General features: G+C 33.4%; 2 protein-coding genes across 6 annotated transcripts; both read right to left on the bottom strand.

Moving 5' to 3' along the window:
- Window positions 1–12,931: 12,931 nt before the first annotated feature.
- On the bottom strand, window positions 12,932–25,631 carry LOC136220068 (phytochrome B-like). 5 transcript variants are annotated; one of them, XR_010684379.1, is made up of 6 exons: window positions 23,035–25,631; window positions 18,617–19,167; window positions 17,465–17,721; window positions 16,094–16,387; window positions 13,996–14,340; window positions 12,932–13,449 (listed from the first exon to the last, which is right to left on the bottom strand). XR_010684379.1 is itself a non-coding variant. In XM_066007744.1 (5 exons), the coding sequence occupies exons 1-5, from the start codon at window positions 25,118–25,120 to the stop codon at window positions 14,121–14,123; spliced, it is 3,408 nt and encodes a 1,135-aa protein (XP_065863816.1). In that variant the 5' UTR covers window positions 25,121–25,631; the 3' UTR covers window positions 12,932–14,120. The 5 variants fall into 5 exon arrangements, 1 of the variants encoding a protein (XP_065863816.1); XR_010684378.1 differs by having other exon boundaries at window positions 12,932–13,232; XR_010684381.1 differs by having other exon boundaries at window positions 14,033–14,340.
- Window positions 25,632–45,889: 20,258 nt separating this feature from the next.
- Window positions 45,890–53,220, bottom strand: LOC136220067 (ATP-citrate synthase beta chain protein 1). The gene is made up of 17 exons (XM_066007743.1): window positions 53,062–53,220; window positions 52,313–52,429; window positions 52,080–52,182; window positions 51,183–51,248; window positions 50,975–51,098; window positions 50,693–50,827; window positions 49,672–49,732; window positions 49,503–49,579; window positions 49,129–49,284; window positions 48,894–49,022; window positions 48,640–48,772; window positions 48,424–48,551; window positions 48,178–48,283; window positions 47,972–48,048; window positions 47,795–47,865; window positions 47,361–47,645; window positions 45,890–46,310 (listed from the first exon to the last, which is right to left on the bottom strand). Exons 2-17 carry the CDS (start codon window positions 52,410–52,412, stop codon window positions 46,235–46,237), a joined length of 1,827 nt encoding a protein of 608 aa, XP_065863815.1. The 5' UTR covers window positions 52,413–52,429; window positions 53,062–53,220; the 3' UTR covers window positions 45,890–46,234.
- Between the last annotated feature and the right edge of the window lie 18,869 nt (window positions 53,221–72,089).

The raw sequence follows: 72,089 nt of genomic DNA, 5'->3' as shown, positions 1-72,089 counted from the left end.
GGCGTTAGCCTCCTAGGTAAACTGATGCGATAACTTTTTACTGACACAAGAAAATCCCCGACACAATTCTTAGTCGGTGATGTATGTCTGAAATTCCAACTACCTTTAGTCGGTCACTTCCCTCGGAAATTCCAACAATATCATGACCATATATGTTAGTGATTTATTTTTTAGAATATTTATTTAAATAACATACCGACAGAAATTGCATTGATTATAAATTATTTCCAAAAATTATTTATATATTTTATTTTAACCAATTTATTTGGATCGAAGGAAACTGCGTATTAATAATTTTTGTAATTATTGTATATTAGTTTTTTTAGTTTTATTTAAACAATTATCATTTTGTAATATCTAAAGTGTGTTTCCATATATGCACACTTTTTAAAGCCATGTGATCTACCATGTTGGATTTAGAAAAAAAAAGTGAATAATATCTGCACGAAATTAGGTTGAACTGTTACACACATAACATTGTGTTGATCTCATCTTATCGGATTATTATATTATCACATATCAAACAAAAATTAAAAAATAAAAATATTTGGTTGAGTTTAAAGACATTTTATTCCTAAAACACAATATTTAATTTTTTTAATGAAATCTAAAATTAGTGTAATTTATTAACATTAAGCCATCAATTATAATACCATTTATGACCTTGTAAATAAAAATTATTAGGAAAAATGTATATTTAAATTCTCAATCAATTTAATTTTTACTAAATAAGCTATTGATATTTTAAATAGATATATTTTTAATAGATGCATTAAATTCTTGATCATTTTTTTTAATATATTAAGCTTCTCTTGCACGATCTAGTTATGTGTATGATTCAAAATTCAGTTAGCGTAAATAGAACTACCAACATGTCACTGTTTTAACACGTCAATTGACATATATATTACCATGTTAGATAATTTCTTAATTATTTTACTTTAGAAAAACAATGATATTCTGACAGTTTTACATATGCTAAATGAAGTTTAAATTTTTCGCATAATGATCTGTCTAATAAAGTTTAATATCAGAATGATGTGCTGTGGTAGAATAGACCGAGACCTGCAGCAGTTGGGTTCATGTATGTTTTTAGCTTCGTCTCGGATAGGCAGGGAGTGAAGGAAGAGACGACTAGGGGCATCCGACAGCAAGCCGCGACCAACACTACAACGCCAATCGGCCCGCAGGAAGCTGTCGATTTACAGCAGCAACGGTTTGCGCAGTAGGGACCTTGGAGCGAGACAGTGGGGCGCTTTGACACGAGGCAGCAGCAGGCTGGGGTCAAGTGGTCGCAGCCTGAGGTAGGGTGGCTGAAGTGCAACATTGATGGAGCCACTTTTGAGGCTGGGGATAGAAGTGGCTGGGGAGCTGTAGTTCGAGATGAGAATGGCGCATTTATGGCAAGTGCAGTAGGATCGGTTGACGGAATCCAGGAAGTGAGGATGATCGAGACATATGCATTGAAAGCAGGTATTTTGTGGGCTATTGATATTGAAATGGGTGCTTTCGAAACCGACGCTAAATTAGTAGCCAATGGAATAAACTATAATGCGTGTGATAACTCAACGTTTGCATAATTAATTGAAGATTGTAAACAACTAATCATAGATAAAGTTTTTAAAGTGGGTTTTATCCCTCACCTAGTAGCTAGTTTAAGTCTGTAATCGTTGAGGATAATGTTGTCTCTTTAATTTAAGCGATATTTTGTTTAAGAAAAAACCGCTTAGTATATCCATCTAAAAATAATATATTTAATATATTAAAAATAATTAATGAAAAGTTTAATATACTTAAATAATTAATTATATATTTTTATAAAAATATTAAAAGCAATTAACTCGTTTAAAATATTAAAATCAAATGTTTAATCCAAACTATTTATTTATGGGTAAAGTTCAAATAAAACTCATGTGGTTTCACTAATTTTCAGATAATGGACGGTGGTTTACTTTTTGTCAAAACGAGGATTGAGGTTTCAAACTTGGATTAATGCTATTAAAACCATCTTTAACGACCTGAAAGTGAAAATTTTCAAGAATTAAAGTTATTCAATGTCATATTTTCTATGGAACTACATTTTCGATTTTCGAAAATCGTCTTTTTTAGAACTTTCTCTCTCTAAACACTAAGTTTCTCTCTCTTTACCAAACATCATCTAAACAATCTCAAAATAAAAAAGTTGAAGAATTAAAGTTGCTTAGAATATTAGCCGTTCTTAAAATATGTCATTTTTGAAGTCGTCAAATGTGATTTTAATAGTATCAATCGAAAAAATCCTTATTTTATTAGAGTTAAAAACCTCAATCCTCGTTTTGATAAAAAGTAAACCACAGTCCTTTATCTGAAAATTAGTGAAACCACATGGGTTTTATTTGAACTTTACCCTTTATTTATTTATTTATTTATTTTGGGGGGTTCCAAATTTGGAAGTTTATAGGCAACTAGTTATCTCTCTTCTTTATCTGACTTTAATTCTAAAGGTTTAAAAAGTTATTTATTTTGTTTGCGTGCACAACATTATTGGGGGCGTGCACGCACACAGTTTATGCTAAAAGACAAACAACACCTAACCCTTATTTGTCAAATTAAATTGAGAAGATATAAAAACCCCAAATTGGGGAAACATCAAACAACTGTTTCTCATGTAATTTTAACTTTACCATTTCTCATAAAAATACCATATGCTTTTAATATTAACACACCTTGCATCCTTATCTCCCAGGATTACTCGGTTGGAAGGCCGATTTTACACGTGCATTAGTAAATTCTTTTTTACTAAATCGAACTTACTTTTTTTTTTTTTTGTATATATGTATGTTATAATTTGAGTAGTCAAGAACCAACTTTTAAGTATTAATGTACAATTTCTCAAAATTAAGTTAGATTTTATTTAAAATTCCTAATATATATATAAAAAATGGATTTAGACAGGTAAAAAAATTAAAAAAAATTATTTCAGAGGACCTACCAGGTAAAAAAATTAATAATTTTGATTTAAGGAGGCCTACCATGCAAAAAATAAATTAGAAATTTGGATTTAGCGAGGCCTAACAGGCTAACAAAAATTAGAAAATTGAATTTAGAGAAGCTTTTAACAGACCCAAAAAAAAATTAGAAATTTGGATTTAGGGAGTACTTAATAGGCCAAAAATATTAAAATTTTGAATTTTGGACAAACCTAACACTTAATGGGCTATCTTAGGGGGGCTAATTCAACACCCCGATAAAAAAAAATTTGAGACAGGGGGGCCGAAACTACCTGGGTCAAGGTGGTTCCGGCGGCCAGAGGGACCCGGGCCCCCAGGCCCCTTGTCTACGCCCATGTTATCTCCATATAGGGTACGTTTGTTTTACCTGTTGTTTGCTGCTAGAAAAAACCACTTTTATAAAAAGCAAGGATTTCCTGCTTTTGTAAAATATTACTTTTCATGTATAAAAGGAAAACAAGATGTTACTAACCAAACAACTAAAACTCTTCATTTTGAAGTGAAAAAACAAACATGAGTATGAAAATGAGCAACCAAACACCTCCGTAAACATGTTCATAAGTCAGCTGGTCGGATCTAATCGGATATTATACTAAATTACTTTATTTAAATTCAGTCAGACTTGTATTATATTTACATGGAGTTTGGGCTGGATTAGATCGAGGTAAAAAATTGATTCGTAAAACCAGTCCAATCCAACCCGTCCAATTAATACATATTTATATTAAAAATAATTAAAACTAAAAATTAAACTGTAAATATGAACAATAAAAATTAAGAATTTAGTTAGTTATTAATTCAATAAAAGCCAATAAAAATAATTTTAAATAATAAAAAAATATTTAACCAAGAAATAAAAAGCAAATAAAGGTAATAATAACGTATACAACGGAGCGGGCTGGATTGGGCTCAGGTTTTTGAGATAAATCTCAAACTCAAACCATTCTATATACGGGTTTAAGAGGATTCGAATGGAGTCGGGCTAATTCGCAAATATATATATCCAAGTTCCAAGTCTAACTTATGAGAGATGGGCTTGAGCGTATCGGTCGGACCCTCTTGAACTGGTCTATCTCCATGTGCTACCAAACACATGTTTTATCTTAAACACTAAGTTTTAAGAAAATGTTTTGAATTAAAAAACATTTGTTTCAGTTTTTCGGAACAGTTTTTAGTTTTTTATTCCAAACAATAGAAAATATAATATTTGATTAGGTTTATAAAACACTACTTTTAGTTTTTTTTATGGGAACAATAGCTATTGGTGGCTTTTTATAAAAAATTATGTTTATATTTATTTGATTTTGATAACATTATCCTTTTTATTTCCATAGAATACACTTCTTTTTTACCATTATTCCGATCTTTATAATACAATTTCACAAAGAATATTATTTTACTCCATTGAATAAGTTATTAAATTGATTTTTTAATAGTTATTTAGATTATGTTTATGGCTTAATACATCTTTATCTCCATATACTTGTTTAAAAAAGTTAACGGTTCCCATATACTTTAAAAATGCTATATTTACTTTATGAACTTACTTAAATTGACATATTAAATCTTAACTTTCTTAAGTGACCTATTTGCCCACTAAAGTTGCCTAGAGTATTTTATTGGCTCCTGAACTTGCTTAAAGCGTACATACATCAATTTGTCCCAAATCTTTTCTTGATATGCCACGTGAATTTTAGAGGGTCATTATGTCATTTTCATCAAGTTCAGGAGGTAAATACGATGTTTTTAAAATATATGGAGCAGTTGACTTTTCTAGATAAGTATATGAGGCTAGAAATATATTACGCTTATTTTATTAAATTTTAAATTATATTTTAAATTTTTATAATTTATTTATTAATTAATTTAAAATATATTCATATTAGATATTTCAAAACTAATTATTAATCAACTAATAACAAATAATTAATTGTAACAACGAATAAAGTTATAAACGCAAAGATCATAAACAAATATATATATATAGCTTTTATTTATAAGGTTCTAATTATTAGATATTAACATGAATTGAGTCTTTAACTATTAGCTTAAATTTTTAGTTCAAATGGTTTCATGATATGGTATCAAATTTTTTTGGACTAAACGGTGGAAGGTTCGAATCCAGACACGGAGTGTATATGATATTAACATGAATTGAGCCTTTAAAAGGTCGGTTTGGTTTACCTGTTGTTAGACCTGACCACGGACCCGGGTACCCGTCCGGCCCATGTCCCTTGGGCTGGACTTGGACAATGAAAGTTGATCTTAGGCCTAGTCCGGTCCAAACCCACTAAAGCCCATCTATTTTTTGGGCGGACTTGGGATTAATAAAAATAGCACTAGTCAGTCCAGCCCGACCCATCTATATATATATATATATATATATATATGGGAGGGATCAAGTGAGAACCTCCTCTTAGGTGAGGACACTTCCTTATGGTGAGAACACTCAAAACTACGTCGTTTTGAGTATAAAAATCAATAAAAAAACACTAAATACTGTTGCTAGGGTTCGAACCTTAAACTCTTAACCTACACTCCACACTGCTTACCACTAAGCCAATTACTTTTCTTATATATTATGTTATGCGCTGCTTAATATACTACTGCCATTTTAGCTTCTATTGTTTAATATTTGATGCATGCACTTATTAATATCGATTAAAGTTTCAAAAAAAAAATATCGATTAAATGTGCATAATAATGAATTATTAATAGAAAAAAAAGAAATGTGCATAATAATAGATTATTAATAGAAAAAAAATGAAATGTGCATAATAATGAATTATTAATAGAAAAAAATCCAAAAATATGCTTTAATTCCTTTATATTTTTGTAATTTATGTTATATAAGAAAATATACGTTAGAACATATATTTTAACTTTTAAAATATGAACTATGAAGTTTAGAGGTAAAGGCTATGCTTACTTTGTTTTTAACAAAGTAAACCTTACTTTGTGTGTTTTCACCATTGGATTAATTTTCTAATCCATCATCCAATGGTGAAAACACACCAAGTAATGATACTTTGTCAAAAACAAAGTAACTATAGAAGGCACCGAAGTTTAGAACGTACGACATATTTTTTAGAACATATGTTATGTTTTTTAGAACATGTGTTATGTTTTTTCGAACACGGGTTATAAATTATATTACAGAACAAATGAAAAAACGATCCACATATCTACCGATTTTTTTAGAACATTATACTTAATTGTTGGAACATAAACTATATATTTTTTAAAACATACGTTAGAACATATATTTTAACTTTTAAAACACGAACTATGAAGTTTAGAACATACGACATATTTTTTAGAACATACGTTATGTTTTTTAGAACATGTGTTATGTTTTTTCGAACATGAGTTATGTTTTTTCGAACATGAGTTATAAATTATATTATAGAACAAATGAAAAAACGATCTAGGTATCTATTGATTTTTTTAAGAACATTATACTTAATTTTTGGAACACAAAATATAAACTTTAGAACATACGTTATGTTTTTTAGAACATACGTTATGTTATTTAGAATATGAGTTATAAATTATATTATAGAACAAATGCAAAAAATGGTCCATATATTTACTATTTTTTTTAAAACATTATACTTAATTTTTAGAATACAAATTATAAAGTTTAGAACATATGTAACAATATTTAGAACATCGTCCTTAACATTTTAAAACATAAATTATAAAAATATAGAGGAATTAAATAAATAAGAAATTAGAGCATGTTCTTGGATTTTTTTTCTATTAATAATTATTATTATGCACATTTCTTTTTTTCTATTAATAATTCATTATTATGCACATTTCTTTTTTTTTCTATTAATAATTCATTATTATGCACATTTAATCGATATTAATCAGTGCATGCATTAAATATTAAACAATAGAAGCTAAAAGAACAGTAGTATATTAAGCAGCGCGCAACATGATAAACAAGGAAAGTAATTGGTTTAGTGGTAAGCAATGTGGAGTGTAGATGAAGAGTTTAAGGTTTGAACCTTAGGAGTAGCAGTGTTATTTTTTTTTTTCATACTCTATATATATATATATATATATATATATATATGTTGAGATGAATTTACATGGGTTGGGTTTGAGATTTGATTTTTAAGCCCGAGCCGAGCCGAGCCCGGTCCGAACCCATCTAAATTAATAGCGGGCTGGGCTTGGACTGAGGACTTTTATAGAAAAGCCCGTCTGGCCCAGCCCGGCTCATGGCCAGGTCTACCTTTGTACACCCCTTTAAGATCTTAGGTCAGAAATAGCCCTCTGGTTAGGGACGGATTTAGTGGGGGTTTGAGCACCCACTGTTCGTCAAAAAATGCTAAAACTTTTATAGAAATTGTTACGGGTTTTTCATTTTTTTATATAAAAATACCAAAAAACATCAATTTAGCACTCATAAATCACAAGAGATAACGAATTATGGATCAGTCACTGCCTCCGCGTGATATTTTATCTATAATATTTCGGTGATATTTTAGTCCAAAAAATCTATAATTTTTTAGTACATTTTCGTTTGATTAACTTCCAAATATTTTGTTTTGGCTCCACAAGTGCAGTTGAATCTGTAAGGATCTATTTGAACCAAAACTTAAAACTGATAATCAGGTGATTAAATGTATTATTGGTCATTCAATTTTTATAATTATCATAAAATGGTTGTCTAATTTTAATTTTCCAAACGACATTTAAAAAAATATAAAATATGAGTGCAGCGAGACACGACAAATTTTATATAATTAATTTTATATATATTATATATAAAAATATATAAAAAACCTGATAAATCACAAATTACTTATAAGCTATAAAAACACATCCATAGTAAGATAACTCAATAATTCATCATAAACCTAATTTGTATTATAATTTAAAAACCTAATAAATAATCTGTAATAACGTAAAGTATATAGTAGATGAAATTCAAATGAAGAAGAGGAAGACTTCACAGATGAATGAAACACAAGGAGCAAGGAAGATGAAATCGCAGACAAGAGCGATAAAAGAATCGCAGGAGAAGAAGATAGGACAGTCGCGATAAAGCACGTGTGCGAATTAGATATATATTAAGTTTTTTTTGTCAAAATTTTGTAATTGAACCATCTGTTTTAAAAAAACATTTAGAAAAAGTCCTAAATTTTTACATTTTCCCCCCATCATCCATGGCCTTTCCGTGTCCGAAATCTCAAACAAAAAACACAGAAGCTTCTACCGTTGAAAGGGGATTTGCATAAGCAATTGACTTCGTTAAGCATTGTAAGTATCATTCAACTCATTTAATAATTGAAATAGTTTAGCCTTTCTTTCGGGGGATCAATTGCATCTAACAAGATTTTGATATCTTCAACGGGTTTAGATACAACCGGTAACAAATTTAAGGAATCAAGTTCTTCGCATAAAGCTCTCATGGTCGTATAATACTTATTTCTAATCATAGTGTTTTGTTTCTCCTCAAAAAAATTAGTATAAAGATCAATATTAACTATGTGCTATCAAAAATTTAAAAAGACTGGTTTGATTAATTGTAACATTGAACCTTTCAAATAAATTTATCGATAAATGTACATTTTTGTAACTATATTAATAATGCAGTAAATATTTTAAACAGTTTGATAAAAAAAAATTATAATTAATTAATAGATTTAGTTGTTACCATTTTAAAAGAATTTTTATATTTTGTTAGTAACTACTGGAAGGTCTAAAGTAAAGGTTAATATCAGTCAAATCAGTCTTTTTAAATTTTTGACAGTATAATGTTAAAATTGATTTTAAAAAAAACAAGATTAGATTAAATTTACATAATTTAATATGTTACGGTTAAATCTACACTTTGCATGAACGATTATGTTAAGTTTGATCTTATCCCAAAGAAAAAGTATGTATTTCTTTATATTCCTCTTTTGTAATGAAAAGATCCCAAAATACAGACTATAAAGCAAAAGCAAAGGCTCAGAAAATGACAAAAAGAAAATGTAAATGTTTCTCAACAACTCTGTAAGATATCCAACTACAAAAACACAATAATAATAATAATAATAATAATAATAATAATAATAATAATAAATTCAACTCCTTGAAATGTTGGATGGAAACAAATTAAATTCTCTTTTAGAGATACAATGGAGGAAAATTATACCACGTGAATGATTTGAAGCGGAAGCATGTTGTTATTTAGGAAACGAATTTCAAAATTTTTTCCTAAACAAACAATCAGTGTGATCCAATCACTCTGATTAAACAGTCAAACATCTGATGTTTGACACTAAATCCTTAACCAGGATTATTAAGTTCTTCAATAATCAAATTGATATTTATACCACGAGATTGGAAAAATATCTCTTGTAGATTCCAATCGGGTATTAAAGCTTCTCTAGTGGTGAAACCTCTAATTAATCCACTAAGTCTTAGATCAAGCCTCGAAAAAATTGATTAATCTTGCTCAAAAATTGATAATAACCACAATCCAATATATCAAATTAAGTTTTTTCAGAAGTTTTTTTTGTTCTCTACAAAAACTACACAATGTATGGATTGAATTCATCAATCCATACACACACACTCATGCACTAGGACACTTGTCCAAGTGCATGTAACTTAATTTTTAAATTATATAAAATTCATCTTTTAATAACTATTTACAACTATATCAATAACTATTTACAATTATATTATATTAAATTATAATTTTAAATTATATTAAATTAATAAAATCAGTACTTTTAATATATTTTAAAGATTAGAATTTATAAATTAGAATTTTAAAATATATTTTTTAGGATTTATAATTTATGAATTGGAATATAGAATTTTTAAACTATAGTATAAAAAAATAATTACATATTAAGAATTAAGTTTAGTAATATGATTTAGTTGTAATTTTATCCTTAATTATCATATTTACCCTACAATAAAATGGACTAGTTGGGCCCATTAAAATATTCCCTCATAAAAACTAAATTCAAGAGCAAAAATAGAACCCATTTGGATCAAAATATCGATCGAACATTTTTAATTTATAAAGTATCTCATATAAAATATTTCATTAACTCTTTTAATTCGTGTGACAGAATAAAAGAAAATTTAGATAAACGTAAATCGTTTTAAATAAAATCAGAAACCAATATTTATTATAAGCAAATTAAAGGAGATGTAATAGATCAATTTAAACAAATTAATATACGTCAGTCACTTTATACAAGTTCAAAAGATACTAATATATTTTGTAAATTCTAGATTACCAATCGACTTTTTGTACCAAATTCAAAGGCCTTCTATAAGGACGAACTTCCACTCGATCGAAAGACAAGTAAAATCCAAAAATGTTGTTATTATCTTTAACATAACCCATATGAGAATGCAACTAAGCTTAGTCGTGTACAATACAAACTCGTATAATATTATATGTTGAAATTTTATTAAAAAAAGTATAGTTGATTGGTATAATAAACTTGATACTAGCGATGTAAATTAGCCGAGTCACTCATGAACGGTTTGATGTTCGACTCGATTTATAAACGAGCGGAACTTGAACACGATGAAACTGGCTCGAAAGCTCACTTGCAGGCTTGATTATAGGCCCATGAACAAACTTGATTATAATATTCATGAACATGCTTGTAAACAAGTTTGTTCATTTATTTTTTTAGTAATAACATTTCTATAAAGGAAAAAATATAAAACAACGTACTTTTGTATAAACTTTAATATCATAGATTTCAAAACTACGTGTCTTAAAGAAATTTCAGATCAATATAATTAATCAACATAGTTAATAAGTTGTTCTTGAGCGAAATTTATGAACTGAATTAACGAGTTGGTTGCGAACAAAGCTCGTGAACAAGCTTGTTAACAAGCTCGCGAACAGCTCATGAACAGCTCACGAACAAAATATTGAGCTCGAGCTCGACAACTTTCTGACGAACCGAACATGAGCATGTCAAAGCTCGACTCAATTACAACCCTACTTGATATCATGTAAACAAAAACTCAACTCATTTATCCCAAAAGATATCTGGAATGAGGATAATTGTCTCACATATATAAAGAGTAAGGATGTAAATGAATCAAACTGCTCATTATCGTGTTTGGCTCGATTTATAAACGAACCAAGCTTGAGCACGGTAAAACTCGTCTCGCAAAATAATAGTATTTTTATAAAGTAAAAATGTAAAACGATATAGTTTTGTGTAAACTTTAATTTTGCATGCTTCAAAACAGTGTAATTTCGTGTAAAAATTTCAAACGAACATAATAAATAAAAGGGATAAGGTATCAAAATAGGCCTAAGGTTTTTTGGGAAGTACCAATTTAGGCTCAACGTTCAAAATAGCACCAATATAAGCTTAACGTTTACAACATAATATCAATTTAGGCTTAACGTTTACAATATAGCATCAATTTAGGCGTCACGTATAAAATAGCACCAATATAGGTTTAACGTTTACAAAATAATACGAATTTAAGCTTAATGTTTACAAAATATATATAATTTAAGTTAAATGTCATAATTAAATTAATCATATTATATTCTTTCCCTATTAACTTTATATGTTATCTCTATATTCTTATTTATTATAATACAATTAATTAGTATTATTGCCCATTAAGATCTTATAAATTCCATTGCTCATGTAATATATGCAAACCAAAAGTAATTGAATATCTACAATATTTCGAACACTGACATGTATCAATATTATTTTAACTAGTGTTCGAAATATTGTGGATATTCAATTACTTTTAATTTGCATATATTACATAAGCCATGGAATTTAGGAGTCATGGAATGGTTGATGAAAAACAAATATAAGGTTTTAATGGGCAAGAATACTAATTAATTGTATTATAATAAATAAGAAAATGGAACTAAATAAAAAGATAACATATAAAGTTAATAGGAAAAGAATATAATATGGTTAATTTAATTGTGACATTTAGCTTAAATTGGATATATTTTGTAAACGTTAAGCTTAAATTCGTATTATTTTATAAACGTTAAGCCTATATTGGTGCTATTTTGTACGTGAGGCCTAAATTGATGCTATATTGTAAACGTTAAGCCTAAATTGATATTATGTTGTAAACGTTAAGCCTATATTGGTGCTATTTTGAACGTTGAGCCTAAATTGGTACTTCCCCAAAAACTTTAGGCCTATTTTGGTACCTTATCCCTAAATAAAATGTCCACAGACAAAGTTCATGAACATAATTAATGAGCTGCTCGCAAGCAATCTCATGCAACAAGCTCACGAACATAATGTTGAGCTCGAGCTCATCAATTTTCTAACGAACCAAACATGAGCAGACCAAAGCTGACGAGCCGAACATGAACATGCTAAAACTCGGCTCGGCTCGATTATAATCAAACACCCAACCCTTCCATAGTTAATGCGGGAAAACCCAACACATCAAGCTAAGGTTGGAACAACTACCTCTCTATTAGGATAGAAACTTTATCACCATCAACTCTAATACCAATGGTAAGGAACTATTTGATGAATAGCTTAAGCTAACAGGTAATATCCAAGAATAGTTTTTATTATCATCTCTGAAGGGCGACAATTTCTAACACGAAACACGATGCACAAAGACAACTCGAATAACACGACATATAATTGAAACGAAAATCATTTTTCTAGCATCTACATATGGAACATATATATATGAAATAACACGATTTTGAGACAAAACATGAAAGATCTAAAAGTTCCCGAGCTCAACTTAACAAATTGAAAATTGAAAGGATTCAATAGCACAAAATGAAGCAAATGTTAACTTGTTTGAGACTAAGGTGGTGTTTGGTTGCTCATTTTCATACTCACGTTTGCTTTTTCATTTCAAAAGAGAGTTTTAGGTGTTTGGTTAGTGACCTCCTGTTTGTGCTTTTTGAAAAAACAGCTTCCGTAACAGCAAACAGTAGATAAAACAAACTTCCAAATCTATATTATCTCTAATTAAGGGAGATTAATGCACATAGAAACAAAGTAGTCAAGAGTTAATCATTGTATATACCAATGCTAAACTTTAACCTTTATTACAAAGAACACCAAATTATGTAAAGACTAGCCTTCAATTATTTATTTTTTTGGTAATTTCTAGGGAATATACAAAAGTATTTACTTACAACAGGTGAATGCCACGTGGTCCAATGGCATAGATCTTTATCGTGGAACCCTCCGTACAATATTTGGCCTCCGTTTGTTTCTTCTTCTTCTTTCATATCTGAAGATAGCTGTATCAGTTATATCATTGTACTTCTTCATTAACACAATTTGTCACTTTAGCCCTCTACATTTTCAAATCTAGCACATTCGGTCCATCTACTTCGATTTTTCCGCAAAATTTGGCCCTTGACAGAATATTTTACATATGAAATTACGCAATTGAAGGAAATCGTTTGATCACGAGTCAGCACGTGGACTATACTATAACAAAACATCTGTCAAGAGCCAAAACGTCCGTCAAGTGTTAGATTTTACGAAATATTAAACTACATGGACCAAATGTGTCAAAATTAAAATACAGAGGCCGGAATCACAAATTATGCCAAGTAAGAAGAGTTAAGGTTTAGCTTTTGCCAAATATGATGGGATGAGAAAATTGTACTCCTTTACATAAAGATAAAATACATCCCCGGCTTCTGAATTATAACACTACTAGCATTATAACCTCTAAACTTTATATCGTGACATAAAAGTCTTGAACTTTATATTATTATTGTAACATTAAAGTCCAAACGAAAGAAAATCTATTTAACCTGAACAAGTTTGACTAAATAATCGACTCTTTTTTTCGATGTCATTACAAATTGTGGTCAAACACCTATTTCTAGGTCATCATTTCGTTAACTTTTTAGCATATTTTCTTTGAATCAGACATTAATATTATTATAATGTAAAGTCCAAGAACGTTTATGTACCAAAACAAAGCTAAGGAGCCATAATATAAGTAACGTTAAAATTTAGGGGCTATAGATGTACTTTACCCGTAAATAAACCCGAGTTAGATGGTGTTTGGTAAACCTTGCAACTGGGTGTCAAGACCAGTCCAATCCGTATGAGAATCACTCTCAGGTCAAAACTGTGAAAGTTCTTCCGGCCAGAACGTCTGCTAGCCGACGTTTTTTGCACCTCTACCGGCAATCGGAAGATCGAGAAGAACTAAAAAATAACACCTTTCGGACTCTCTGATGTATTGAACTTCACCCTGCATAAGCTTCAAAATCTTCCTGCAAATGCTGAGCCCTAAGCCTTCTTGAGTCGACCATCGGCTTTGGTGGAACATGTCTTGAACTAGTTCAGGGGGCAGACCTTCACCAGGACAGACCATCCTTCACAAATACATCACTATTAATCAATTTGAATCCAAAATCATTAACAATGTGGAAACGGAAGCGAAACGCGGAAATGCTAATGAAGAGGAATTTCTGCGCATCCTAGAGTAAAAACGACAAAAGATAAAGCATTTTGTCCATTGATAAAGGAAGCATACAGATGACTCTAGGTATAAATAAAGAACTAACTCACCCCAAAAGATACCTAAAAGGATAAGGTACCAAAATGACTACAAGGTTATTGGCAAAGTGACAATTTGACCCCATGTAGAAAATAGCACCAATTTAACACCAACTTTTATGAATGGTGTCAATTAAACCCTAACATTCTATCCATTTCTTCTCGGAGGTAATTAGATGAGGCTATAATTACACCATTTCATAAACGTTAGGGTTAAAATTGGTGTTATTTTGTATGTGGGGTCAAATTGGTACTTCCCCAATAACCTTGAGGCCATTTTGGTACTTATCCCTACCTAAAAGGAGGAGGATTGCCCCCACATATATAGAAACCATAATATGGCTCCGTAATTAAGCAATGCAGAATATCTAATACACCACCCTCATGCCCAGAACCATAAGCAAATATCCATTAAAGGGCGGCCCGGTCGCACTACGCGTCCCCGCTGAGCGAGGGTCCGGGGAAGGGTCCCACCACAAGGGTGTACTGGGGGCAAGCCTTCCCCTGCCAATTTATTTGGCAAGAGGCCACACGACAACAACGTTTACCGTTGCGCCAAGTTGAAAATAAGGCTATAATACTATGTAAACAAAGCCCCAATTCCAAAAAAGTACCTCAAAGGAAGAGAATTGTCTCACATATATAAGGAGCTAAGATCCCTAATTGAACAATGTGGAATATCTAATACGCCCCTTACGCCTAGAACCATCTAGAGCATGAAGCAAATGTGCATTAGTAACCTAAAATTGAATAAAAAGCTCTTGTACCATATAAATAAAACCCTAACTCGCCCAAAAAAGTACTTCAAGTAGCAGAATTGACTCACGTATATGAGGAGCCATATAGACCCCTAATTCAACAATGTGGAATATCTAATACACCCTCTCACGCTCCAGAGCTGGAGCGTGAAGTAAACATCCATTAGTGCCTAAAATTGAATACAAAGCTTTGATACTATATAAATAAAGCCCTAACTCAGTCAAAGAGGTACCTCCTTTGAGTAGAACTGCCTCACATATACAAGGAGCTATATAGATCCCTAATTAAACAATGTGGAATATCTAATATACCCTCTCACGCCCAGAAGCATTGGGCATGAGGCAAATGTGCATTAGTGACCTAAAATTGAATATAAAGCTTTGATACCATGTGTCATGGAACCAATTGAACACTTAAGCTGATAGTTAAAAACCCAGTTCATATTTAAAATCTGACACACTCCTGCATGTAAATGCCAACTGGGCTTCAAGCGTGCACTAAAAGCTTAAGCTTATAGTTAAGGGTCCAATTCATATTAATATCTAACACACCCCGCATGTAAATGCCAATTGGGCTTGAAGCGTGCACTAAAAGCTTAAGTTGATAATTAAGGGCCCAATTCATATTAATATCTGATACCATGTAAAAAAACCCTAACTCACCCCAAAAAGTAGAATTGTGTCACATAAATAAGGAGTCGTATAGCTCCCTAATTAAGCAATGTGAGATATCTAACACCAGGCAAGTCCAATCTAATCCAAATATAAAAATCAATATTTTTCTCACTATAGAAAGGGGATGATATTATACCTAAATTCTGTATGCACAACAGTCTGTCCGTCAGAGATTTGCTTCAGCATCGGACGAACATGAATCTCTACCCAGCCCTCCGACAATGAAGCATATCGCGCCATATTCAGCAAGAAATCAGCCAAAACCTGTTGAATTCTCACCTGATCACCATACACAGCCAGAGTTTTTATTTCCTCAGGAATATCACGAATCAATTGCAGCTTTCTTTCCCAGAGCAATAGCATTACTTGGCTAACCACAGCGTCTATAACACTCCCAAGTAAAAATTCAGCCTTCTCAAGCTCCATTGAACTGTAGCAAAACCAAATGAAAGTTTCCTGTCATTAGCAAATATCTAAGCAGGAGTTTTAGATGAGAATGTATAGAAAGAAAATGCACTTGAATCCATGACCCTAATGTTCACAATGTTGTATGAATTGTCAGAAGTAATTCTATGTATTAAGGGATAAAGTAGAACTTAGAGAACAGTTTTAGATTCCACGTATAAAACCGTGCAATATTAGTATTAATGTTTTGTAGATGGAGCAATTTCAGACTCCATTAACGGAAGATCAAAACGTAAGTCCATTTCCTGTTAATTAGGTACAAACTTAGTCCAATGGTTATTGGAGGAAAACAGACTTAGACTTTACAAATAAAATCGTGCAATATTTACTGGCAAATTCACATTGTCAGCAGGTTTTTAGTATTTACACAGGTCAATAGTCATTTGCACATTTATGTTGGTATATGTCAAAGTTCAGGAGCCATCATGTTAGTAACGCAAGTTGAGGGGCCATATATGTATTTTACCTAGTCCATATATAAATAATCTCAGCAGGTAAATTACACTCATGGCCCCTCAATTCAAAATTGGACATAAAAAGTCCATGAACTTTGCTCTTTACTAAGATAAAAGTCCATTACGAAAGTAACCAACCTCAAAATAACCGTTGACAACCTCAAAATGGAAAAGTCCAAGAATTAAAGATGTTTAGAACCATGTTTCTCGTGGAAACAAGTTTATGATTTTCTAAATCACCATTTTCGGTGTTTTCTGTCTCTAAACAACCACTTTCTCTCTCCTAAACAAACAACAACTAAATGACCTTAAAATCAAAAAGTTCAAGAATTAAAGTTGCTTAGAATATCATTTCCATCAATTCTACAATGGAGGGTTACATGCTACCAGACTGGTCAAAGATTAAGGGACTTTTAAGGTTAAAATTCAGGAACTTTTTATGTCTGGTTTTGAAATTTAGGAGCCATAAAGCAAGTAAGACCAAAATTGAGGAACCATGAGTCTAATTTAAAAGGACAGAAACATTTCCATCATTTTTCAGGCAAATATATGGTTTAAGTAACATAATCTTTTACAAGAAAACTCACCCATCATCAATAGCCTCTAGGTTAACATCTTGAATGATCTTTGAAATCTGCTTCTCACAAGCAGCACTAGTTTCAAGAAACTGCTTTTGATCCTCACTCAAGTCTGTACCCTCCAAAAGCGAGTTTGTAAACCGTATACCACTTAGAGGATTCTTTATTTCCTGGCATATGTAAGTCAACTCTTTCATCCTTGTAAAGCATTTCTTCTCCAGCTGCCTCTGGACTTTTAGAGCTTGTTGTAACTCCGGACTTGCAACCTACACATGTTCGGTTAACCAATCCATTACAATCGATTAACCTATTACTCCGGTCCGGTCGGTTAACCATTAGTGACTTTTAATAATAATAAAAAAATCTATAATTATTCACTTTAAAATTAATATATAATTATTTAAAGGGTAAATTTCAAATAAAACCCTTGTGGTTTCACTAATTTTCAGATAAAGGAATGTGGTTTACTTTTTGTCAAAACGAGGATTGAGGTTTCATACTTGGTTTAATGTTATTAAAATCATCTTTAACGACCTGAAAATGAAAATTTTCAAGAATTAAAGTTGTTCAATGTCATATTTTCTATGGAACTACATTTTCGATTTTCGAAAATCATCTTTTTTGGAACTTTCTCTCTCTAAACATTAACTTTCTCTCTCTTTACCAAACATCATCTAAATAATCTCAAAATAAAAAAGTTGAAGAATTAAGTTGCTTAGAATATTAGTAGTTCTTAAAATATGTCATTTTTGAAGTCGTCAAAAGTGATTTTAATAGTATCAATCGAAAAAGTCCTTATTTTGATAAAGTTGAAAACCTCAATCCTTGTTTTGACAAAAAGTAAACCACAGTCCTTTATCTAAAAATTAGTGAAACCACCGGGGTTTTATTTGAAATTTACCCTTATTTAAATATTGAATAAAAAAACAATTAAAATTAAATTCATTAAAAAATACTTAAACAAATAAATATAAAAGGTTTAAATATTTTTAACTTAAAAATTAAATATAAATATGCATATATATGGATTATTAAAATTCTACATATATTTATATTAGTTATATCAATCAACCATCATTTTTCTAAATGAAAAACTATTTACTAGTCTATCCTTTTCGATTTCGGAAATCGGTTTTTCTATTAGTTTTGTGCAACACTAACCTGCAAGAAGCAGAAGGCTCCAATAATCTGGCCCTCCATATTTACCCTCTTGTTTGCTGTTAAAAGAGCTTCCACATATGTCCCATTCCGGTCAAAGAAAGACATTGGAAACTTGTCGGCATCCTGTCCTCCGATTGCATTGTGCAAGACAATCATGAATTTCGTCAGTGCATCTGGACCTTTTAGACGACAGCAACTACCAAAGACTTCGCCGACCAACATCTTCCCTACAATTTCCCCACGGGGCCAGCCGGTGAGCTTTTCCATGGCAGTGTTCCACTCCAAGCAGCAAGTGTTTTCATCCGAAGCAAATATCGGAGGGATCAATGGATCCGGGCTATGAACTATAGCCCTATAATCACCTTGGATATGGATAAATTTGTCCATCACCACTTTTTGACCGGTAATATCCTGACCAACAAAGCAAACTCCAACTATATTGTTCATGTAATCTTTGCTAGAACAAGCATTCACCACCACGAAAACAGCCTTCTTTTCCTTCTCGGAGGCAAATGTCTTCATTTTTATCTCTACATTCTTATCTTCGTCCCCTGCATTAGTTAAAAGTCATTAATAAGATAAACTCTCAAAGATCAATTTAACCATTACTTCATGATTAGATTACTGATCAGAAGTCATGAGAATGAACACATTGACGCCACGAGACAACACATTTGTTACAGAATATAAATAGGATTATAGCTGTCTTCCTTGATTATAGGAATCAATTTTCTTAATCATAGGAATTGATGTGTGTAGTGTAGTACTAGTTGATGTGTGTAGTGTAGTACTATTTGATGTGTGTAGATATATAATCATATGATTATATATGATTTATTTGTATTTAATCATATGATTTATTCTTTTCCTAGTTTAGTAGTATTTGATGTGTGTAGATATATATAGATATATATATCCTTTCTCAATACAAAATACAAGTATTCTCTCATTTCCTTCATGCTACATTGTATCAGAGCCTTGTACTCAATGTTGGGTAATTTGTTGATATTTGCTTCACGCTCCAAATGGTTTGGGCATGAGGGGATGTGTTAAAAATCCCATATTGCTTAATTAGAGAGCTATATGGCTCCCTTATATATGTGGTCCAAATGGTTTGGGCGTGAAGGGACGTGTTAAATATCCCATATTGCTTAATTAGAGAGCCATGTGGCTTATATATGCAAAGAAGTTCTCCCCTTTGAGATATATTTTGGGTCAGCATCCATCAAATTTCTTTCCATGACTAGCATAAACTTTCTTAATTTTACAGAACTATGTTACTCTAGTGAGTACATATAGAAGAATTTGCACAATACAACTGCATATATCAGGGCAATAGAACAACGTAAATAAAATTTTAAAAAACAAACAGCCCCATAAAGTTAGAAGACACAAGAAATAGGGTAAAATACACTCATGACCCCTCAACTTCGGTAACATGATGACCCATGAAGTTCAAAAGGGGACATACAAATCTTTGAACTTTGACATACACTAACATAAATGTCCAAATGACAGTTGAACACGTGAAATGCCTGTAAATCATACTCCTTTATTAACACGATGGCCCCTCAAGGAGTGTAAACAGTATATACACATACTAACATGATGGCCAGGTAGGCAACCGGTATTTACATTGGTCAACAGTCTTTTGAACTTTTATGTTAGTATATGTCAAAGCTTAGGGACTTTTATGTCCGGTTTTGAAGTCCATAGACCATCATGTTAGTAATGCCAAAGTTGAGGGGCCATGGGTGTACTTTTGGGTTGGGTTAGGGTTTGATTTACTAACTTGAAAATGACACAAATATTTAAAATTATTATTATGTTATTTCATGTTTTTATGTCGCTTTAATCAGAGGTAATAAAATTACGGGTGACCTCTGAACACAAATTGAATCTCTCACATTTCTATATGTAGTCCTTAATACAGATAGTAAAAATACACAAAACCTATGAACACACCTAACACGAACTCAACATAATATAAGTGGATTACGTGTTTATTAAATAGATTTCAGGCCAAACTTTTGTATGGGCAGAGTTAACCTGCTAATCGAAAAATGACACAAATTTTTAGAAGTTTTACTATATCATCCCCGTAGAATTGACACAAATGTTTTTGGGTTAGGTTAAGATTGAATCATCTGACACTAATCTGATAATTGACAAGACACGAACACAACCTACTTGCACAAATTGTCAGAATACCACTATCTCATGGAACACAGGTGTTTGCTCATAAAATATATAACTAGACTGAGCCTATACCAGCTTACTCATTAGATAAATGCAGTCTTGGTCCTAAACAAGACTTCAACCTTAAGGACGAGGTTTTTGCTCGTAACAAAAATGCCTAGCATGGTAGAACAAATATTCCTTTCAGAAGAAATTACAGAGGAATTGGCTTCAAGTTTCCACTCTTCCATTCTTTCATAGATGTGATGCCCAAGATCTTACTGAGTCATGCTTAGTTCTGTTCTTTCTACATTTTAAAATTTCTTTGACGTTGCATCCCAGTCCAACTATCACTCAACCTACAGTCCTACTCCTTTTATTCAGCTAGAAGCATCATAACCTGGTTTCTCATATCCCCAACTTCCTTGTTTATCATCGATGAACGGAACCACATTTCATTATCACATCTGCAGTATTATGCTCCCCACATGTGTGACCATGAAAAGTTCTCTACCTAACATCTCAAGATAGCCAATATGATTCTGACAGTTCTATAAGATTAAAAATGATTTTAAATCATTGTGTACTTGCTCTGTTGGAGATCAAAAAAAGTTCTATTTTCGGGATGATCCTTGCAGTGATGGGAAGAGTTCGATAGATAGAATTCCCACTATTTCTGTTTACCATTCTGATCGAAAACAGTTCTATTTTTGGGATGGTCCTTGGATTGATGGGAACTCTATGGTCAGTAATTCATGGAATCATGACAGTTGGTGCCTGCCTGATCCTAGTATTGATATTGTTGTAAGGGCCTAGTTATTGGTAAGAACTCAGATATTAGATCGTTGGCAGGAGGATAGCATTCTTTTAAAACCTCATCAGTCTGGAAAATATAAAACTGCTAGTGCATACAAATTGTTGAAGACCAGTAAACCCGAAGTCAATGAGACATAATCTGGGGAGTCAGGAATATCCCTAGATATAGCTTCATTGTTTGGCGGGCTCTATGCAATCGTCTAGCTGTCATAAGTAGACTTGATAAATGGCATTTGGCGAGAGATAAAACTTGTTTTATGCAATTGTGTGGATGAGACTGTTGAACATATTTTCTTTGATTGTCATATTATAGCTGGTACATGTAGGGCCGTAATTGAGCTGAGCCGAGCTTATGTTTGGCTCGTTAGAAAATTAACGAGCTCGAGCTCAACATCCTGTTCATAAGCAGCTCGTTAATTCTGTTAATGAACTTCGCTCGCGAATAACTTATTAATTATGTTCATTAATTAGTTCATTTGAAATTTCTTTAACACAAAACTACTTAGTTTTGAAACCTACAAAACTACGTTGTTTTACATTTCCTCCTTTATAGAAATACTATTATTAAGAAAATAATTGAACCAAGTTTGCTCACAAGCGTGTTCATGCACATTATAATCGAGTTTGTTTATGAGCTTCTACATGAACCTATAATCGAGCCTGCTCGTGAGCTTTTGAGCAAGTTTTGCCATGCTCAAGCTCGGCTCGTTTATAAATCGAGCCAAACACGGTCAAGCTTTTATCGAGCCGAGTTTGGCTCATTTACAGCCCTAGGTATATGGCAAGAGATTAGGGAAAGGTGCCATATTCCTACTAGTGTTAATAGATGGCGAAGAATTATCAGTTGGATCTCACATAAAGCTACTGGAAAATCAGTTTCCGCAACAGTCCATAGGGTAGCATTTTTGACAGCAGTATACTGGCTTTGGAAAGCAATAAAGTGTTATACTTTTGACAGTGTCCGGTTTCAACCGCAAAAAGTAATAGCTAAAATTTCATTCAATGTAAAACCCCACCTTATGGTTAGAGACTTAAAGGGAATAATCATAGTTCTCATAGGTATAATTGGGAAGTTTTTCTTAAGTGCCCTATTGTATTCTTTGGTTTTTGCATAGTTTTTTTGTGCTTCATAATTTTCTTTTCATTGAAAAAAAAGAAAGAAAGCTAGATGAACCTTTAGACTGCATCCATGGATTTTAGAACTTTTACCATTTCCGCATCGTAAATTCATTCATCAACTTTGGTAGTTGCTCTCTCCCCTCTCTTCTTTTTTTCGGAGAAAACCTCCGTAGTGCTAAAGTTTCATTCTGATGAGGGTAAACTTGAATGTTCAAGCAACTAGGGGAGACAAAAAAAAAAAAAAACACTATATTGCCAACATGATCAAATCCAGAAAACATTAGATGCAAAAGGAAAAAGAATACCTCTTAATGCACGATAAAGAAGCTTGTCAACAGTTTCTTCATACTCCTTAAAAATGAGATCACGAACCAAAGACTTCCCCGTAGCCTCCTCAACTGAGAGTCCTGTTAACTCTGCAACCTTTCCATTCCACCCATTTATGCAGCCATCAGCATCCACTGCAAATATAGGAGCAGTTGCAGTCTCAATTAACCTAACCATTTCTCTTGCAACTGAGCTGAGTTCATCAATCCCTTGCACGGCTAAATCCCCGAGTTGTGACTTCACAATAGCCTTAGAATTGGCTGCTTCAATATCCCTAAAGGAGTCCCTAAAGATGAGCTGCAAAGAGTGAATAGCATCCATTTCAGCATTCTCCCATGGTAAACTTCGGCTCTTTACAACTTCCAAGAACGCCTTGAAGGAAGAACGAGGATGCATCCTCTGTCCATCATCTTTGTCCTCAGGATGATGCTTTGCACCACCCCATTTGACCTCCTTTCCTGTGTGAGAACGAAACCAGAATAGAAAATCCTTCTTAGTAATATAAGCAACAGCCATTCCACAAACCGCATCGCCAAGAGAGGTTGCCCCGGGGTATCCAGCATCAGCTAAACTGTCTGTGCTCAAACCTGTCGAGTCTCCATGAAATGCCAACAACCACTCCACAATGTCTTTTATTTCGGCTTCCGTCGGGGTTACACCTAAAGGATGGTACTTTCCTTGGTAATAAAGTGCTGCTCCATCACACTTCACTAGATCCATAATACTTGGACTTTGAGTGATAATGCCAGTAGGAGACTCCCTCAAAAGCATATCACATAAGAGTGTTTGAGTCCTCAAGACACGCTTTTCCGACAACTGAGACGCCAATTGCAACTCCATATTCAATTGAAGTCCAAAAGCCTGCATCAAAAACTCACAGCCATAACGAAGCGGAAAGGGAATGCTCCTAGGAGAAGTGTGGTGGCAAACAACCAAACCCCATAGCCTCATTGAACTCTTTCCCCCAATAGCTTCTTCATCGTTTCCATTAATAATAACAGCCATGGCCAACGAGGCGATTGAACCCATATTGGCCATATACTGAGCATGACAACCATGAGGGGCTCGGAGAGTCGAACCAACCAAACACAAAGGCTGCATTAGTGATTCATCCTGAATGACATTAACAGGTGTAGCATTGCAATCAACTATCATTCTAACCCTACTCTGCTTGAACAAAAACCTTGAAGCCTGAGGTATATCAGTAGCAGGATAATGTAAACCCAAATAAGGCTCTAAATCGGAGCGTTTCGACTCAGCCAAAACCTCACCATGTTCATCCTCATGAAATTTGTAAACCATAACCCTATCATACCCAGTTAGCTCTCTCACACACTCAACCAAAGTATCACACAGCAGCTTAATATCCCCACCAGGAAGAGATTGTAACCGGGAAATAGCACGAACGGCTAATTTCTGTGACTGAACAGCCCCAGCTATAGATAAAGCAGGGTCCTCTGTCCTAGCAGGCTCTAAATCAATAACAATCCCAACATCAACCCTATGCAAAATTGCATAGAAAGGTTTCCCGGAAACCCTGGAATGAATCCAAAGAGGGTTCAACAATGTGATTTCCCTTGCACTAAATGCCTTTTCTAGTAAAAGGCAACTCGAGGGCGTGAAAAGTGTACGCACATCAGTCCCAATAAAGAGGATTTCAGGTTTCTCTAAAGAAGGAACAGATTGAGGCATTAAACCAAGCATTTCACGGGCATTTCCACTGTATGCAATAACCCTAAAATTAGCTTCATCAATAGCGATCATACACCCAAAAGGCTGGATAAAACCACCGCGTTGAATTCTAGACAGATAAGCAGTGATTTGCTGTTCAGGAACTGATTGATTAGTTGTTCTAACTGATTGAGAGTAATCAAACGACTTACCCGACTCTCCTGATTGTTCAAAAACAGCATGAAGCTGAGCATCAACAGTGTACTGAGCAATCGCTTTGTTTACAGAATCCGTATTATGTACCCTAAAATTGCTAGTCCCAGAAGACTGAGCTACAGTTGTTTGCTGCTGTTGTTGCAGTAATTTCGTCGTTCCTCTTCCACCTGACGCCATTACTCAACTTCGCAACTGTTTTGATTCTTCTTTAGCCGCAATTACAACGAAATCAGCTTGTTAGTAGTGAAAACAATCAACAATTGAAGACAAAACACCCAATTTAGTTAAGAAGAGAGTGAAAACTCTAATTTCTCAGTGAAAGTGAAGCAAAAAACAAAAATCAGCTGGTTATGGATTGGCCTCAGGAAAATGCGAAGAGCCAAGCCAGGAAAAGGGGAAAATAGGAATTGGAGGGTTTTGGATTGATCTAATTGAAAGGAACAGTGGGAATAAGATTGAAGAAGATGTTTGGGTGTGAATTATGGAAGAAAAGAGGAAGAAGTAGGCATCTATATATATACTAGCTTGTTTTTTTCTTTGAGATTGTGGGCACGGAGGGAGGAAAGAAGCTGTGCAGGTGGGGAAGAAATGGGGGAAAAAAAAAGTATAGGGAAGGACGGAAGGTGGGGGGCCAGACAAGTTTCAGTGGTGGCCGATGGCCGTTGATGGCCACGTGACTGTGGGTTTATTGAAGTAGGAGACATGCAGATTTTTCCTCCATTTTTGCTTTTCTTTTTTTATTATTTTTTTCTTTGAGTAAATAATTTATCATGGATAGCAGTGTCGGAACCAGGATTTCATACCTCGGGTTAATTTTAACCCTATGGTTTGGAGTGATTTTTAGAGTGGACAAATGTTTTTTTGGCCTCCAACATGATAAAACTATTCCATTTTAATGCATTGACTAAAAAATTAAAAGCATTTAACGTGATGTCCTCATTCTTTTGGCCTCCAGTATGATAAAACTTTTTCTTTTTAGTGTATAGACATATTTAATTTTCTATAAGTACTAATTTAATTATCTTGAGAGCTGCTCGAAGCTATAGTACTAATTTAATTTTCTAAACAATATCAATTTTAGTCATGCATTACCAAAAATTGGAAAAGGCTTTAACGGTATATCTGAAATATTTAAATGTGTTATTAATAGAGTTACAAAAAGAACGGTAAAAGTATTACAACTAAATCTATCACATATAAGTTAATCATAATTTTTTTTTATCAAAATGTGTGTTACTAATATAGTTACAAATAACCAGTAAAAAAATGTATGAAATTACTTTAGTTTATTGACAAATTTATTTAGGAATTTGATGTAACAGTTTTTTTTTTTTTTTTTTGGTAGAAAAGGAAAAGAAAAACGAATAACAACAAACTACCCAGGAATTAGCCTAGGGAAGCTAACCTCAATCCTATCTTCTAAGAGAAGATGAGAGATGAAACTAGGGGAAACAGGAAGGGTAGTAACGCCTAACGTCCCTTCATGGCCCGCCGCCGCCAAGCGATCAGCAACACGATTCTGCTCTCTAAAAATGTGTCTGAACTCTACGAACTCAAAGGAGGAGCAAAGCCTTATAATAGCTTTGATGAGGTTGCGACTGTTAAGACCCATAGAATGATTCTCAGAAATCATTTTGATTGCTTCCAAATTATCAGACTCCACAGAGAGCCTCTTAACACCCAGCCTTTTAGCAAGATTGATTCCAGTAAGAATAGCCCAGAGCTCCGCAGAAAAGGAAGAACCCAACCCTAAATTCTGGGAGAACCCAGAAAGCCAGACGCCCCCTACATCTCTAAGCACACCTCCAGCCGCAATCTTACCGTTACTGAGGCAGGAACCATCAGTATTCAGCTTCACAACCCCCTCTCTTGACCTGCTCCATCCCACGAGATGGACATCACAACACTGAGAGGCTCTGGCAAGGGACTCTCCTTTGAAACTATCGATAATAGAGAAAAGTTTTTTCGAGAAGAAATCAGCTAAGTTTGTCATAAAAACAGTTTTATCTCCAAAAATCTCCTCGTTTCTCCATTTCCAAACTTGGTGACAGATAATAGCAAAGAAAATGTCACCATGCTCCATGTATGGAAGCAACTTTCCTCTAACACCATCAGAGAACCAGTCGACCTCAGAATGTGCCATGAAGGAAGAGAAAATATGGTGTGGGAGAATTTTCCTCCAAACCTCTTTACTATTAGAGCAATCTCTAAGAGCATGGCACAAAGTCTCAATATGGCCTCTGCATCTACTGCAAGCTCCAGAATCAGCCAAGTGCCTTCTGTGCCTATCCGAATTAGTAAGAAGCCTGTCCTTAACGCCCAGCCACAGGAAACTCCTAATACGGAAAGGAACTTTAAGGGTCCAAATCGACTTCCACACATCCGAGGGAGGATCAGATCTAAAGAGAGAGAAAGCTTCAAAGGCCGATTTGCAAGAATAAACTCCATTGTTAGTCAGCGCCCAACAGTGCCTATCCAAGTCTTCCTCTTGATTACTCACCTTCACTCCCCGCATTCTAAGGAGAGTCTCAAGGCTAAAGAAAGTATCAAATTTTTCAAATTTTTGGCAACGTACGGCTAAAATTGATTTTGTTTGAAAATGTTAGTGTTAAATTTGCACAAGTTCATACGTTAATGCTAAATCTACATTTCTTCAAAAACGGTAGAATCAAATTTGATCTTTATCCCATAATTTATTAGTCTCTACATTTTTATCTAACACAATATTTAATCTTCGTAATACACTGTTTATTCTTTAACTTTTATTATGTTCAATAGTTTAGTAAAGTGTTTAATAATTCAAATATTTGAAGGACTAAATTGTTGAAAGGATAAAAGTTAAGGACTACACATCGTGTTGTTAAAATATAAAGATTAAACAGTGTGTTAGATAAAAAAATATTAAGATTAATAAATTATTTCCTTTTTTTTTCTTCAATTAGATATGTTAATGGTAACGGATTTTGTGGATAAAGAAAAAGGTTAATTCCAAACAGAACATTTGTGGTTATATTTTTGCAAATAGAAAATTGTAGTATTTTTTTTTTTTTTTGTCAAAACAAACTTTGTGCTTATCGATATTTTTAAATCAAGAATATTGCACTTAATCTTCTCCTCCTCACTGTGTGGTAACACGATGCAACATCTCACCTACTAAAAGGGGAGAAGATTAAATGCAACATAAGGAACACTATGTCATATCAATAGGGGCGTTTAGACGATTTAACATCTATAGAATGTCGAACCCTTTTTAAAAGTTGTAGAAAATCCTTACAAGTCAAACGACAACTGGAGCTCTAAAGAGTTTTAAGAGCTACTAGGAAAGACATTTCATATCATACAAATACTCTAAAGATACATGTGTCCTCATCTCAAACTAATAAGGACGTATGAAGTAAGGAGGATATCCGGATCAAACCACGTTAATAATAGGGGACCATAAGAATACGTAGACTAGTGAAATACATTCGAAATCCACTCTAAGTTATGATCCTTGATTCACGCCTAAAATTAAGGAGTTATAATAAGGCAGATTACTAATTGCCTAAATTATATGTGTCGTTCAAGAGTCGACATATGTTCTCAGAGGAAGTTAGGATGCATACCTCGTACCGGCTACCGAATTTTTCCCTAGCACCCTATAAATAACACAGAACATCGCAGTCAAGGTATATAAGTACATCTATTGCAATGCTTACTAATTGTGTAGTATTTTTATGCTAATTTAAGAATCAAAGTGAGATCATCGGTCATCATTTTTCTATCTTACTTGAGATTTTCAACCGCGGTCAGAGAACTACTATGAGACCTTGAAACGGGAGAATTTTTACGGTGGACCGGGTGCAATGGACTCAACTAATGAAAAAAGGGAATCATGTTTTCTCATTGGAAGATAATTGATGTAAGAAAAAAAAGTATATAATTATCACGTTTCTATTAATAGGGTCAATAAACCGAAACCATAGTAGAATTTCTCTTTGAAACGATGTATGATCAATAATAGGATAAAATAATGATCCCAATGCGATAATCATCAAGGGACCAACTTCCCAAATAATCAAATTCCAAAACACATCACCAAACAAACTAAGAAGAGGACAACACCTCTAAATAAGTTCAATAAATAAATCTAAATACTACAAAACTAAAACAATCGGTTCCTATTATCCAATTTCCAAAAAAAAAAAAAAATGAATGTATTAAAAAAATACTTACGATTCGGTAACGCATATTGAATTTGTGGAAAGTAATTTTAAATTCGATTCTTATTAAATATATTCATATGTGAGAAGCCTTAACTATGATTAAAGGGCTTTTGGTTCGTATACGAGTAATGAAAAGAAATTTAGAACAAGGAAAAACGAAAAGATGATGAACTAGAGTTATGAATTCTTTTTAACAATGTTTATACCTACATGTTGTGTATCAATAAATTAATCGCATGAATTAAAATCAATTAATTTAATCATTAAAATTAAAAGATGGAAACTAATAAAATTAATTAAAAAATGCATAAAAATCAAAATTTTAAAAGAAAATAATTATTCTAAAATAATTAAAATAAATGTTAAAATTGAAATTAGATGATAAAATAATAAAAAAATTGGTCAAAACTATTTTTCGAGATAAAAATATAAATAAAACAAATTACATGGACCACGAGTGAAATTAGTTTTGGGGTAAAAAAGAAAAAATAATTAAGTAGAATGATCAAAAGTAAAATTAATCTAGGATGAAAATGTAAACATAAATGGTTATGAGGACCAAAATAAAATTAAAAGTAAAATAGAGACTAAATAGAATTTTATGATGAGGATAGAGGTACAATAAAATAGTATAGAAAATCTTAAAAGTTTGTATAACAAAATTAGAAAAGTTTGGGGTAAACCAAAAACTGAAAAAAAAAAAAAATGATTACATTAATAAGGATTAAACGTCTGATTAGGGTCGGCTCCAATATTTTAAAGGCCCTAGATAGGATCGATTCTCACATTTTTATGGGTTGTAGTCGAAAAAAGAAATAAGAATCTCTAAATAAAAAAATTGTACTAAAATAAAACAAGCGGTTCCTATGATTCAATTTCCAAAAAAAAATAAAAATAATAGTAAAATGAATGTATTAAAAAAATACTTACGAGATTGTAGTTTAATTGGTAACGCATATTGAATTTGTGGAAAGTAATTTTAAGTTCAATTCTTACTAAATATATTCATAGAGATAAGTGAAGAGTCTTAACTATGATTAGGGGACTTTTGGTTCGTAGAAATTTAGGAAAAAAAAAGTGGGACTGCATGCCTCATAAGGATGATGTCATTCTGAGACAACGTGATGCGATATCTCACCTACTAAAAGGGGAGAAGATTAAGTGCAACGCAAGGAACATCACACCATATCAATAGGGCATTTGGACGATTAACATCTACATAATGACGAACCCTTCTTAAAAGTTGCAGAAAATTTGCCACAAGTCAAACAATTTAAGCTCTTAACAGTTTTAAGAACAAATAGGCGAGACATCGCATACCTCACAAATACTCTAAAGATACCTGTGTCCTCATTTCAAGCTAATAAGAACGTATGAAAGGACCTTCGAATCAAACCACGTTAAGAATAAAGGACCACCAAAGCACGTGGACCAATGAGATACATTCTGAATCTACTCTGAATTAGCACTCTTGCTTCACGCCTAAGATTAAGGAATTACAATCGGACGGATTACTAATTGCCCAAACCACATCGGTCGTTCAAGAGTCGACATGTGTCCTCAGAGAAAGCTAGGACATACATCTCATACCGACTACCGATTTTGCCCTTAGCATTCTATAAATAAAACGGAACATCATAGTCAACGTATATACGCACATCTATAGTAATTCTAACTCAATTTCTTAGTCTTTCATTCTAAACTCTGCTAACTTAAGAATCAGAGTAAGATCGCCAGTCATTATTGTTGGAAAATTTTGAATAAAATTATATATTAATTTATATACCAATAAATACCTCCTTTCATGAACAGTCGTGTCCGTTGTGTACAGTCATATTCGTACGTAAACAGTCGTGTCTGTCCGTGTACAGTCATATTCATTCGTGAAAAGAAATATCCTTTCAAGTTCTATTTATATAGAATGGATTGTCAAATTCACATAATGTTGGAGAAAATATTCTCTGGAATACTTCCTGCTCTTTGTCTGTTCACATTGTTCTTGTTTTCCTACTCTGGTGATAACTAGGCTACACACGGTTTGAGTCGCTTGCGTAATCTGTTGTATCCTGGGAGACGATCGTCAATAGCGATGACATATGTCTTAAGGAAACTGCTAATATAGGCCTCAGATTTATCTATCTCTTTCCTTTTAATTTCCAGTTTTACTGTTTATATGTTTTTCTGTGTTTGTTTTGTTTTTTTGGCTAATCACATCTAACATTTTTAAGACAGACACTATCTTACTTCAGATGTAAGAAAGAATTTCAACTGCGGTCATAACACTACTCTGAAACCTTGAAACGGTGCATGATCAATAATAGGATAAAATAAGGGTGTTGTTAAACCCAGCCCCAAATTCCCACCCCTAGCCCCGTGAAAGGACGAAAATACCCTTTCATGGGTTTTGGGGAGGAAAAAGCTATTTTTTTTGCTCTCCCGATACGCGGGCGTGTGACTATCACGCCTCACCGTGTGGTCGGGCGTGATAGCCCCACGCCTCACCGTGTGGTCGGGCGTGATCGCTACACGCCCGACCACACGATGAGACGTGGGGCTATCACGCCCGACCACACGGTGAGGCGTGATAGTCACACGCCCGCGTGTCGGGAGAGCAAAAAAATAGCTAGTCCGCTATTGAATTAAATCCGTAAATACCTGTTACGTAAAAAAAATTAGTCCGTTGTTGAATTAAACCCGTAAAAAAATTAGTCCGCTAGTCCATATCTAGATGACGAGCAGGTGACGGGACGGATTTCCCCCCGATAGTAGGCCGCTCCGTCTACAAAATTACACTAAATTAATCTAAAAATTTAACATATAAATTATAATCGAATTAATATCAAAATTTCATATATAAATTAAACCCCAAATTAATGTAAACATTTAACAATTTAATTAAAACGTAAATATAATTTTTTTTTTAAAAAAAACATTTCAAAAACCCCTCGGGCGTATGAACATCACGCCCGAACCATAGGTCGGGCGTATGAACATCACGCCCGACCTATGGTGCGGGCGTATGAATATCACGCCCGACCTATGGTGCGGGCGTATGAATATCACGCCCAACCTATGGTGCGGGCGTGATAGCCTCACGCCCGAACCACAGGTCGGGCGTGATATTCATACGCCGGAACCATAGGTCGGGCGCGATGTTCATACGCCCGACTGCGATTCCGGCGTTTTTAAAAAATCACCCACAGATTCAATTTTTAACTTAAATAAAAAAAACAAAAACGGTAAATCTTATTATTTTCGCTTTCCCTTTACGGTTGTTGTTACACTCCATGTTTTGGTTCACAAATTAGTCCGGATTTGATCAAAGAGTGTATAGGGTATTTGAGAGGTTTTGTGTTTTTTCAAATTTTAGGTAAAGGGTAGTTTGGTCTTTTTACGGGGCTAGGGATGGGAATTCATGGCTGGGTTTAGTAATCCACTAAAATAATGATCCCAATGTTAGAAGCATCCAAGGACCAACTTCCTAAATAATCAAATTCCAAAACACATATCACCTAAAAATAAGAAGAGGACAACACCTCAAAATAAGTTCAATAACTAAATAAATAAATTCAAATACTATAAAATAAAACAAGCGGTTCCTATGATCCAATTTCCAAAAATAATAATAATAATAGTAAAATGGATGTATTTAAAAAAAAATACATCATTTTACCTCCTAAACTTATCTAAAAAAGTTGATTGGTCTCCCTGTACTTTTAAAGTATCTCGATAGTCATCTGAACTTGCATAAAATATTCAGTTAGCCTCCTGAATTTGTGTAAAATATAATCAATTAATCACTCGGTTGTAAAAAAAAGTAAGTTAAATGCAGAAGATGTATTGCATACGTCTTTAAAAAAATAAAACGATCAAGATCGGGGTATACGGTTCTAATATTAGAGAAGACAAATTTTATAGTTGAGCAAGTAAGAACTTTCTTTTTAATCTATTTTGTGAATTATGTAACAACAATTTAAGACGTGTACAATACATGTTTCACATTTAACTTACTTTTTTACAATCAAGTGATTAATTGATTACATTTTACGAAAGATCAAGGGGCTAAATGAACATTTTATGCAAGTTCAGGGGCTATCAAGACACTTTGAAAGTTCAGGGGAACAATCAAGCTTTTTAAACAAGTTCATGGAGCAAATGATGTATTAAGCCAAAAAAAATTTACGGATTGTAGTTTAATTGGTAACGCATATTGAATTTGTTGGAAGTAATTTTAAGTTCGATTCTTATTAAGGGGGTGTTTAGTTGCTCCTTTTCAGGCTCCTTTTGCCTTTTCACTTCAAAATGGAGAGTTTGGTTAGTGACATCCTGTTTGTCTTTTACAATTGAAAAGCAGCATTTGGTGTTTGGTTAATGGTCTCCTGTTTGCCTTTTACACCCGAAAAGCAGCCTTTTACAAAAGTAGGGAATCTCTGCTTTTTGGAAAAGCAGCTTTTTTCAAAAGCAAACAGCAAACCGTAACAGCAACAGCAAACCGTAACAGCAAACCGTAACAGCAAACAACAAACAGCAACAGCAAACCGTAACAGCAAACAGCAAACTGTAACAATAAACAGCAAACAGCAGGTAAAACAAACGGGCCCTAAATACTTTCATAAAGATGAGTGCGCAGCCTTAACTAAAATTATGGAGCTTTTGGTTTGTATACGGATAATGAAAAGAAATTTAGAAAGAAAATAAGAAAAACGAAAATAGGATAAACTAGAGTTGTAATTTTTTTTAACAATAATGTTTATATATACATGTCCAGTATTAATAAATTAATCACATGAATTAAAATCAATTACTTTAAGTATTAAATTTTTTAAAAAAACTAATAAAATTAATTTAAAAATGCATAAGAATCAAAATTTTAAAAGAAAATAATTATTCTAAAATAATTAAAATGGAAATGAGATGATAAAACAAAAACATTGGTCAAAACTACTTTTTGAGATAAAAATATAAATAAGGTAAAGTACATGGACTATGAGTGAAATTAGTTTAGGGGTAAAAAGGAAAAAGTAATTAAATAGAATGATAAAAAATAAAATTAATCTAGGAATAAAATGTAAAAATAAATGGCTGTAAGGGCCAAAATGAAATTAAAGTAAAATAAAGATTAACGTAGAATTTTATAATGAGGATAGAGGTATAGTATAAAAAGGGAAAGATAATATAAAATCTTAAAGGACTGCGTAACAAAAAATAGAAGAGTTTGAGGTAAACCAAAAACTGAAAAAATAATAAAAAAAGATTGTATTAATAACATAAACACACACAAAAAAAAATTCTTTTTTCCTTACTTTTTCCTGAAACCTCTAAAATAAATATCCCATAAATCCCAATCAAAATTAACTCTATAAGTAAATCTCTGATCAAGAAAAAAGGATTAGATTTCCACGTAAAATTATTAAAAAAAGTTGCGTTATATTTTTAGGCTAACTACATAATTAGTTAACCTTTACTTTTTAAGATTTTAAAGACTGAGACACTGATCATTTATTTTTTTCAAATTGAACTTCTAAACTTTTATAGCCATAAGGATTAAGCGTCTCATCTTTAATTTTCACACACATTGAACCCTAGCAATAATTTTGTTAGTTAAGTTGTTAGTGAGGGACTCAATGAATGTAAAAAGCATACAAATTTGATATTCGACTTAGGTACTCCGGATGACTCGACTTTAGGTACTCCGGATGCAGCGGGTGCTAGCGGCATTTTCAGGTTTCCCTCGTGATTGTTTTGCATTCTCAATTCAAAATTTGAATCCTTATGTTGCAGAGTTAAATGCTGCAATATTTGCTATTGAGCTTGCTTAGAAAAATGAGTGGTACTATCTCTGGATTGAGTGCGATTCTATATATCTGGTTAATCTTATCAAGCATCATTCGACTGAAGTCCCCTGGTTGGTTACTGAGACAGGACTAGCTCACTTGCCTACAACATGTTATTTCCACACATATAATTGTTTCACATATTTTTTGTGAAAGCAACCGTGCTAGCGGCTGACCTAACGCCCTCGCCAAGTTTAGTATTACTGATTGTTTGGTGGAACTCTACATCCATCTCTTATAACTCCTTTAGTTACGACGATTCATATAATTTGTTTTCTTCCTCCTATATCCTTTTTCTTCTTTCGTTTTAGTAAAATTCGGTTCTTATTCAATTCAATATATCAATATCAACCTAATTGAATGTCATAGGAGTTTTTACTTGCCCGCCTCTTATAACTCCTTTATTTACGCCAATTCCATTTGGATCAGTATAGGTTTAATTAGCCGGCTTTTTCTCTTGTTTGTTTTTCTTCCTCCTATGCCGTTTTCCTTTTTTCTTTTTAATAAGATTTGGTTCTTATTTTATTTGATATCCGAGGATATCAACCTAATTGGAATGTCCTGTAACTTTCTCCTTTTACTTAAAGAAAAAAAGAAGAGATAACAAAATTGAGTCAAGTTGAAATTCTTATTCGAGCTATTTATAATTAATAGTTCTAAATTTATGTATTTTGATAGTAAAGTTTTGGACCCTTTCGACAAAAATAATAATAATAATAATGAAAAACAGAATAGGACATGAATGAAGAAATATAAAAAGTTAGGGTAGATGTAAATATTCGAAATTATACAATAATTCAAAAGAGATTTTATTTTGTGGGGATAAGATTTAAATTGAAAGCCATTCCATGAAACGTTAACATCATGTAGACCACACAATTTCCAATTAAAGATTACCGACCTCCACTTCTTCTTTTTTATTTATGGGGTAGGTGAAAAAATACTCTTAACGTTTATACTCGGAAATAATTTTACCCGTAATATCTAAAATGCTGCAATTTTACTTTTACTATTGACAGCTAAGAGCAATTTTATTCCTAACGTTGTCAAGTTTGGTCAATTTGAGAAATAATTTATAAAACTGTTTTCTCGGTCATGCATCTTGTTATTTACACTTCACATTTGAATCGTTTTTATCACTCATCAGTAATGAATCATAAATATATGATTAGACGTGAAAAAAATTAAAAATTGTACTGTCTATAGTACGAATTGGATAAAAAAATTCAAAATATTTCACCGAATTTGTAAATATTAACCTCAAATTTTATTGTTAAATCACAAGAAATATGATTTTTTTTTTAAAAATGAGCTGATATATTGGTACAGAATAAGAAACAAAATAGATGTGTTTTATAATAATATCTGAAATTGACCAAACTTGCCAACTTTAGGATTAAAATTACTTTTGGATGTCAACGTTAAAGGTGACATGTGGTTTGTCCCTTTGCTCCAGTAGCCTCATCCGATCTCTATCCTTTCAGTCCTTCTCCTCGGAGGATTTATTGTTGTTAAAGCCTGGCTCCCTGTTGAGTAGAGGGTTTGGCTTGTGTTCGTCCCACCGAGTGTAACTTCTCGCTATTTTCATCAATTCTTGAAAATCTATAAGTCTGGAAGTGATGATGCTTTGCTAGAATGACCGGCTTCGATAATTTCTTTTCATAGCATCGATAACTCTGCCTACATTGAATTCCTTGACTCAAATGGTTAAGGCTTGAAACCGCTTGATAAACTGGGATGGGGTTTCACCTTCGGTCTAGACCATTCTGTTGAGGTCTTGCATGGTTTTATCTGGTATATAAGTTACAAAATGGTCTACAAAGGACTCTACCATCTGATTGAAGTTGTGGATAGATCCAGGGAGAAGTTGTTTGTACTAAAAGGCTACTGACTCTTTAACAGTTAGGGGGAAAAGGCGTCAAAGGACTGCATTGCTTCCATGATTCTTCTAAATTTTTTGACATGATTTACTAGATCTCCACTACCTCCATATTGACTGAATGTAGGAATACGGAACCTTCTAGGTATCGACTGGCGTTGAATCTCCTTAGACAAAGGCACACATGCGTCTGTGAGGGTCGATTGTCCGTTGTATGTGCCAAATTTCTCCAAAATTTCCTTCCTGAGGATTTTGTACATCTTTTTTTTTTTACCGATGGGCTTGTCTTCATCCTCTTTTTTTTGGATTGTTTTTCTCACCATGCTTTCTATGAGTCGACTGAGACCTATGAAGGGGTCGCCTCCTACTTTTACTCCTTTCTTCTGAATGGCGTCTAAGTTTTTCAGTGGGAATTTCTAGTTCTTCCCTTCGTCTAGAGGTACTTATTGATCTAGAATATTTTCTCTTTAGCGATGGGCTTCAGGTGTATCTCCTGGGTGTTCATGTTGATCGATGGATGGATTCCCTTGTGTTGTTGTAATTGTTTTGTAGCGTCTCTTCGGTTTTTCTGAGTTTTTCTTTTAGTTCAACCATCTCTATTGCATGCACTGCCCCGATGTCATCCATCTCTTGTTGTATGACCCCCAAGTTTTGGCATAATCACTCGGTGATTTTGTCTACCAGTCATTGGTATTGGGGTTCTAATTGTTCCCGTCGTTCAAGCTCAGAGATGAATTCTTCCATATTTTCACCGTGTACTTCCGATCGGATGCAATTTCCTTCTGCCATTATTGCCTTTTTATGAAATTTACGTGTCTGTTTAATCCACGCTCACTACATCAATGATAACTTAGTATCCATATTTGCTATTGAGTGTCTGAAGCTCATGCCATTCCTTTCAAGGTTTTACATGTAAAACAAAACAAGAGAACATAGAGTGGCCAGAGTTAAGCGAACTTGCTCCAATGCCTAAGTCAGTAGGTGTTGGAATGGTTTGAGGAGTAAAGACTAGTTGTGATATAGTAGTGTTAACGTACCCTTTGATATGGTCATACTTGTCTATTCATAAGGTTAGGCGACTCTTATTCTTCTAGAAGTCCCTTTTGTACTAGAACTCATTCTTCTTTTAGGAGTCTGGCTTCAGGAGAAGTCCTCCATGATACGGAATCTCTGACCTAGCCGCATAGAGATTTCCTTTAATGAGAAACATCCCATAGAAGTCTTTGACAGATCCGAAAGCCTCTGTTTCAACACGTGATGTTTGATCTGAGGATCCTTCCAACTCCACGTGTCCTGAATCATTTTACACGACATCATACTCCATCGTTATTCTCTAGAGCCACTCCTTATTCGGATCTTCTACTCACCGGACCAAATCGTTACAATATTGATCCATTATTATCTAACCAAAGAGTGAGACAACATTTGTTATTTTGTAAGTTAATTTGTAGTGTCCTAAATGCCTTTTTAGCTTAATAAGGTAGGAGGAGACAACAAGTATTCCGCCCACGTGACCATCCCCACTTCTTCACCACGCCTAGTTCTTGCCCACGTGATTGATAATACATCTCTCTTTTCCAGTCAGAAGAAAATTCACTTCTTGCTTTCAATTTTCAAACAAGAAATAGAATATGCTTTCTTGCAGCCTTTAACCACCAAACGTGAGAAAATGACATTTCTTTCACTTAAAAACTCTATTTGATTGGACATCACAATTTATAAAAAATAATTCACTTGATATGACTTATTTACGGAGACTGTAATCGAGTCGGGCCAAGTTTTAATTTGTTCATGGTCAGTTCGTTAGAAAATTAATGAGTTCGAACTCAATATTTTATTCGTGAGTGATTCACAAGTTGTTCACAAGCTCTACTCGTGTACAGTTCATTAATTCATTTTAGGGTTAATTTCAAATAAATTCCATATGGTTTCACGTTTTTACATATCGGTACTTATAGTTTTTTTTGTTACAAACCGAACGCTATGGTTTGCAAAACTTTCATTTTTTGTTGATTTTGCCGAATTTGACCGATAACAACCTTAAAGTGAAATTTTTCAACAGTTAAATAATATTTTAAGCAACTTTAATTCTTCAACTTTTTATGTTTGAAGTTATTTAGGTGTTTTTTTTAATGAGAGATAAAGTTAATATTTGGAAAGAGAAAACTCCAAAAATGATGATTTTGAAAAATTAAAATTGTGGTTCTATAGTAAATATGATACTAAACAATTTTAATTCTTGAACATTTTCATTTTGAGTTCGTTATCGACCAAATTTAGCAAAGTCAATAAAAATGAAAATTTTGTAAACCACAAGGTTTAGTTTGTAACAAAAAAAAAACACAAGTACCGATATGCAAAAACGTGAAATCAAATGACATTTATTTGAAATTAACCCTTCATTTTATGAACTTCGCTCTCTAACAACTCATTAATTATATTAATTAATTATATTGATTTGAAATTTCTCTAACACATAACTATATAGTTTTGAAATCTACGTAGTCTTTATAAAAATATTATTATTAAAAAAATAATCGAACCAAACTTGCTAATGAGCGTGTTCATGAATATTATAATCGGTTGTTCATGAGTTTGTTTACGAACCTATAACCGAATCTGTTCATGAGCTTTCAAACTGAGTTTCACCATGCTCAAAGTCAGCTCGTTTATAAATTGAGCCGAACACCGAACCGTTCTTGAGCGGCTCAGCTTACAACCCTACCTATTTAACACGATTAGAGTATCTTCAAGGGACTATTTTGTTGGACTTCTAAGTTAAATTTTGAGGAATTTAGGTTAAAAACCAACTCCAAACGACTCCTAGCCACTCTTTAAATCACTAAGAGTCTTCATTCTTTCTCTATTATTGAGGACTCCCTCTCCACTCCTAGTTCACTCCTTATTTTATTTTTTTATTAGTAATTTATTATTGAATGGTCTCTTTCCTCTCACTATTAGTAAATATAACAATACATACTAATGATAAAAAAAATAAAAGGTTAATTTCAAATAAATTCTATGTGATTTCACGTTTTTGCAGATCAGTGCCTGTGGTTTTTTTTGTTACAAACTGAACATTGTGATTTGCAAAATTTTCATTTTTTATTGACTTTGTCAAATTTAACCGATAGAGAAAATTTTCAAGAATTAAAGTTTGTTTAGTATCATATTTACTATGAAACCACAATTTTTATTTCTCAAAATCATCATTTTTGGAGTTTTCTCTCTCTAAACATTAATTTTCTTTCTCATAAAAACAACAACACCTAAATGACTTCAAACCTAAAAAGCTGAAGAATTAAAACTGTTTAAAATATCATTTAATTCTTAAAAAATTTATTTTGAAGTCATCATCGGCCAAATATGGAAAAGCCAACAAAAAATAATTTTTTTTTTGCAAATCACAGGGTTCGGTTTGTAACAAAAAAAACCCAACAAATACTGATCTGTAAAAACATGAAACCACATGACATTTATTTAAAATTAACCCAAAAATAAATAAGGAGTAATTATGCAGAATATTGTTGGAGATTATATGTATTTTAACACTCTTAAATGACTAAAAGTCAATTATTTATATTATTTTTAAAGAGTAAAAAATATTCTGTAAATTAGAGAAGAATATAAAAATAAATCATATCATTTGACCAATTTGTAAGTTATTTTATCAAGCAAATAGTGGCTAGGTTAATTTGTAAAGTCGTACTTTATATTTTGGATAATTTACAAACTCAGTTTTTTAATTGTTCCAAATCGCTCTTTTTAGAGTAAATAGTTAGGACATCAATTTTTTACGGAATAATCGAATTTATAAACTGTATAGACTCCTGTTTGTAAACTTTTAAACTACAGGAACTGATTTTATAAATAGGTTAAATAACATAATTTATTTGTATACTTTTCTACATGACAATAACATAATAACACATTTTACACCTTATCCCCACCGTCCTTTGACTAAAATGTAATTAAAATCATTAACTTAGAGTGTAATGAAATTATTTCATTAAAATCATTCTTATACCACAAAAAAATAATAATTATTTATATGAATTTCCATTAAGCATATATCAGAAAATACTGATTTAGCCATAAACTTGAGCAACATTCAAATTAAGTTAACACTACAAAACACCCTAAAACTTCAATCTATAGGGTATAAATCAGGGGTAAATTACACCTATGACCATTTGTGTTTAAAAGTGTAAAGTTCAGTGGTTATATAGTTAAAAATTGAAGTTCAGTGGTCACAATGTTAAAATGGGTAAAGTTCAATAGCCATAGGTGTAATTTACCCTATAAATCAATGCGATTGTGTTGATTCTTTGTGTATATTATTAAATTAATTAATGGATCCCGTATGATTAAGTAATGGGTATTGCTATTTACCGCAACCAGATTACTTATTACCGCATCCATTGGACAATTTTGCCCTTGCATAAATTTTTTTTCGAAATTGGGAATTTTTTTTTGAGAGAAAATTCAAAATTTAGCCTAAACGGATGCGGCATACCGTTCGACCCATGGCGGGAACGGATGCCGCATCCGTTCCCACCATGGGTCGAACGGTATGCCGCATCCGTTCCCACCATGGGTCGAGCGGTACGCCGCATCCGTTCCCGCCATAGGTCGAACGGTATGCCGCATCCGTTCCCACCATGGGTCGAACGGTATGCCGCATCCGTTTAGACCAAATTTTAAAATATGCAAAATCGTAAAAATTTTAGTGACGAAAAATACTAAATCATTCAATTTTTTATGACGAAAAATGAAAAATTCTCCTATTTTTTGTGACGAAAAAAGTAAAATCGTCATAAAAAATATGTATTATTTTCATAAGTTCTTTGATAAAAAGATGTAAATCTTAATGTTTCCGACTCGTAATCATCCATTTTCGGGATTCGGATTGTCACACATCAATTATTTTCATAATTTCAATTATTGTTGTTCGGGTTTATGATTTTGGAGAGAGAATTTTCAGTTTTTGATCAAAATTATGAGAAGGGCAAAAAAGTCCAAAAGAGACGGTGATAAGGAATTTGGTTGCGGTATTTAGCAGTTGACTTAAGTAATTCATAGTGTTTCAGTATTAGAGAGAATGAATTAATCAAATGAAATTTATTGAGTGGAGCACACAATAATAATATAACCATAATGAGATAGGTGTATTAAGTGATTATAGATATAAGCAAGGCTTATGACAGGGTAGACTGGGAATATCTGGAGGCCATGTTATTTAAACTTGGGTTTGCCACCTCTTGGGTTAAACTTATTAAACTTTGTGTTACTACTGTGCGGTATTCGATACGGGTCAATCATCAAACTGTGGGTCCTGTTGTTCCGTCTAGAGGGTTAAAGTAGGGGGATCCCCTATCACCGTACTTATTTCTAATCTGTGCTGAAGGTCTCTCTGCTCTGTTGATGGATGCTGAACTAAAAGGAAAGATTTATGGTTGCAGAATTTCCAGAGGGGCTCCGGCTATATCACATCTGTTGTTTGCGGATGATGCTTTTCTATTCTTCCAAGCCCCTATCTCGGAGACCCGTGAGATCAAGCATCTACTAAATACTTATGAAGAAGCATCTGGGCAGGCCATAAATTTCACAAAATCTGGCATCATGTGCAACAACAATGTGGTTATTGAACTTCATTAAGGCATCTCAGCAATATTATGGGTCGCCCTACCTCTTAACACGGGTAAGTACCTTGGTTTACTGTCACTTGTATGCCGCAAGAAAAAAAGCAATATTTACACATTTCAGAGACAGAATCTAGTAGAAGCTACAAAGATGGCGTAGTAAGCCCCTTTCCAAAGCGGGACGCGTAGTTTTAATCCGATCGGCAGGTCAGGAAATTCCTATTTATTTCATGAGCGTTTTTTTACTGCCTATTTCTACTGCTGATGAACTGCAACGCATGCTAAACTCCTTCTGGTGGGGGCAATAAGAAAGACATTTCTAGAAGCTTAAACTGGATGTCGCGGGAGAAATTATGTGTTCCTAAGCAAGCTGATGGACTCAATTTCCAGAATTTGACTGCCTTCAACTTAGCTATGTTGGGAAAACAAGGTTGGAATCTTTCAACTGAACCAAACTCTCTTGTCAGCAAGCTCTTCAAAGTTAAATACTACCCTACAGGGGATTTCTTGAATGCTCGCCTAGGACATTCACCTAGCTATATTTGGCGGGATATTTGGTGTTCACAACTGTTACTACGTGAAGGCTATAGATGGAAGGTCGGCAATGGTGAAAGCATAAATGTTTGGACAGATCCATGGCTCAATGATACTGAAAACAGGAGAATTCAGATACCGCAGATCCCCGAATTGGAAAATCTCAAGGTCTGTGACCTCTTTATTCCGCACTCAGCTGATTGGGACGTTGAATTACTTACTGACCTTTTCCTACCTCGTGATATTAAGGAGCTGTTATCCCTCACACCAGCGGGACGAGACACTACTGATAGGAAGGTATGGGCTGCGTCACTCAATGGCAAATATTCGGTTAAATCAGCATACAAATTAGTAGTTGAGGGGTTTGAATCGAATCAGCAGTTCCACACTGATGGGTAATAGGACAGACTGTGGCGGCTGAGGTTCCGATGAAACTGAAATACGTCAGTTGGCGCCTGTTGCGTGATTGCCTGCCAACTCGGATGAAGCTATGTAATCGCGCCTTACCCCTGGTAAATGTGTGTGTGTCGTGTGGCATCGACATAAAGGATACATGGTATGCGTTTCTAGTTTGTGAAGTAGCGCAAATCGCATGACAGGAGGCTGGTCTATGGTATCATATCAGTAGTAGAATGCAGGAGACTGCTAATTTCAAATCCCTATTCTTTTCCCTGCTGGGAGAATTACTAAAAAACAACGGTAGCGTGTTCATGGCAGTATTATGGTGACTCTGGCAAGCGAGAAACGAACGATTGTGGTAAGGGACTTCAACACCAGACGACCGTATTGTTCGAGAGGCTACTGATACAATCTACAACTGGTCTCGGGCTCAACAACTGTGCCAACCACGCCTCAGCCCACAAGCGAGGTGTCTGTCATGGCATGCCCTGAAGCACCATTCCCTTAAATGCAATACGGATGCAGCTTTTTTTGAATCGACCCACGCAGCAGGATATAACGCAGTGCTACGCAACTCGGCAGGAGGCTTTATCTCAGCAAGGATTGATGCAATTGAAGGAACTCCGCCAGTCAGAGAATTGGAAGCAATTGCACTTCTTCAAGCAATGGAATGGGTCGCGAGCCTGGTCACCTTTGAATGCGATGCCCAGATTGTAACTAATGCCATTTGCAACGCAAACGAAGACCTCTTCGAATTTGGTAACATCATTCGATGTTGCAACATCCTCCAACAACAAACCTCCTTCTCAGTGTGTTTCATTCGGCAACAAGGAAACGGGCTAGCTCATGCCTTTACTAAAGCTGCTCGTCTACACACTTGTCCTAAAGTTTTTTCACGTTTACCGAGCTTTATTCCTAGCATTTTGTTGAACTTTTTCCCTTTAAAGACTCATTAATAGAATTTTCTCTTTAAAAAAGTGATTATAGATATATTTCTCATGAAATGCTCTTTCACGAGAAAATTATAAGAGCCTAGACTTTCATGTCAAATGCATGTACATATTTTGACATGTGTAGTGTAACCCCACAAATATTATAGTTAACTCTCCATTATATTTTTCTAAATGAAATCACAACACACATATTTAAAAATGTATGGAAGATCATCCATAAGACTGTGAATGAGACGAGCCGCTCATGAGTGGCTCGGTGTTCGAGTCGATTTGTAAAAGAGCCGATCGAGTTTGGACACGACGAAACTCGGCACGAAAGCTCGCGAACAAAGCTCGTGAATAGACTCGTTAATAAACTCGCGAACAACTTAGGAACATGAGAAATTCTATTATGGTCTCGATCTATTGGACCTTGTCATAAAAACATGACAATTATACACTTTCTTTCTTTACACCAATCATCTCTCAATGAGGTCGCATGCTTATTTTTTTCATTGATTGGATCCATTACACTCGGTCCACTGTTGAAGTTATTCAGAAACAAAATATTAAATTAGAGCTCGTTTATTTTCTAACGAGCTGAACCAGAGCTTCCAGCTCGAGTCGATTACAGCACTAATCATCCATACGATATGAAGAAGAAACAGAATATTAAATTAGGGCTCGTTTATTTTCTAACGAGCTGAACCAGAGCTTCCAGCTCGAGTCGATTACAGCACTAATCATCCATACGATATGAAGAACTTGATATCGAACTCAGAGGATGACATTAGTAGAATTGACATGTCATGACTCATAACATGGCCTATTGTTGTCATGACTCGTAACTTAACATGGCCTATTGCTGTCATGAACTTCACATGGCCCAATGTTGTGGCATAAAACTTGACATGATGTACTTTTAGTTCTCATTTTCATAGTCCTTTTTATTACTCCAAAAATAGAACAAAAGTGTTTAATTCGAACTGAGAGTTATTAATTTCAATTAGCTAACAACAACAAAACCAAACATACCTTTAATATTTATTTGCTTCTCATTTTTTAGCTTATTGTTAATGTTACTCCAAAAGTAGATATATTAGTAAGAAATGAAAACTGCTAATAACTATTTTAAAGGGAAATCCGCTAACAACAAATAATAATGGGCTTTTTATATGAATATCATATTTAACTACAAAATTACAACTAAATCATATCATTAAATTTAATTGTCAATATGTCATTTTTTTCTATATATACAAAATAAAATATGCTTTTATACCTAATTTAAAAAGTTTACATAAATTTCAAACTCTTGACAATATATTATAGACTCTTAATTTATAAACTTTAATCTTTAAAAATAATGATTTTATTAATTTGATATAATTCAAAATTATGACATGCCATAATTGTAAATAGTTTTTCAAAAGTGAATTTCTATGTAAATTTTCCAGTAATTTTAACGCAACAGTAAATAACTAAACCAAAATAGGTTCATCTATAATTAAAACAGGCCCATAAACAAATTGAAGTTTCATTTCACTACTAGCCAAAGTTGAGTGACACATTTTACCCCTACATTTATGGACTTTTTTTTTTCTCATGGAAACCTGAAACATCAAATTTATGGCAACAATTATGTTGAACAAATGATAGTTCTTATAAAATTTCTGATACAAGTAATAGACCGGCCGCCGACGGCTGTTGGCAGTACAACACTAATCTAGCAACTCAACACATATACTAATCTAAAAACTGAATAGACTCACGGAAGATAACAAACTTTGAGAAATTTGGAAAATGAAAAACTTTGAAGAAGAGATAGAAGACAGATCAACATTGCAACAAGTTTTAGAAATTCCCTCACTTTGTGTAGAGAACATCTTCCCAGGGGTGACGGTATAGTGGCTGTTTCAATCTCTTCTGGTCAAAAGTGTGCCTGAAATTCCATGTATTTCAGACATTAGAAAATTTATAAAAATATATATAGTTAGTTGTGCAGAATTTGCAGTAGATATTGATGATCTTTGCTTATTAATGGGGAACTTTTTTCTTTTTTGTTACATAGAAGTTTAAAGGGTAGTTTGGGAAAGTTTCAAAGCTAATAACTATAAATTTTGTAATACACCCGCAGCACCATGTCATTAGTGCATCAGACTAATAATTTGATGTCACAGCTTAACCAATAAAATATATTTAATTAATTATTTAAGGCTTAAAGCACTATTTGATTCGTGATCTATCCAAAATTTTGTTATTTGGCATCTGACTTATAATTTGGTCTACCTGATTTCACCCAATTTGGATGACGACTTGACGAGAACCCTTATCTCCTTGACGCATGATGATATTTTTGACACCTAGACTTTAAGACATGTCAGGTGTCAAAACATTGCCATGTGTCAAGGGATTAGGTATCTATCAAGTCTTCATCTTCATCCAAATTGGGTAAAATTTCCCATAGGTCAGGGGCAAATTTGACCAAATAATATGTTAAGGGTTAAATGACAAAACTGTAGATAGATTAGGAGCAAATAGTGATTTAAGCCATTATATAAATATAATTCTAGACCTAAATTATAAACCAAACCCTAAATTTTAAACTCTAAACTCTAAAATATATGATGTGGCATCATATTAGTGGTCCGACGAGCCGAGTGTATTATAAAATTTCTCTTTACATATGCATCTACCTATATAGGGACTCTAACAGCACAGCGACAATTGAACCCAAGTGGAATACCACAAGAGTCACTTTCTTATCTATGAGCTTAGGAAACTAAATATAGCTGATAATCCAAAAAGGTTAAATCAGTTTAAGACATAAAACCATTTATGGGTCCATAAACTGTTAAATCATAACATCCTATAAGGTCAGAAATCTGACTGTTAATGCATCAATGTCAAGGGCCCTGTTGTAAGTTATAAGTAACAAAAACAGAAAGCTAATGAAAGGGATAAGAATTTTTTTTAATGCAATCCAACTCACCCGATTAGACCGATGGAACGTGCCAACACGAAAAGCCCATTCAGATAGCCAATCTCCACAATCTCATCAATCTCTTGTTTGGTAAACATTCCACTGCCAGCAAGAAGATCCAAGAACAGTGATCCAATAGCGCCATCAACGTTCATGACCAGGTTGTTGGCCTTCGATAGTGTATATGTTTCAACTTGAACAGCATACTCCATGTACTTCACAGAAGGGAAATGTGTGCGAGCGAATCGCTGTAAGAGCTCTACTCTTTTATCTCTGTTATCACCTCTCTTGATCCTGTCAAGTGTCAACAGGAACTAAGATTTGCCATGAAGCTAATAAAAGAGCTAGATTTTCGTGATTTCTAGAGTTTCATAATCCTATATTCCATAGTTTCTATTGTTCCATAATCCTGAAAAACAGTGATAGGGAAAAGTTCCTGTTACCTGTGCCCAATTCCAGGAACACGAATGCCCTTCTTTTTCATGCTCTCAACAAACTCATAGGGTGTTAGATTCTGAGAAGATGCAGCAATGGCGTAAGTACGGAAATACTAACAACTAGGAATTGAAGAAAGAAAAAACTAGTCAAAATTAATGTCATTCAGATTCGCTAAAGCTCACCCTGTCATAAGCATCCTTGAAGTATCGAGCTGCATCATCAATTGCACCACCAAAGCGAGGACCAATTGTGAGCAAACCTGTTTCAGAAGACCATATTTTCAACGTTACATTCGACAATTGACTCTGAGAATCCAACTTCACTTAACAATTACTGGAGAGAATTCATTGATGAAACGAGAAAATGATCAAGAGATCACTGTTTTTACCCGAAACAAGACTGGAAACTAAGTCCTTCCCAGCCCTTGCTGTTACTATTGTGTTGTGAGCACCAGAGACGCAGGGACCATGATCGGCACATAGCATGATGCATATCTGTTTAAGATCATAGTTAAAAAAACCATTAGATGGCATAAAACCCTGAATGTGAAGTGAGGGGAAAAAGTGATGAGAGACACATACAACTAGGATGATTAGAAACTTTTAAGTTAAATATAGCACTATGAGAAACCTGCCTCAATGAATTGGGAACAATAACGTGGAAGACTGCGTTTGAACCACAAAAGTGAGATGACATCACCAACACCATAACCTTGCTCAACAATTGATGACATTGGAACACCAGCATAGCATGGCTCCTCTCCTGCCAAACAGATCGCAATAAGAGTTAGTCTTACCAGTTACTTAAGATAATAAGCACCTTAATATGATTGAGACACAAGTTAATGCACCTCTGTCATCAGAGATTGTGGATATAATATGAGTTGGTGCCCGAACTTTGCCACTCTTAATAGCTGTGCTAAGATCCTCGGGGATTTGTGGTGGTTTAACCTCTTTCACAGGTGAAATATTACCCGCTTCAAGCTATGAAAAAAGGATCAAATTAAACCTAAAATGCTTCAAAAATTTTTTTTTGACACAAGAGCTCCTTCTCAGGTTTGAAAAATCACAGGCACACAGAACATTGTAATTTGCAGAAACTAACCAGCTTCTCAAATGTTTCCTTAATTGCAGCCTCAAGAGCTTCATATGAAGTGGGAACAACAGCTCCAGCATCCTTCAGTGCTTGATTTTTTGCTTGAGCAGACTCCATCTCGCCACCACTTTTAGCACCCTGATTTAGATGTTTCAAGAAAGATTTAAAAAGTGCCTCTTCTAGGGCAGTGGTCAATGCTGGTTTAACAGATAGGAGATACAATACATTTGATGTGTAAACTTACAGCATGGCCAAATTGTACTTCTGATTTGAAAAGTTGAGCACAAGTTCCACTGACCCAAGCAACTATTGGTTTGGTCACCTTTCCCTGTTTAAGGGCTTCAACAAGGGAATATTCATCTCGTCCACCAAGCTCCCCAAGTACAACAATCATCTTAATCTGATTTATATCAGAAAATCAGTTAGGAGTAGAAAATGACACAAAGAATAAGGGAAGAAAGCATCAAATACAATTTTTTTTCTTTTTGGTAGCAGTACAGCAAAAAAAATTCAACCATCAATTATACATTCATATAGTTATATGATTTTCATTTTCTCTGCGAGAGTGGAACTACAATTTAGAGGCTCCTTTTAAATTTAGAAATATGATGAGCATACCTGAGGGATGTTGTTAAATCGCAAGACATGATCAGAAAGAGTGGAGCCAGGAAACACATCTCCTCCAATTGCAATTCCTAAAATATTTTTGAAGTTAAGACATATTTAATTTGAACTCAGATATACACATTAAACTAGCCCAAGAAGAGTAGTTAGCATGCAGGAGCACCTTCATATATGCCATCTGTTACACGGGCAATTGAACTGTAAAGTTCATTTGACATTCCACCCTACAATATTCAACATGCACCATGGGATAGTCAGAAAGCACTTTGATTGCCAATGCAATACTACTTGGGAAAGTTAAGGAGTAAATAATTATAGTATTGATGAAGAAAAACTACTATGCAAATCCAATGGCTTGACATGAGTCATATGGTATGTGCCATCTAGTAAACCAACAAAGAGTAAACAAAGTAAATAAATTTATAAAACTACATTGAAAAGAAGGTCACTTTCACATTTCAAGTAAACTTAAAACATAGAGCAGTGTTGAAAGAGTAGTAAGCATCAACTGAGATTATGGTTGAAACTGCTTTCTGTTTTTAGATACTGTGACAAAATGCAGTTCGAAACAATTTTCGAATTGTTATGGAGTTCTCTGACCAAACATGACAACTCAACCTTAGGATAATTTTAATTGCTTTTACCAGTGGGCTATTGAGATTCAAATTGTTATGGAGTTCTCTGACCAAACATGACAACTCAACCTTAGGATAATTTTAATTGCTTTTACCAGTGGGCTATTGAGATTCAAATTGTTTTGGAGTTTTCTGACAAAACATGAAAAATCAACTTTAGATAAGTTTACTTGCTTTTACTAGTGGACCTTCTCAATAGCAGTAACAGAAATTGACAATAAACATTACTCCCACGTTGCCCAATCATTTTATTTTTAGTTTATATCTTTCTGCTCCAATAAAGAGCTAAAGTGATTTTGCAATTACATTTTTCATGATTAGAAATATTCCCAACACATGAAAAAAACTCAAACCGCAGCTTCAAGGTTTTGAGTTCTTTGCTTAACTGAGTTGAAAAATGGGTTATAACCCAAATTTATATGCCCAATTATCTTAATAGTACAAAACATCGTTGAAAAGGCCATGATTTTTGTGGCTAGAAAGTAGAAACTTATAGAGATTTAGAGATATTGCCAATGAGAACTAAGAGCAGCAAGAAGTAATACTTACAGATTTGGAAACAAATCCGACAGAACCAGGCCTGTACAGCTTGCAAGCAATAATGTTATCAATTGTTCCAGCAGTGTCACCTATCTTGAATGCTCCAGCCTGAATGCCTCCAACAGTTGCAGGGCCAATAACAACCTGAAACACCAGATAACCAGAAGCACTAGAATTAGGACATTTAGTTTAAGTTAGAATAAACAAATGAATTATCAACGATTTCAAATAATATGGACTGATAGATTGTTTTCTTCAGTTAACTCAAATGACTCTGAATCATAATCTCACCTTATTGTTAGACCGTGCATATGAAATTAACTGTTTGGTATCTGATTCAGGAACTCCCTCTGCAATTATAGCGACAACTCGAATGGTTGGCTGTTTCAGGGCAGACATTGATGATGCAGCCGCACTGCAAAGAGATTAATGTGCAATTACTATTACATGCCACTAAAACTCTCAAGCAGTCCAGCCATAAATAACTTTAAACACAAACCTTCTGAATGATGCAAAGTTTATGAATACATCAGCAGTTGGGTGTGCTGCAGAAGCTGCTTCAATACTGCAAATAGAAGTAAAATGAGTGTCGGAAAATCTATAGCTCAAGAAAAGTAAATATAAATCACAGATAAACCCCCAAATGTTGGGGGGAACACATTTAGAATCTAATCCAGTTTTGAATAGTTTGCAGGGGACATGGGTTATAGAGACTCTTAAATATCTGGCATGTTGAATATAAGTTTAGCATAGCAATAGAAAGCAAGGGGTACACCTAATATGAAAGGAGGGAGTAGTGAGAAAAGATATAGCAGTATCGCATCTTTCAGAAGATGCAGACCCAAAACCAGTATAATGAAGGAAAAAAATCTACACAGCCAGCTCCAACTACATTTGGATCAAGGCTAATATTAAGTGAAGTATCAAATTTGCCAGTACAATTGAGGGAGGAGGTGCTGGGTTCTGAATCCAGATTCCTGGAACTTCCTTTGGTATCCCTTCACAATCCATTTAAGATGGATTGGTTCAGACTTCTCGGTCTATTACTTAAAACAGATGGTGAACCAAAACAAGTAAACTCTTATAGTAATATTTATCTGAGCTATATATCTGTCCATATTTTGAATGATCTAAACACAGCACTATCAAGTAATCCATATTTTGCAATTTATCATCCAACTATGGGCAATGTATCTTAGATAATTAGTGCATGCCCTATGTAGCGGTGGAAGAAAGAGCAAAGTTGATCAGAAATAAATGCAATAGGAAGCTTGATCTACTGTGCGTCATCAATCAGAGATATGATTTAGCCTAAGTAATATTACCCAAAGCGCAAAGCAGATTGAACAGATTTTTTAGTAAACATAAAACCCAAGAAACAAGGATCACAACATACGTTGAATGTACAGGAATTGCAATTTCCTCTTGACCAAAGAATAGTTTTTGGAATCCCTCCGCGCCAGGGTTAATAATTCCAGCCACGGATGGCGTTTCTCTCCCTATAAATACAGGGAAAATCAAATATCACGCAAAGACAAACAATATTCAATTAAAAAGCTCAAAATTAGATCCGATCACAACAACCTCCTCGACTATAACACAAGCAAAGCAATAGGAAGTAACACATACCGCATAGGAAGTCAAAATCAAGCATGCGCTGGATAGGAAGCTGCTTATAGTTGTAAAATAAAGCCTGTGTAGTGCGTGAGAAGAGTTGACCAGTTGCCATGGTGCACACTCAGAAACCTGTTCAACAGACAGGATCAAGTACAAATTAATCAAGAAGCTTCCACAATCAGAAAACGGACAAAAACAAAACGGCTTATCGTTTTCCTGTTTTCTTCCTTTCTATTACTAAAACAAGAATCCCAAAGAATATGAAACACAATTTTCAAATATGCATCCTTCTTCTCGGGTTTTACTTTCCACATTACTCAACCACCAAATCAAGATCTATTTAACAAACAAACACCAAACGCAAAACAGAGATCACACAACTAACCAACAACCAAACAACACCTAACTTGAAACTACACCATACCAGATCTTAAAGAATTGGAAAAACAAAGCCAAATCAAACCAACTCCACACCGAAGCGTAATGCAGCTGAAATAAACTCGGATTTCAATGAACAACTGGATTGAATTGAATTCACTCGCCAGTGACAAATTCGATTTAATAAAAAGGCCTAAAATCACTAAACAACAAAACGAAGTATCAAACGGAATTTCCTAAAAAAGGAATCAAAACTTCAAATTGAACAAACAGAAAAAAGACAAGAAACGGAACCGGAGAAGCAGATCTAGAGCGGGAAAATGCAGTAGCTAAAACAAGTGTTAATTTGAGTCAATGAGAAGAGAAATCAAGTGGAATTTTACCTGAACTCGAAATGGACTCACACAGTAACCTCGTGGAAATCGCCAATTCGAGCGGGACAGGGAGAGATAGAATGAGAAATGATGGTGGGAATTGAAGAAGAAAAGGGAAAATATATAAGGCAAGAAGGAAGAGAGAAATGGCAGCTACCACCACCAAAGAGAGGGGGAGTAGAAATGATCACGTGGCGCGTAGTTGTTAGTTCATAGGTTGGAATTTATGTTTTTTTTTTCTTTTTTAATTAAATTTATTTCTGGTTAAACCTCAAATTGGATTCATAATTTTCTAAAATTATAAATTAGGCCTCTAACATTTACTAAAAACATCAATTATATCCTTTTGTCAATTAAAATAAGATTTTAATTCGGTTATTTTATATTTTCAAATTTTAATGAATATATTTTATGATACTTTCAATTTTGATTTAATAAAAAATTTGAATAAATCAAACCAAAATTAATATTATATATTAATATATGTTTAATATTTGTTTATATAATATTTTACTTTGGATAATAATCGAATCAAAATTTTTTATTTATTCAATTCAGTTTTATTTTATATACTAAAAAATATTTAAATATAATATATTAATTTTAATTTGGTTTAATTAATCTTTTACTAAAATCGAACCGGTAACTTATAATATTATAGAATATTAATAAAAATCGAATAAATATATTAAAATAATGGATGGGTTCAATTGGTGGTTTCACTATGCGTTGAGAATTTAATTAGTAATTTTAAAGGGTAAAAAATATTTTGATATCTTTTATTTTTTTAGGTATATTAAGTTCTTGATCTTTTATTTGGATATATTAAGTTATTAATCATTTATTTTTTATAACATTAAGTCCTTGCTTGTCAAATTAGTTAGTTGTAAATATTTAATTCAATTAAAATAACGTTATTTATTCATTTGTATTTGAAATTATATTATTTACAATTCGAAATAAGGTTTTTATAGTTTCTTTATAGCCATATTACACATATTAAAAATTATTTCAGACTGTTAAAAAAATTTGAACGCATGTGAATGATTAAAACTCTCTTAACCGAGTTTTATATTTAAACTAATTATCAGAGACTTAATGTAATAGAAAATAAAATCCAAATAAAAAATCAAAGGCTTATAAAAAAAATCATTGGGCTTAAGATATTCTTTGACATTTTAAAAGGTAACTAATTCACTTTCAAAATATATATAGATTGTAAGTTAATTTTAGCTTTATTCACAGAAAGCCAAATACATTCCGAGTCCCTCAAATCGTCATTGAATTTCAAAACGTTACAATTAATTATTACAACTTACTTATTTGGAATAAATAATCCATAAAATGTCATGTAGCAATGATAGTAAATGGGTTAGTTATAATGTTTTTAAAGTTACCATCACGCACTGCCACATGACATTTGATGAGTTAGTTATAACATTTTGAAGTTCCAATCACGTGATGTCACATGACATTTGAGAGTTATTTATTTTAAATAAGCAAGTTTAGAGATTAGTTGTAACGTTTTGAAATTTAGGAGGTCAAATGCAATATTATTAATTCTAAATAATCAAATTAATAGGATTAATTACAACGTTTTGATCATCATTAATATATTGTTTGCTCTTTTCAATAAAAAAGTTACAATATTTTGAAATTGAAGAGGTCGGTTGTAATTTTTGGACAACTTGAAAACTCGTAATGTATTATGCCTTTACAAAAATTATTTTTCAATAATTTTTTGGGAAGCTTTTGTGTAAAAGTTGAGAGTGGACCCAAGTGTAGTTGGGAGGTAGGCAGCGTAACTAATCAATTTTTCAGTTTCATTTTTTTATAATATAATTTATGGCAAATTAAAGACATGTAAAATCAAATTTGTATATAAAAATTAAAATCAATATTTTCTTTTATTAAATTAGTCCGAAACGTGTTCAAGAGTTATAAATACTGTATGTTAACTAAATTAATGGTTGTGATTTATGAACTAATTTAATAAAATAATGTATAGTCATAAATGAAATCAATATTAACATATATAAAAAATCAATATTCAAGATTCAGTTTGATATTCCATATGTCAAGGATAATTGAATTTTAATTTATTTCAATCAAATCACTAATTTTACATCTGATTTTCATATATAATATATTTTTATCAATTTATGTAAAAAAAAAAATTCAAGTGAATAGGAAAACTTCTACGATGGATTGGGTGTTGTGGATCCAACCAATAAAATAGAAAAGCATACTATTTTATTGGAAGATGATTTGCGTAAAGAAAGAAAGTGCACAATTATCATGCATTTCTATTGGCAAGGTCCAATAGACCGGAACCATAATAAAATTTCTCTGAATATTGACATAAAATAAAAACTCTGCCTGTGAGGGTCACTTGGTGGCATTTACAGCCGGTCCCAAGCCCGGACAAAGGAGGAGGGTTGCGGTAGGTTTGTGGCGGCCAGTGTAAAACTTAGCCGCATCTTATGACATGAACCAGAATATGAATATCGTGGGGGCGTTCCCTACTCAGCGACGCGCTGCACTTCCTAGACCCGGGTGTAGTGAAAAATGTGCAAGGGTTGCTAGGTCATCGCCCCGAAGCGGCGCGCCACCCCAGGACCCGGGGGTGCTGTCAAATATGCAAGAGTTGCGGGTAAATAAGCTAGTCCAGGGTAACGGTAATGGTAGGGGTAGTAGGTTACGGTTTGGGGCATGGAACATAGGCTCTTTGTCAGGAAGATTAGTTGAAATTGTAGATGTTATGAAGAGGAGGAGAATAAATATAATGTGCCTACAAGAAACTAAGTGGGTTGGAGCTAAGGCTAGAGAGATAGCTCCTTGAGGTTATAAGCTTTGGTACTCAGGAAAGGATAAGGGTAGAAATGGAATAGGTATTCTTATTGATCGGGAGTATATTGATGATGTAGTAGCGGTGTCTAGAAAGAGCGATAGAATTATGAGTGTTAAGCTCGTGATAGGGGATGAGGTTGTGAATGTCATAAGTGCATATGCGCCACAAATAGGATTAGATGTCTCTATAAGACAAGCTTTTTGGGAGGACTTGGAAGAAGTGGTGCAACAGGTTCCTAGGGATGAAAAGATGGTACTGGGTGGTGATCTTAATGGACACGTGGGTTCTAGGTGAGATGGGTTTGAGAGTATTCATGGAGGGCATGGTTTTGGAGAGAAAAATGAAGCATGGAATGATATTTTGGAATTAACATCAGCCTATGACTTGAGTATCATGAACACATGGTTTATGAAAAGAACATCCCACTTAGTGACTTATCGGAGTGGCGGTAATGCGAGCCAAATCGACTTCTTCCTAGTAAGGAGTGCTTGGAGGAAGAGTTATATTGACTGTAAGGTGATCCCTAGTGAGAGTACGACAACCCAACATAGAGTAGTAGTTCTTGATTTTTAAAGTAGGAGATGTATAAGAAAACGAACACCACGTGTGGAGACTAAGATTAAGTGGTGGAAACTGCAAGGGGAGAATCAAAAAATTTTTGTGGATGAGATGGCCAAAAAAGATATTTGGACTTATAATATGGATCTAGGACTAAGATGGAGCATAGTATAAGGGAAGTAGCGAAGGAAGTTCTAGGGGAATCTAAAGGTAACATGCCACCGGAAAAAGATGTTGAAACACCTTTCCACATGATTTTGATTTGACAAAATTATTTAAGTTAATTCCATGATTAAGGCAATTAAATTTAAGTGCTTTGATTTAATTGTACTGATGTGTTTGTTCAATGTTGAGTATAATTATAAATGAGAACAGAAATAAAAAGTAAGACAGAATGAAGTCAGCATGAGCCACAGAAGCTGAGTAGAACACAACTCAGCATCATAAAAGAAAAGTCTTCTTCAGAACAAAACGCTTGAAGACGAAGCTGACCGAAGAAGCTGAGTAGAACGTGACTCAGCCTCGCCAGAGACAAAGATCGAAGGCAACGTCTATTAAAGTCAAGCTGAGTGTTCATCAGGACATCGCCAATGATCCGTTAACTAAAAGACAAAAACTGACAAGGATCTGCGTCAATTCAGAAGCTTTGGAATTACGCAAGAAGACAGTTTCGAGACGCATGGGTCAACTGGCATTTGGCTAAAAGACGAAACTGGCGCTAGAAGACGAACATGGCAGAAGAAGACAAGCCTGACGCCTGCTAAATTCAGACGACAGGATTGGCCTGCAAAACTGTATGCTGACCAGTGAATGACGCAAGAAGACCATTTGAATTCAACGGATACATCCGAATTCAAATGATTGAAGCATCAGATTTCACTATAAAAGGACAAGTTCATCACTTGGATCCTTTGCCGAAGTACAAAAAGAAAAGCATACATACAAGCACATACAAACAAGAAAAAGCAAATTCTTACACCCAAATCCTATCTCTGTGTAAAAGTCTAGATTGAATCTTTATTCATCTAAAGTGTTCTTCATCTAGAAAGAACAAATTTGTATCAATTGTAAAGATTGAGAGAGTGGTGCTGAGTACTCGGTTTTAGTACTCAGCGGTAGAGAAAATCTAAGTGTTTGGTTATAGCGCTTAGTAGGGTTGAGTAGACGAATAGAGGACGGTACTCTTGTATACTCAATTGCTTTGTAAACAGTTTGTGCTCTACCTTTAAAGAGCTTAGTAGTGGATTGAAAAAGCCTGGAAGGATTCTGGGGACTGGACGTAGGCGGTGAGGTCGAACCAGGATAAGTCTGCTGAGTAATTTCTAACTCTTTCTCTCAATATATATATGTATGTGTTGCTTGCTTAAATTACTCAGGATATAAATTGTATAAGCTGACACTGAGTAATCAGAGTGCTGAGTTGGAAGCTGACCTTAAGTGTTAATTCCCAACTCACAAGTAAAACGGTTCTAGTCAGCCTCTGACTAAAGCTGTCTTACATCTCGCTCGACCTTGCTGACCAAAACTGAGTAAAGTAATTTAAAGAATTAAATTAAGTCAGCATAATTAAGCGAAAAAGTTACATTAGTTCCTAACCCCCCCTTGGAACTAATTACACGGGACCAACAAAGGACACATCTTGGTGGACAGAGGAAGTACGACAAGCAGTAAAGAGTAAGCGAGAATCCTATAAAATATTAGGGAAATGCAGGAGTGATGAGAACTACGAAAAGTACAAAGAGGCTAAAAGAGAAGTAAAGAAGGTCATACGAGAGGCTAGAGCAAAGGTGAATCGGGATCTATATACAAGGTTGGATACGAAGGAAGGGGAAAGAGACATATATAGAATTGCTCGGATGAGAGATAGGAAGACGCGAGATCTCGGAAAAGTTAAATGTGTGAAGGATGTGGACCAAAAAGTCCTAGTTGGAGATAAGGATATCAAGGAACGATGGAGGTCCTATTTTGATGAATTATTTAATGGAGATCGCGGACAAAATGTTAGAGATATAAGTATCCCTCACGATATGATAAATCGTGACTGCATGCGGAGAATTAAAAAAGGTGAAGTCAAAATGGCATTAAATAAAATGAGATTGAAGAAAGCAGTAGGACCTGATGGCATCCATATTGAGATTTGGAGATGTTTGGGAGAGAGAAGAATCGAATGGTTGACGACGTTCTTCAATAAAATTTAGAGACACAATAAGATGCCATCAGAATGGAGGAAAAGTATCCTAATCCCTTTGTATAAGAACAAAGGTGGTGTCCAAGATTGTGCCAACTATCGAGGAATCAAATTAATGAGTCACTATGAAACTTTGGGAGCGAGTGATCGAACAAAGGCTAAGGAGGACAGTGAAGATCTCGGAAAACTAGTTTGGCTTTATGCCAGGAAGATCAACTATGGAAGCCATCCATCTAATGAGATAATTAATGGAGCACTATCGAAATAAGAAGAAAGATTTGCATATGGTTTTCATTGACTTGGAGAAGGCATATGATAAGGTACCAAAGGAAGTACTTTGGTGGGCCTTAATAAGGAAAGGCATTTCGCGGAAATACATTACATCATAAAGGACATGTATGAGGGAGCATGCACGAGTGTACATACCAGTGTTGGGAAGACTTAAGAGTTCCCTATTACGATTGGAGTGCATCAAGGTCCTACACTAAGCCCATTTCTTTTTGCCATCGTTATGGATGAAATAACGAGTTCACTTCAAGATGGTATACCATGGTGCATGTTGTTTGCAGATGATATTGTGTTGGTTGATGAGACGAAAGAAGGTGTGGAGAGGAAGTTGGAACTATGGAGACAAACTTTAGAATCTAGAGGCTTTAAGTTGAGCCGAAGTAAGACAGAATATTTGGAGTGTAAGTTTAGTAACGATAGGAGTAGGGAGGCAGGGACAATCACCCTAGATGGGAGAGTTGTTCAGGCCTCGGAGTGCTTCCGGTATTTAGGATCTATTATCCAAATGGATGGTGAAGTAGATGGGGATGTTGCTCATAGGATTAAATCTGGTTGGGCGAAGTGGAAGAATGCTACGGGTTTCCTTTGTGACCCCGACATGCCTAATAGATTGAAGAGAAAATTCTACCGCACGACAATCAGACCAGCATTGTTATATGGTATGGAGTGTTGGGCAGTGAAACACTGTCACATTCATAAGATATCGGTGGCGGAGATGCATGTGTTGAGATGGATGTGTGGTCATACGATAAAGGATAGGGTGAGTAATGAAATAATTAAGACAAAAGTAGGGGTTACATCTATTGACAATAAAATGAGGGAAAACCGACTAAGGTGGTTTGGCCATGTAAGACGAAGAGCGCTTGATGCACCGGTTAGGAGGACTGAAGAGTGGCAAAAGGATGTAGTGGTGAGGGGTAGGGGTAGACCTAAGCAAACTTGGAGGAGGGTGATATGAGTTTATTAGGGATTGAGGAGAATATGGTAGTGGATAGGACAGAGTGGAGGGAGAGAATTTGTGTCGCTGACACGACTTGATTGCACGGTTTCATATGATGGTTCATGTTAGCCGACCCCGAATCATTTCGGGACTAAGGCTTTGTTGTTGTTGTTGTATTGACATAAAATAAAACAGAGTTAACTATATTTAATTAAGTATCATGTCAAATATGTTTAACTTTTACAGTTGATACGACACATCTTAAGCCATAACTTTTTTTAAAGCAATTGTTGAGATTATAATAAATATAAATCGAATATAAATGGATTCTCGGATTACCTATTGTAACATAGAAAGCGTTCGAATAGATTGCATTGGAAGAACGAAATGATGATCGTGTATCATTGGTACGAATCAAATACTTCGACGTTAATCGAAAAAAGACATGATGATTCACGAACTAAGAATGAACTTTTGAGAAGAGAGAGTGGGGTGGCGGCAACCACTATAGCAAGAGATACCATATCAACTACTATAGGGAGAGATACCACAACAAGTCAAAGCATATAGAGATTAAGTATCACTTTACGTGGGACTTATTGTATGCAAAAAGTTAGTACGAAGTATGTGTCCACTCATGACATGATTGCGGATTCCCTTACCAAACCTGTTAAGAGAGATGTTTATACAAAACATGTTAGATCCCAAGGATTGCGTAGGATCTGGGCATACTTCTGTTTTCATGTATTTTTGTGAACATGATTTATTAATAAAGATTTCATGAATTTTTACAATACACGAGTGTTGCTACCCTTTTTACCTCTGCTTGCCGCTTTTGAGATTTTATTCGCGATATTTTTTTTTGTTGATGTTCGTTGTTATATGATACAATAAATGTCAGGTAGAAAATGAGCTCACTCACACGAGCGTTTACCTTTGTTTTGTCATATGGTGACAAATAGAAGAATGATGTTGTTTTTTAACAATTTGAGAGCATGTTCAATAACAGAAGCTGCCTTGCAGAAGGTTGCAAGAAATTTCATCATGGTGCAAGATTATCACATACACTATAAGTATATGAAACAAGTTAAGTGTAATATGAAAGGCGAGTTTGAGACAACTTAAACCTTCTGTCTATACAGTCAGAAGTAACCATTATATGTAGTAAACTAAAGTTAAATGTTTTGGTACATTTGAACCTATGCTTTTGTATGGTGTTAAGATAAAAGACATGCTCCTCTTTCCAAGAAATAATTGAACACCATAACACATGTTTCTGTTAGATATGTAATTATCTTATTTAGGAATTATTATTTGTAACAGTTTCATACCATGTGTGCTTTGCCGACCACAAGATAGAAAAAACATGATCTTGCCTTTTCCTAGTGTGAGACTTACATCATGAAATCATGATTTCTCAATATTCTTTATCCTTAAAAACACTTAACTTATTCTAGAAGTATAGTCTGGTGTGGTTCTTGGAAATGTCATCTTTAGGTTGATGTGATCATTCCAACCAAAAATAACCCCATTGGATAAACGAGTTAGACTATGATGGAAAGGATAAAACAAGAAGGAAAAATATTCATTAAGTTCCACTATAATAAAAATGACTTTCAATGAGAAAAAATTAATGAGAATAACAAAATATTCTCATTAAAATCATAATCTCAATAATTTTAATGAGAATAATTTATATATTTTAGTAGCAATAACAAAAAAAAATTATTTATTTTATTTTATTCTCACTACTACATATCTTTATAAATTTATTAGATTTGATTTCTTATTATTTTATTCTACTGTAATATTAATAAGAAATTTATCATCACTAATCTTTCTTAATCATTTTCCCCAAAATAATTTAGCTTCGTGCCAAACTCTTCCCCCCAAATGTTTTTCCACCTCCAAAAAAATTAGGTTACTCCCTTCTTCATCCTTATTCTCCCACCCTTATTCTCGCCCCAATTTCACTCATCTCATTTCTGAATCCTAATTTCATACAAAATCTCATTCTTCAAGTCCAATAAACAATAATATAGGAAAGTCAAGGGGGATAAGAAGATATTGTTTGTTGTATACTTCACGAGAGTTGACTCTACTGCTAAGGCAATCACTACCGAAGCACTGAAGAAAATACATGGCTTCACCCTCAAGTTCATGTAAATCTCTACCTATAAGTGACCTTGTCTGCGAATCTCCTGTAACTTTGGAACCCCTTTACCAGTAGCATAACATCTTCTTTGACCTTGCCTCTCCGACCTAAATTTCGACATGACATCTTGTGCGAGCTAAGTTTGCGAAGGTAATTCTTTTTTCGTTTAGATTATTCTTTCTTGCGATCCCATTTGAAAGTTATTGTTAATTGTAAAAATTGATAGTTCAACTCAACATATAGAATGAGGATTGATTATTATTCTAGTACTTTCTTATTTACTCTGTGTTTTTAGGGGCTGGATTGTTATTTGTTTATGTAACCATTTCATTTTTTTAACTCAAGCACTAAGCAAACTCTTATAAGCTACGAGTCTTTCATCCAACCTTAACAACTCAATGAACTCATATGTCTGATGTAATAGTCATACTCTGCTCAAAGCATCAATTAACAAACCAAAACGTTCACTATTTGGTTGCAATTTGTACACCCTTACTATTTGGTTAAATATTATGTTTAGTGGTTGCTATCTTTTCTGCTTAAATTGATTTGAATTAGTGTTTATTGTGTTAAATATTGTGTTCAGTTCAGTCAAACTGATAGTTTACATATTTAATTAAGGACCTTATGATGTCAGAGTAAGGATGAAAGTTGTTGGTATCTGTGGAAGTGATGTTTACTATCTCAAGGTAATATAATTAGCCAATTAATCTTATGTCATTCAATATAGTGAAACATTTACAATAGACCTTGAAAAATTGGCAGACATTGTGATGAAAATTCAATTCATCACTGTTTTCTTAATATAAGGTCTCACTGTTATATTTTTGGTGAGATGTCTGTTTGGCAAACCTTGCAATATGCACACTTTGTAGTGAAGAAGCCAATGATGTTCAGGTACGGTTGTGTTGAGATTATTGAGGAGGTTGGATATGAAATCAAAAGTCTTGTGCTAGGAGGCTGAGTGGCATTAGAACCAGGCATCAGTTGCTAATGATGAAGCTTTTGCAAAGAAGGTCAATACAATCTATGCCCTAAGATGAAGTTTTTTGCAACTCCACTAGTTCATGGAAATGTCTCTTTTTTGTCACGGAGTATTTCTATTGTTAAATGGTACTTGTACTTTTGCTATTATTTTAATTATATTATAATACCCCATATGCATTTTGAATCCAATTTATGACAATTATTGCTTATATCGTGTCGTGATTTGTCTTTACCATGCTAAATGTTGCTGTCTGTAGATATTAGCTACTTAGAGGCAACAACTTAGTAATTATTGTTTCTATCTGACTGAAAAATGAAATTCTCTCACTTATAATCATGAAAGTTCAAGTTCCTTGATTCTTGAAGAGGGTTACTCTATTCCTTAATTATACTATTTTATTCTCTTTCCCACAAATGCCTCAATGGAGAGTTTTAGATATGCTCCTTTTTATGTCTAATTTAGAGATCATGCATATAAATGAATCCTCTCAAGAGTTAAGGAATCAGATTCGTTGAGTAATTCATATTTTTCTATATTTTATAGTTTGGTGAGAAAACCTCTTGAAGTATCTATTGAACTTTGCAGATCTTTAATCCCATATTTCACGGTGCCTGAAGATGTTCTCCACTGGTGAAGCTAAAGTTGGAGAATGGTGAACTTTCCTGTAAAGGAGTGACCCAACTTTTAGGCACCTTTTCAATCCTACAAAGACTGCCAAAATTCCTCTCATTTATAGATAATGTCCGCAATAGGTTTGTTTTCCTAGTGTTGGCATATAAGTTTCACTTTTTTTTTATTTCTCTTGTTTATTAACATGGGTCAATTAACTTCATTTGAATTGTTGGGGCTATGAGAAAGTTTCTCGATACATGTGTTAGATAATTTATTAAGTTAATATCAAAAGAATTGTAGAGTTAGCCTAGTAACAGCGGAATTGGAGATAGAAATCTTAAACAATGGGTGATGTTCTGTTTTTGGTAATTTGTTCATAACTTGTGATTTGTGCTTTCTGCAGGCATATAAAATCTATTTGGAAAGAAGTCTCGAGCACATGTGGTTAAGATTTTGTCAAAGTGCTTATTTTAATTGACTAATTTGGAAGTTTGACTTAAGTATGACAGGAAAAGTGGATATAAGCCTTTATATATATTTATGCTAACTATATTCAGTTTTTAATTTGATAATGCAGTCAGAGATGTAGTTTCTTGAAAGGCTATCACATCTAAACTTAGTTAAATTGTTAGGATATTGTTCAACAGATAGATAATTACTCATTGTCTATGAATTTATATAGAGGGAAATCTTGGGTAATGATTTTTACAGAAGTAAGAATTGTTAAAAAAAAAAAAGTCTAGAGTGGAAAAGGAATGAAGAAAATAAAGCATAGGGATTAGCATAATCATGATAACTTGTAATGATTATTGGATGTTGTGTTTCTGAATAATAGCAATCTGTAACACAATTCCTTATTATTTATTTTAAGTGTTTGAGGCATGTTTAACTTATATGAAATGATTACAATTTAATGTTTGATGATTTGGAAACTCAAATTGGTTTGTGTACTGAATTGTTGACAAATGCAACCGATTTTTATGTGATTCTTTTGCATGGAAGATTGGTTGTTGTTACAATATGAGCTTGAGTTTATTTATGTTTTAATTGACTACTGGTGCTTTTAGTTTCAATGCAACTGATTTTCTAGAGATTTTAAGAGGACATATGTAGGAGTCTCTTGTATGCCACCTTCGTCATAGCATAAAAAAACAAGAAAAGAGTTTAAGAGATATCAGGAAGAACATAATTAAAAAAATAAGAGCTTTTATGCATTTAAATCTGATGTAAGTAACATTCACTTGTTTGATTCTTAGGAACCAGAGTGCAACTCTCTAACAGGTTGTGATATTCTATGTTTTAGGACTATAACTATATAGTGGATTTTGTTTGTTCTCCATTTCTTGTTAGAGAATCATCCTTCAATGCTAAAAATAGAACAATTGAGACCTTAATATTGGATTTGACGGACCAGACAACAAAAATGTACCATGATACTGATATCATAGTTTTCAATACATGTCATTAGTGGAAAAACATCAATACAACTTAAGGTTTGTACTTGTACCAAAGAATTTTTCTCCTTATAGCTTCTTAAATGTACTAATGTTTTGGGTATTCATAATGGAAAAGTTTTTTCCACTATTATTGAATCTTTGGGGCAAATAGTGATTTGATTAAGCATGAGGTGTGCTAAATTTCTCTTTTGTCCTATTTTATTTTAGAGCTCTTATTAGTGTCTTGGAATACTTTCCAATTGCTTGCTGGTATGCTGCTTGATGTGCTTCCTTACACTTTCTTGCTGAATATGCTTACTTACATTTATTGCTGGTTTGTTATGTTGATATTCTCAAGCTACTTATACTAAATCGATTTGCAATCTCTCTAGTTGCTACCAATCATCACTAAGCTTTAATTGTTATTCCAATAATTTGACGTCTTCTTATCCGATGACTTTGAGGTTTCATGAACATTCCTACACTAATCATTCATTTAAGTTGTTACTATAAAACATTCGTGATCTTTTAGTTGATCTCTAAACTGCTTTGCTGATATATTATCATTCTATATGCTAATGAACTAAACAATCTAATCAAATTGGTGTGTATATTAATTATTGTTTTTATTATTTCTTGTAGGCTACATTAGAGTGAAGCTTAAATAGAAGTTCAAGCTAGAGATTAACAACATAGTTAATATTTTTGGAAAAATGATCTCATTTTGCATCATATAGATGAAAGATCTTTTAAATGAAAATATTTTATAAAGCAAATAGGAAATGGTCTCTAGTCTTGATGAAAAAGAACATTGTAGTACTTCTTGGACAAATTATCTCATTTTTCATCACGTAGAAAAAAGTTATTAAATGAAATATATTTTGCAAGAAAAATATAGAATTATTTCTATGTCTTAATAAATAGTACTTTGTAATAGTTTGAATTTTAAAATATACTATATATTAGCGTTTAGTGGTTAATTTGTGATATTGATGCAATTTTTTTTTATGATTGCTAGGTATATTATCGCATAATAAAAATGTTCTTTGTCATTATTATTTATTTTTTGTGATGGAAAGATTATGGTGCAATAAAAGGTTTTATAATCATTATAAATACATTTAATAAGGATATTCATTATTATTATTAATTTTTAATATTTTTATTGTAAAATATTATAATATAACGAGAATTTGTTTTATCATTAGAAACATTTTAATGAGAAGGTTTTTAAATCATTACAAATACTTTATTGAGAGATTTCATTTTCAATAAAAAAATATTTTAATAAGGATAAAGTATTATCATTGTAAATTTATTATGAGAATAACACTTTATCTTCGTTATTACTTTTAGTAGGGGACCCCAGTAATGAAGAGAGCGATGAGAGTAATTATTCTCATTAAAAATACTTTAGTGAGAATATTTTGGCATTTAAATAGAATACCCCCTTCGTTAAAAGCCATTTTTTTTAGTGTTCACATCTTAAGAGTTTACGTATTTCACTGTTCGGACACTTATACACATGTGCATATCTATGAAAAATAGAAGAACTGTAGAGATCAATTATTATAGTGGATGTAATGTGGAATCTAGAATAAAGCATACACTAGGGACGATCCATGTTCAAATATAAAGATTGTATATCTCTAATAAGTATATAATCCCAAGTTTGATACATGCACATCGAGCAACCATATGTTTCAACGAGTATATAACACTAAAGTTTTGCACGAATAAATATGAGTGAGAGATGTTGGGATTTATTCGGGTTATGGGCCGAATAAATAACCCCCCCTCCCGAAAATGGAATCAGGCTAAACCCATCCAAAAAGATTGAGGGTTAGGGTTAGGATTTTATAAGCTAAACCTAGGCTATAAATAGATTAGCCACCCTGACCCTAATAACAAAGCTAATATGAGTTAATCCTAGAGAATACACAATTCTCCTATGACTTTCCCTCCTCATACGCCATCCTTTCTCTCTGTCTTTAACATCCACTTTAGTTCGTGAATCCATCGTTCTCACTTCGTGACTAATATCTACGTGGGTGATTCATGACCGGTGATACGAGATCGTGGTTGATTCTATTCTTCCGTTGTTTATATTCTCAATGGGCTCTGCTCTACAAGAGGTAGGCATTAAACCCGTGTTTGTATTAGGATTATTTGTTAGGATAATCCTTTCATCAGGCCTCAGGTTACCCCATTCTACTTTCGGCTCGTCAAAAGGTTTAAGTAAATTTTGTAATTTCAATTGATTTTTTGTACTTTCAGATTCATGATATTTTTATGTTTCTTTAATTACTTATTCATGTATCGTTGTTTTTTTTTGGATTAATAATTGTTAGCAGATACCGCTTATAATTTGAGAACGAAATTGTGTTTGTCTTATTGTCAATCTTACCACTTTTTTAGGCAAAACATTGAGAATATTAGTTGCAAGAAAAAGAGCTTCTCTATACTAATTAACTAAAGATGCTCACGCTATATTTATCTTCATTCCTCGATTTCTCACTACAAGAAAATCAGTGGTTAATGACCGAATTTAAGGACTAAATAAATTTTAGTCATTATTTTACTACCAATGTTAGCCAATAACACTAATGTTGGTGGCAAATAATAGGCGGTAAAATTGCCGCCCAAATACAGACCAAAAGTTGATCATTATGTATTTTAGTCATAAAGATAAGGACTGATATTATTATTAACTAGTGACTATCAGTCGTAATACGTATTAGTTGATAAATAAAAAATAAGACAAATAAAGACCCATCTATTCAAACACTCCCATTTCTCCCTCGTCAGACAACTAAAATGGTGATAGAAAACTGGAGCTCCCGTCTCTCTTCTTTTTTCATCGCCAGGTAAACACCGGCATCCTTTTCCTCTTTGTTCATCATCTCTCCCATCTCCGTTCATCATCCTTCTCTTTTGCTCTTTTGTTTTTTGCTTGCTATTTGCTCGAACTAAAAAGCTACCGAGAACTACTGGATTTTCGATAGGCGAGAGAGAAGTAGTGTGGAATCCACGGTTGAGAAAGATCAGGTAGCTAGGGTTTTGCTTTCTACCCATGTTCTCTTTTAATTTGATAAAATTTGCAAATGCATGAGATTTTTGTAATGTTATATTACTCGTTGTTTTCTCATATGGGTTATATTTGATTGTTGAACTAAAAAAATTAAGTTTTTGAGGATTTAATTTAACAAGGTTGTGCTTTCTAAATTTGCTACTCTTATTCTTCTATGTTTATGTGATCTAGCTACATTTGTTTGACTGTTAGACAGTGGGGCTATCTAGCAAAAGAATGGGGTAGTTTCTTGCTATATTTATTTGATTGATAGGATAAAGAAGCAGTACTGCTGAATTTGTAATCAATGGTAATGTTGATGCAATTTGAATGAATATGATGTCTATTTAGGTTTGTTGTTCATACAACATTGTATGTCTTGCTTGTAGGTGGTATGTTCTATTTTTTTAGTTGTTTAACATTAGTTTTTCTATTAACTTATATATATCTCTAAAGATTTTAGTATCCTTTTGCTTTTTGTTTTTACTGCTATAACCCTTTTTGTTCTCTATCAGACACACCACCAAGAGTAGCTTGTGCACCTTCAGTTTAGGTAAATAGTATCCATAAAGTTGATGAAACTAGATATTGTTTGTAGATTTGCAGGTTTACTTCTTAAATCACATAGTCCATAATAATATATTTACATACAATCCAAAAGTTCTCTTCATTATTATTAATACATCTATTTCTCTTCAAAATTTCTCTTTTCATGGGAAGTTTAAGCTTAGAGTATTATTATGAAGCATATACTTAATAAAGTACGAGAATTGTAAAAAAGGGGGTTTAAGTTAATAAACACTACTAACCTTAATATTTATTTCATATTTTTTTTATCATATTACTTTCTGGTTTCATACAGATTTAGCACTATTTTAATAATTATGAGTGTACTGTGGTGTGAGATATCTCTTTAGCTAGGTTTGCGGGGTTTCAAATCAGTGCTTTATTTCGTATTTTTTTTATCATATTACTTTCTAGTTTCATACAGATTGAGCTCTATTTTAATAATTATGAGTGTGCTCTGATGTGAGTTATCTTTTTAGCTAGGCTTGTGGGGTTTTAAATCAGTGCTTTATTTCGTATTTTTTTATCATATTACTTTCTGGTTTCATACAGATTGAGCTCTATTTTAATAATTATGAGTGTGCTGTGATGTGAGTTATCTCTTTTGCTAGGTTTGTGGGGTTCTAAATCAGTGCTTTATTTCGTATTTTTTTATCATATTATTTTCTGATTTCATATAGATTGATCTCTATTTTAATAATTATGAGTGTGTTATGATGTGACTTATCTCTTTAGCTAGGTTTGTAAGCGCAAAGTATAATTTCCCCTTCAACCAATTTGGTTAATATAGAGTTGTTTTTCTTTTAAAGGTTTGTGGTTTTCTCTAGATCTTTTTGGGAGCATATTAGTGCAATTAATGAAAAATAAAATGGACATTGTTGAAAGAATAGTAATTCAGGAATCTGCTGCAATATACTTACGCTACTTGGTTTCCCAATCCTAGTAATTTCTTTGTGTTTTTTGATTCTATCAATTTCCTTGAATCCAAATCAATGTTGTAATTTCTTCCCTAAAAGCATACATTCTGCTAACATTTACACGACTTTATCATGTATCAAAAATTGTTCAGTGATTTCTTCCCCAAAACATACCTTCTGGTAACATTTACAATGCTTTATTATGTATCAAAAATTGTTTATAACACTTTTATTATTGTAGGAAAAAGATATAAACCAATATATTGCTCCCCATCAACTGTTTTTGTGGTTACATACACATGAACATGATGGAATTACGTCTGTTAATGATCGCTCTAGACATACTCAGATAAAATTAATTGCATTTAGTGTATTATAACACATGATTTTTAATATGCTATGCTAATTAATTTCTTTTGGTTTAATAATAAATATGGGCACAATTTGAGGACTTTACACAAAGTCTTCTGACGCCTGGGACAGTTGCATAAACTCTTAATGAGTTAGAAGCCTTCTATAAGGCAGCGGGAGGGCTTACTAGGGGTAGGAGGATTTTTGGGCTTGGTACGACTGCTTCCCAATTCTATGGTGATTACGTACCTTCAAATGCAACAGGCGCCTCGTCTTCATATATTCTGGCGAGGCATCTAACTCTAATTCTGGTGCTGAAAATCCAACCATTCAGAGCATACATGAGCAACTTAATAGCTTTAATGCTGACAAGGTCCGTTTTATAGAGTATTTAGATCAGGTGGAGGGACAACAGATGGAGCAGCCATATTCTGATGATGGAATCCATTTGGACGTTGGTGCTAATGATGTTAGAGATCGTAGGGAGAGAATGACAGATTTAGAGACACATATGGGTCCATTATTGAGGCAAATCCAAAATTTTATCACACGATTCGAGGATGATATACAGAGGATACACCGTGATATGGATCAAGTTCATCTAGACCTTAGATTATTATGATATTTGACTTAGGTTAGTATTTTTTTTAAGCTTATATAGCTTTTTAAGGTTCATATAGACCTTACATTATCATGATATATATTTGACTTAGTTTAACATTTTTTTTGAAGCTTATAACTTTTAAGGTTCATGTGTGATATCCCATATTGGGTAGTTAATTCTATTTATTATTTACAATTATGTGTTATAGTATTTTCTAACAAATTTTACTTGCTTAATTTAATATAAATTCAATTTTAGTGAAAATAAATTTGATGTATAACCAATAATAAAATATAATTATATAATTATATATATATATATATATATATATATTTATATATTTATAGATTCTAAACCCAGTTTACTTACAACAAACGGCGTCGCTAATATATTATAAGTGTCAGTGTTTAACTGTTTTGTTTTGCAGTGAACAGAATTTTCGTTGGTAATAATTCTTTTTCGTCGGAATTCTATCATGTTGTACATCTTTAGTTTACTTCGCTGACGGAAATTCCGTCAATAATAAGACTTTACGTCTGTAAAAAGAGCTCATGTGATCATTTCAGATGAGGGTTAGGGACTGAAAAACAGTCGTAAAGATAGGTCAGTAACTTAGCTACTATATTTAACAGCTACATTATTGGTCGCAAAGTTTGTGACCAAATCGATGAAATAGTCATTAACTCATTACCAACCAGCTAGTTATCGATCGAATTGTTTCGGTGAGTAACCCAAGAAAAATGGTCGGTAAGACCATTTAAGGACTGAATTGCGACCGAAATTTCGGTCCCTAACTACTGATTTTCTTGTAGTAACTCCGTTTTGTTTTGTTGAGGTATATATATATATTGTTTTTGGTATATTATTTTATAAGGATGATTGCTTAATTTTTATATATATATATATATATATATATATATATAAAAGATATTACAGGACTCTCTATTTTTAAGCAATATAGTACACTTAAAGAAGATATTAAATTATACTTTTACATGTTACATCTAATTGTACTGTTTTGATGTACCAAAACAATGTTAATTAGCAAAAGATTAATTTGATTTAGTAGTTTTATTTCAATCTATTTTAGAACTTAATGAGTTAGTTGAAGTGATAATTTCATATTTAATTGAAGCTAATAATTAATGTTTCAATAATTCATTCTTACAATTACAACTAACATGGATGGATTCAGAAAGGGGTTGGAGGGTTTAAACATCCACTGATAGCTGAAAAATGCTAAAAATTCTAATTGTGTACGGGTTTTTAATTTTTTTTATATAAAAACATAAAAAAAATATCAATTTAGCATTCATAAATCACGAGAGACCACCACAAATATTCGATATCAGTAAATCTTGAATCCGTCACTCACGATTAAAAATGAAAAACAATATATATTTCTTTCATATATATATATATATATCAGTCTTCTTACTAATAAGTTTGAGTTATCTTCTAGAATTTAGTTTATTTTCATCTTTTTCCCCCTTCATTCTTTTAGAATCAAAA

Source organism: Euphorbia lathyris, chromosome 2 (genome assembly GCF_963576675.1).
Source record: "Euphorbia lathyris chromosome 2, ddEupLath1.1, whole genome shotgun sequence".
Classification (NCBI taxonomy): domain Eukaryota; kingdom Viridiplantae; phylum Streptophyta; class Magnoliopsida; order Malpighiales; family Euphorbiaceae; genus Euphorbia; species Euphorbia lathyris.
The sequence above is the reverse complement of the archived record's forward strand: the minus strand, read 5'-3'. Positions and strand labels throughout refer to the sequence as shown.

Coding starts and splice junctions, on each gene's coding strand:
- LOC136220067 (XM_066007743.1), bottom strand. CDS start 52,412: ATGGCAACTGGTCAACTCTTCTCACGCACTACACAGGCTTTATTTTAC. Junction 52,183..52,312: donor TGATTTTGACTTCCTATGCG/GTATGTGTTACT, acceptor CTGTATTTATAG/GGAGAGAAACGCCATCCGTG. Junction 50,828..50,974: donor ATGCACGGTCTAACAATAAG/GTGAGATTATGA, acceptor CTGGTGTTTCAG/GTTGTTATTGGCCCTGCAAC.
- LOC136220068 (XM_066007744.1), bottom strand. CDS start 25,120: ATGGCGTCAGGTGGAAGAGGAACGACGAAATTACTGCAACAACAGCAG. Junction 16,388..17,464: donor CTAGAGGCTATTGATGATGG/GTGAGTTTTCTT, acceptor GTTTTGCTACAG/TTCAATGGAGCTTGAGAAGG. Junction 14,341..16,093: donor GTTGTGCATACAGAATTTAG/GTATAATATCAT, acceptor GTATTTGTGAAG/GATGGTCTGTCCTGGTGAAG.